The sequence below is a fragment of the Cupressus sempervirens genome, chromosome 10, assembly GCF_028749045.1.
Source record: "Cupressus sempervirens isolate cs-2001-9-10 chromosome 10, ASM2874904v1, whole genome shotgun sequence".
NCBI classification, from domain to species: Eukaryota; Viridiplantae; Streptophyta; class Pinopsida; order Cupressales; family Cupressaceae; genus Cupressus; species Cupressus sempervirens.
The window spans coordinates 679,372,487-679,444,575 of NC_143127.1; the positions used below are offsets into that span (position 1 = coordinate 679,372,487).

General features: G+C 33.2%; 2 pseudogenes; one reads left to right on the plus strand and one right to left on the minus strand.

The window, feature by feature from the left end:
* Positions 1-19,730: 19,730 nt before the first annotated feature.
* On the plus strand, positions 19,731-37,224 carry LOC149535634 (leucoanthocyanidin reductase pseudogene; annotated as a pseudogene).
* Positions 37,225-37,747: 523 nt separating this feature from the next.
* Positions 37,748-42,092, minus strand: LOC149535635 (uncharacterized; annotated as a pseudogene).
* Positions 42,093-72,089: the final 29,997 nt, after the last annotated feature.

The following is a 72,089-nucleotide window of genomic DNA, read 5'->3' on the forward strand; positions in this document are numbered from 1 at the left end:
TTTAAATGCTTGACATGGCATAATGGGGCTGTAGGTTTCATGAAGGGATAGGTCAAGTATGAGGTTCAAAATTGATGAAGATGTCTAATTCACAAGGTATATAGATAGATCTAGAGTTTTGATATATGTGATGTATCAATGATGTCTAAAGATGTGTGTTAGTAATTTGTGGAATTGCTCAATAGCTAAGACATTGATCAACTACATGACCTATGTGGTTTATTTTTCATGTCTTGGTTATGCTAAAATCAACATTATAATCAATATAGTTTCCCTTTTATGTTGAAGAGCTAAAAGGGTTTTCCCTCACTTAGTTTATCAAGTTCACAAGTCAGGTTATTAGCTATTTCATGTCCATGTTTTTTTCATAAGCATAGAAGATTCAAGGATTTTCATATGCTAAATATAGATTTAGATTTATGGTTTTGGGAATTGGTCACATAATAGAATCTATAGGTTCACTCGCTGAGGACTTGCAGAGCTTAAAGAATGAGTATAGCCTTATAGTTGGCCCCAACATCTAAATGAGTATGTTGAACATGGGAAATAACTTCCCCTAGATGTATTTGTTCTCATCATTTAGTTTTTGAAACCTATAGTTTTAAAACACCAACAAACAACATAACACCTCGACCAACACCTTGTTTACTCATTGAAGCATCAAAAAACATACTCTAGACCTAATTTTTCCATTCAGAATTAATTTTTGTTCCTTTTCCTAAATTTTGGCATAACCAAAAAAACTTCTTGAAATATGTAGTTATCCATTCCAACATCTAAAACAAGATTTCATTCAATTTCCAAGGCATTCTCTATTGCCCACTCATCTAAAAGGATTCCAAGAATATTTTTCATTTGGATTTTAGTCTTAAAGCTAAAGAGGCGTCAACTTCTTCTAATACAAAATAATTTTAACTAATTAGAAAAGGAAAATATGGCTCAATATTGTCCTTTGCAAATGCCTCAAACTTAATAGTAACTTTAGTACCATATCTAGTATGGAACAACATGTGGGATCAATCTAATGAAAGGTATCCTCTTATTTTTGCATTGAAATCCCATGATAAACGTAGGCCAAAATATGGGGCATATTGATAACATAAATATCCTGGGAGATAGAGAAATTGGGAAAAACATGTAAGGTCAAATAAAAATCTTTAATTAGATCTATAGAATTAACTAACGTACCATCCAATTGAACTACATGTTGGAAATACAAGAGGGAATCTAAACTCTGCAGGGGGATGAATCAATACTTCAAAACTTTTTCCATTAAAACATTCACCACAAATTCATCTCATAATTTGTATGTAAACTGAAATAGCTAGCTAAACAGATTCATCCATAGGATGAAAGAAAATAACATTCAACACATATATGGCACAATATAATTGGTTACATAGAAACCCTCCAATGAGAAGGTAAACTAGTGTGGGGATGAAACCCACAAATATTCACTACTGTAGTTGTAAAGTGTATCCAATGAAGGTTATAATGTTTGATCATAAACTATGATCTACCATGTGAAAGGTTTACCCCATTAAAGGCTTACAAATATTGTTAGATCTTACCCTTTTAAAGGATTTCAACACCCTATTAGAAGTGTGCCTAGTTAAAGGACTTTAACTTACAATGGAGTATGCACCCTATTAAATTATTTACAAAATCCTTCTAGGACTACTTGATTAAGGGATTTTATCGACTCGCCTATTAGAATGTATCAGCCTTGATCATTTGGTTAGCACTTTTTTGCTAGATATTATATCTTCTATTTATTGGTGTATACTTGATCCTCTCTAATTATATGTATCACTTTTTTCCTTTCCTCTACTTTTGTCTATTCTCTCTAACTGATTCTACAACTCATATCTCAATTCACAACTCCTTAGTCACTATGAATTCTTTATCTACACATGCAAACTTCTCTCTTTTCTCCTTATCACCTTTGGGGTTTTTCCTCCTTAAGAAGATCTAGGTGACTTAGGGTTAGGTAAGAAACAACAATTGTGATTCGCCTATTTTGCCACTTAGAAAATCCCTCAATCTAATTGATTTCATTTACTACATATGGATTCTCAATATAGATTCATTCTTATCATCTAGAATCATAAAACAATCCTTAACTCAGCCCAAAAATGGTTTACATAGGAGTTTGTGTCATTACAAACAACTATGTCCAAAATTATTTACTTAGCACTCACTAATACATTAGGGGTCAATTTGCGATGTCAATTTATGACGATAGGCAAATGTAATGTGTTTTTGGCTTTTTTTTTCAATTATAGCTCGACAATGTCGCAATTGTGATGCGAACGAGATATAAGGAAAAAAAAAGAGAATGTTGCTCATTTGGCTCACCACTATCTTATTCTTTGCTACAGACATAGTGTTGGATGGATGGATGTAGATTTAGGGAAAGTTTGAGGCGAGGCCATTTTCAAAGACCATTCTAATACTAACAATTAATTTGAGGCTTTTGTAACCCTTGCAGGGCCTGACTGCTCATCTGTTGGCTATGGCGTGGCATTAGAATTAGGGCCATTTAAAGTGCAAAAGAATTTACCTTCCCTATGGTTAAACCCATATTTGTGGAACAAAGGTTATTATCATTTCTCAATCCATTTTATTTCTAAGTGAATAGATTAACTAGTCACTATAGCTTCTAGTGATTGTTCTTCATACCATGCGATGTTGACTTGATCTGAATGTACTTAACTATGATTCTAATTCTATCATGCCCATTAATATCCTTCTTGATTGATATGTTCTTCATATGCCATAGTCCTTCCTTCAAATGCAATTAGTGGTTTGCAAATTTATACCTTCCAGCCATGCACTTTGTCACCATCTAAAAAAAATTCGAGCCTCATACAATGCATGGTAAAGGTTTTTGCATTGCGCATGTAGTTGGAAAGAAAACAATGGCTTTCCAAGGGTTCCTCTCCTTGTGTGCTTTACAATGCAAATTTCCTCTTGCAAATGTCACACCTTCACGCATCCATTGTTGTAGCCTCTTCGCTAGATTCTCTTGATTTAGTCATTGCTTTGGGTGGATATTGACTTGTCATTGTTTTACCCTTAATCTCCAGACATCTCCTCCTTGCGGCTGCTTGATTGAGATGAAACTATCAATATCAATCATTTCTTGCATAAGAGCTTCCTTCATTCTATAAAAAATTGAATATATCATAGCTAGAGAGTGCCACCATTTTATTTTAATAGGCAATTATAATAAATGGCTCCAAGTATTAATATCATTAACATCTCCAATAGTTGGGTTGTTCAATATTTCCCAAGTCTACCCCAAAAGTATGTTTAGTATTCTTTCTTCATACTCTTACCCACATTTAGATTTATTCTCTCTTCATCTTTTATTTGCTAAGTGGAAACATTTTCCAATTGTGATTGTTAACTCCTCTTCCCTCGGTAGATATCTCCATTTCCATTCCCTAAAGGTGGAATGTGCTCTGACATAGCTAGCATCATAATTAGCATTCCAGTTTTCTTCCATGGAGAAATCTCGATATGGATTCTATTATGGTCATTCAATGGGACATATCTATAGTTTGTACCTCAAGATAAGTACCTTGAGGTATTCACTTATCAATAAAGTGTTTAGATTTTGGCTCATGACGTATTTAAGTTCTTCAACTCTGTATGCATCAACTTCTATTTTGTTGAATCCACATTCTCCATCATTGAGTTGGATTAGTTTTGTATCTTTTCTTATCCTAGGGCCCTCTACATATCTCATCCCCAATCATATTTATGACCGGATAACAGTGTTAGTCTTTGTTGACTATATATATCCTTTCATAGTAACGTTCATTTATACATTGTATAGTAATACATCCTTACGTTGGATTTTGTATTGCCCATCTTGCTACTTATCCCTATCGTCAATTATTCTATGGAGTGTCTGTGGACCTGTTTACTATTTACATATATAACCTCTCTTCTTATATTTATCTAGATTGGCTCACTGTTCTAAAATTGATTTGGTCTTCTATCCCAGTTGTCGACTTGATTGTTGTTTGTGCTGATAGTATTAGTATTAGTTTGTGCTAATGTTCATCTTATAAAGACTCTTAAAGATGTGACATCTTAACTAACTTACTTTTAGGTAAATTTTTAAGTAAATTTTATCCATTCTCCCATTAAGAATGATTAGAGCATAGTTCTTCCTCAATATTTTTAAAACTAAAGTTGAAATTACAATATTCATAAATGTATTATACTAATCTTCATGTGTATGTGTATGTGTATGTATACATTTTATTTCATGGGTTATTAGTCAAACTTATTGATACATATCTCATGAGAGGTATTTCACATGAATCCATCACACGTAAGAATGATGAGAAACTTAACATTCATTACATCTAGGTGATGGTCACAAGAATTAAACATCAAGTCTTCTTGAGAGGTAATCTATACTAATACTACTTCCATTCAAGCATGTTTAACTATGGAGTATTCCATCACATCAAGCTCACATAATTTCAACAAGTGTTTTTGTTTAATGAATCATTCATTATCTCTAGTGCCCACTTTTTGGTTATCAATTGATAAATAAAAAATATGTTACATACAATGTTAATATCACAATTGAATTTTTATATGTATGTAGATACATAGATTTATACTTGTATACAAATATGCATACATATTCAAAGATCTAATTGTGTATTTTGAGAGTCAAAATCAATAAACCATATTTAATTAATAGTAGTTTGAACAAACTTATCTCCCATGAGAATGAATAATCCACTTAAAACTAGTAATTGTATTTCAATACTACTCATAAAGATAAAATAATACATTTACTATTAAAAAAATCCAACACCAAATCTACTTAACTTACAATTTTAGAATCCACTTAAGTTACAAACCCATTTATAAAATATTGTACCTTATAAATTATTCTTTATTAAAACTTATTTAACTGATTCATATGTAAGAACTAACAAGTATGTTATACACTAAACGCATTGACCTACTATATAAACTAGAATAAAATCAGATTCAATGAAGCAACCAAATTAAATGATGATATGAAATTATAATGATGCTAGCCATCTGTTGTTACATATAGGACTGTATGGTAGAAAGCTAGCTTGGCAACTAGTATATTGATTGATATGGTTGGAGAGGGATTCAAGCCCAATGAAACTACTTATCCTACTCTTATTCAATGTATAGGCATTGAATGCATGAAAAATGAGGCTACTATGAAGCTTCATAATTAACTAACCACTAGAGGTACTATCGATGAATCATTTTTCATTTTAATCAATAACAAATGCATTTGCAAAACTAAAGATTATGCAAGTGACAGGGCTCGTTGATAAGGTTTGAGCTATATCCATCATCTTGCTAGATTAAAAAAATCATAAATACATTTTTAGAAGAAGTAACTTGGGAAGTTGAATTTAGGACACTTTATGATTCTCTATAGTTTCACTAAGTTTTCACATATAAATCTATAGGCATATTCAATGCAAGAGTTCGTAGTAAGGACCATGGTTATATGTGTTGTTCAAAAATTCTAATAAGCAAGTTGAATTGAAGATTCTCAATTAGATTCATATCCAATATGACTTGAACTTGTTTATAGTAATTAAGTATTCAGATTGCATAAGCTATAGGGTGATGTGCAAATTACAACATTGAAAATTATAAGGGGGTGTAATTGCTTGGGTAGAATCATACAAATTGAAAATGAAAAATAGGGCCAATTTTATGAGGCAAGTTTACAAGGGGCAGGATTTTTGGCATGATAATTATGGAATGCTAAAATTTTCTATAGGTCTTTAGTCTTTTGTATCTTAGGGAGTAATTTTTGGAAGTGAATACACTTTGAGACTGGGTGAATTCCTTTACTTTATATTATAATTTTATATGACAATTTAATGCTAGATTTTATTTTTAGTTTGATTACATAATGTTGCATAATGCTTTCAAAACATAAAAATAGTTTAACTCTAATCTCAACTAATTTTTGAGAAACAATTTCTTCCATAATATAATGAAATATTCTTTTGCAAACATTAAACAAGATTTAAGCAACGATAGTACCTATACGGTAGAATATCAAACTATTTACCCATATTTTAACTATGGAGAGAGTTCACCATTTTCATCATTGAGGCCATTATTTTGTCCAATGAAGCTAGTAGTTCACAATAACTAAGACCCACAAAATGTTTTTCCTTCATCCTTATTGAATTTGTAAATGAGCTTCACCATTGGCAATTTCTTTAGGGCTTTAGCAATTTATTACATGTTTTCCTTCTTTATTTTTTCATACAAATAAATTTTACAAACTTAATTATAACCTTTCTAAATAATTTCACCAAAAGACATAACATATGGTGTCATACTATCCAAGTCTTAGTTACTTAGATCTCAATAATAACCATATTAAGGTTGCATCATACAACTTGGGTTATTAACACATCAAACCATAAACTTAAGTGCCAACACAAGTCATCACCCATTACTATCATCAAGAACAAATCAAAGGTCAAAAAAGTCCCCCTTTGTCCTTGATGGAAAAAAAAAAATCTATCAAGAGAACCTGATAGTAACATTTTCATGAACTATAAACACAACATTAATCCATGATACTTCATACCAAATATAATAAAACAATTTCAATTCCATCATGCTTGATACCAAATATAGGCAATAAAATGAATCAAACCTGATACCACACATAATGACATTGATATCAACTTCATTATGTATGATATCAAATAAAATGAATCACAAAACTTTTCCAAAATATATGCCAAAATTGTAACTATTTCTCTTGTATAATCATTAATGCCAATTCAATAAATCATTAACTTGTAACATTCCATTACCAGTAATCTATAACCTTTCATTAATATGATCATAGGAAATATACTATCAAATTGTGCCAAACATTGTTATCATTTGGTCAATACCATGTATGTTGTCAGAAATAAGAAGATGAAAGCTGACATGTAAGAAAAAGTTTCCATGTAACTGAAAATTCATAGTCACAAATGCCATGTATGTAACCAAATTCTTCCACTATAAAATTCCATCCATGTAACCAAAAACTTCCATGTAAGAAAAAAAAGTTGTTTCATCTCCCCATTTTTAACTCAAGGAAAAATATATTATTGACCAACTTTGACTTGAAATTTGAAGAAAATAGTAAAAGAAACATCCAACCAATCAAGCCATAGTCCCAATAAAGACTCTCACTAGATCTTTTAAAATCCTAGAGTACTCCAAAGCTATGTCATTTCAATCCCCAATATTGCATAGCCCCATGTCGTAAGAGACTCATTTAGCTAGATAGTTGGCCACATTGTTCCATTCTTCCATTATTCCCTTGAGCCAGACCAAAAAGCTACACATCTCAAAATTTGGTTAATCACCACAGCCAATTGCCAATTCATTCCCTCCACTTCCATCTTATTTAGATGAAAGTTGGATTCTTTATTTTTAAATTTTTTTAATCAATTTATATATGGAGGATTCATAAATTTAAATATTGAAATTTATCAAAATAGTTAGATCAACATTCAACTAAATATAGTTAAATCAAAGTAGTTACCTATATTTTCCTTAAAGTTATAGCAATTTAATTTGATAAAGTAGTAAAGATAAAAATTGAATGGTTATATTTGCCAATGAAATAAGCTTAAAATAATTTTAATTATTTCAAAATTAAAAATCTCATATATAAACATTAGCAAAATTAGAACTTTAAAATAAAAATACTTGGTTGAAATAAAGAAAAAAGTTGAAGTGATTACAATGGTATAAGAGTCTTTCATGAAATGAAAATTCTAACTAATCAGATCTAGGAATTAAGGTTTATTTAAACTTTCCAATTTACCTTTCCTTTATTTAAAATTCTAACTTGCTAATTCACCTTGCCTTTGTTCAGCTTCCCTCTCCTTGGAAACACTCCTAATTCACCCTTCATCCAACCAACTCTTGATTTATGTATTCAAGGATTCACCTGATCCTTATAATGCCTCACTAACCTTCAAAAAACATAGCTAAGGAGTTATAACCCCTACCAAGCATCAATTCTATCTCAATCTTCAAAACTGCCTTCAATAGGCTTGCCCGATTAGCCCTGTCCTGCAAGTAATTTGTACTTTACTCTCAAACTTCCCAAACAACCTAGTAACCTCGTCACCTTTTCAAATACCCTTTACTAATTTCTTGAAAACCTATGAATCTCAATCCTTCAACCCTTAACTGGTGTATGTTTCTATGGCTGACCCTACATGCTTATAGGCCTAATTAGCCCTCCATTTACAAATCAACTCTATCAAGGGTATATACTTTGACCCTATAACTTTCAACAGTTCTTAGTTATGAAGAAAAAAAAAGGATTTTGTCATCCTTTGGGCCATGGAACCCCTAGTTACAACACAACACACCATTCTTCTCCAATTCAAGCTTTTCACTAGGGCTTTCTCACAAATAACCCTACACTAGCTTTTGGGATGCAAACTTCGATTTATTTTCTTGATACATTCGATAATCCCTCGACTACTACTCTTGTGTCTTATAAAGACCTTACATTTCTAGACTTTTTCCCATCTAACTAACTCATAAAACTAAACCAAAGACCCCTTGGTCAGCAACTGTCCCTCATAACTGTCACGTGACAGTAACAAACACTTTTTTAATAGCACTCATTATTTGTTTTGTTATCCTTCATTACAAGGACTTATAAAACCTTGTTTTTCATTCCTAGGGACTTCTAAAATACTTTTAAAACAACCTTCACACCCCTATAATCTCAACTAGACCATTCAAGCCTTATTTGGCTTATGTTGCCAACATTGGCAATTTACAAGATCTTGCACTTTTAGTGCATTTTACACCAGTTAGAGCCTTATTACATTATGTAAACAATATTATTCATTGCCATGAACCTATAACTCTTCCTAGGACACTCTAGGACTTCAAATGACTTCACAATGACCCCTTACATCACATTGCCTGTTCTTGGCAATACATTACAATTTGACAACTTTATGAAATTCCTTACATTTTGATTTCTTGTTCTTTTAATTGCATATAATAACTAATTTATGTGCTTTTTCATGACTATGTTTGACTCATATAATTGTGATCTCTCTAGCACTGTGATGTCATTTAATATGTCTTGCTAAAGCTTGTAAATTTTATTCCTTTTTCCATGTCATGTAATATGTCTTGCCTTGTAGCTTATATGTTTTAAAAATTTTGTTAGGCCTTGTAGCTTGTATAATTCGATTGCTCGAGAGCTTGTACAACTAAGCAAGAAGGTCATTGCATGAGTTATAGCTGTGCGCTTGAGTATGAAAATTGTATATTTTTTAATCTAATGTATATTTGAACTAGACATTTAGCTCATATGTTTTGAAATTTCTTTTAGTGGATTAATGTTGTAAGGTCTCCTGAAATAAGACCTTTAGGAGGTTGGTCAAACTTTTACAAATAATCTCATCCATAAATTTCCCTAGAGCAATTGACTGAATGTTATAAAAGGTAATTGGGTTAGATGTCTTAGGAATAAAGTCAAAGAAACCATTTTTAAAATATTAAAGTATTTAGCTAAGTCTAAGAAGATTTGTGTACTTTCGATAGTTTTTCTTACTTTGTGAAAGTTGTAGACTGAATTTTTCATAGCTCAATTTTTGCTTCTTGCGAAGATCGATCATGTGAGATAATATAAGTGAAGAACAAAATAGGGAGACAATCGATAGATTATGGTCTAACTTGAAAAGAAAAGGTGCTGGAAAATGTTATTGCCCTTGCAAAATTTGTACAAGCTTAAATTGTAGAAGACTACTAATCAAAACAGTTAAGAGACTTTGTAGGGAGAATGGTCACATTGAAGGGGGGCATGACTATCATCCACTGGTAAGTTGTTCATTATATTATTTTAACAATTTATATACATATGAAATCACTTGACGATTTGTTGATGATCATGGTTTATTTATGTTAATCAATTTTATATAGGTTGATCTCCCTAGGGAAGTACATGATATGAACCACAACAATCCGAAGAATGTGGTTTTTGAAGTGGAGGAACATGGAGGTGCAAATATCCAAGCTGAAGATAATGATCCCATGTAAGATGATGATCATGCGCCAGAAAACACAATTGAAGATGATGGTATAAATACATTAATCCATGACACATTTACTCCAAACATATCTGATCATGATGATGATGATAGCTTCAATGTACCTCTACTTGAGAAGGCATACGAGCCCCTACACAAAGACTCCCAAACAACTCTTCCCTTTGTTGTATTGTTGTTGTTGAACTTGAAGGTTATGAATGGTTTATCCAACATAACAATGTCACGTATGTTAAGGTATGTCATATATGTCTTTATAGTTAACAAAGGGTGAATAATGTACCACTAATATTGTTTATATTAACAACTTATATTTTTTGTTGTAGATTGATAGGTGAGTTTTTGTTACCACCATAAAATATTCTACCTCGCTCATATCAAGAATTATCTGCTGTTATGAAAGATATTGGAATGGAGTATGAAGCAATACATGCTTGTCCCAATGATCATATTATATATTATAAGGAATATGAATTTGCAACACAATGCCCTGTATGTCATACAAGTAGATATCGAACATATCGACTAACAAAAAAGGTGCCTCAAAAGGTTCTTTGTTACATCCCCATTATTCCATGGATGTGATTATTATTCAGGTGTAGTAGCTTGGCTCAATTTATGGATTATCATGCACGCAATAGAAGTCAAGATGACATTATTTGAATCCTCGTGGATGGTTCAACATTTATGCACATAGAGGAAAAGTGGCAACACTTCAAAGAAGAACCTTGTAATCTTAGGCTTTCATTGGCAGTGGACAGTGTCAATCCATTTGGAGAGATCAGATCTATTTACTTGGTGTGGCCTATTTTTTTATCTACAATAACATTCATCCATGGATGTCAATAAAGAGGGAGCACATTATGTTGGCAATAATTGTTCCAGTTATCTTATCATTTGATAGTTATTAATTTACATGTACTTACAAATCTAGCAGTAAAACAATCACAATAATTATGTAATGTTATTGTTCATTCAAGTAGGTAAATATCAAGGGAAAGATATGAATGTATATATTGAGCCTCTTATCAACGAGTTGGTGGAGTTATGGAACTGTGTCACTATTTATGACGTGTCTAGACCAATAGGACAAAGACAATTTCAATTCCATGCAATATTTGCATGGACAATACATGATGTCCCAGGGGTAACACATTTTTGTGGTATGTTATAGTTAATTCAAGTTGCGCACAATAATTCTAATTATAAAAATCAACATATTTAATAATCTGATTATATCATTATCTTGTAGGCCTTCAAACAAAGGGAAAATTTGCATGTCTAGTTTGTGGTCGAAAGATGAAATCTCGTCATTCAAAATTTTTAGGAAAGCAGGTGTTTGATGAGTGTAGACACTTCTTCCACAGGAATCATAAGTATCAAAGTACAAAAAAAACATCTTTTCAATGGGAAAGAAGAGACTACATCAAAGCCACAAAGAATGACACCTCGCCTATGGAAGTTGGAATATAATAGAATTAATTGTTGAGGTAATACCGTTCCACCTAATGCTTTATGTTTGTAATTTATATATTTCTATTATAATTTTTGTTTACTAATTGTGTAATTGATGATTCTGAAGCTCATCAAAGCACTACTAACAACCTTCCAAATGGACTAAAAAGCTATCCTAGACAATTTAGTAGGTTTCCCTACTATGAGCACTTACAAATTGTGCATTTTTTTTTATACTATCCATATTGGAAAGAATACAAGAGAGACATTGTGGAAAATATTGGATGGAAGGCGTGACAAAGAAAAAATTGTCAAAATTTGTAATGACATTCATGAATCCAATCATGCATTGAAGAATTTTATTCACTAAAATAGCAATAGAGATCAAATTAATATAAGTGCCCTTCCTTGGTTATTAATAGACACTAATACATTTGGCATCAATTTGCGATGGCTAAGTGTTGCAATTGCGACGGCAATGTGTCACCAGTGCGACGGTAGAAGACATCATTGTTTTTAGTCGCAAATTATGACATCTATCCTTAGACATCACAATTTCGATGCCTATCCATCGCAATTTCACCATTCTAACCTGGCATGGCTCCCGTCGCAATTCTGACATCTTCCCCATGCATTGCGATGGGGTGGCATCAAAATTTGCCCACGGGTTCGTTGAGGCGAGAGCCTTTCCAGTTCTTTTGTGGGCGTCGCACTTGCGACAGCCTTGGAAAATTGTGATGGGGACGCGACGGTGCTAGCAGTGCAGTAGCACTAGTGTCGACACCACTGGCTGTCGCAATGTTTCCAAATGTGTCGCAATTGCGATGCAAAGTTAGGAATTGTGACAGCATCACTATGCATGTGACACACATTTCGTTGCAATGCATGGGCGAACTTCACAATTGTGACGTTTGTGGTTAGCAATATGGCAGGGCCACTATGGCAGTGACGCCAACTGTTGTCGCCACCACAGTGGCCCCGCCACAAGAATGATGCATCATGGGGCATATGAATTCATATGCCCCCCAGGTGACAAAAAGCATGCATTCTCTCCAAATGACAACAATCTCTTTTAGTGTTGCATGTGTAAACGAGATATCCCAACAGGTAGAAAATTTGTCAAATGTCAATTTCATTTCAGAAAGTCTAGAAAAGAACACAAGTTTTGGCCAGTCATGTAGTAAATTTAGATCATCAGCAGATCATGGTGCACCATGCTTGCAACAAGGCTGCTTGCATTGCTGCCATAGCGGCCCCGCCACAAGCATGATGCATCATGATCTACAGATGATTTGGATTTACTGCATGACTAGCCAGAACTTGTGTTCTTTTCTAGACTTTCTGAAATGAAATTGACATTTGACAAGTTTTCTACCTGTTGGGATATCTTGTTTACACCTGCAACACTAAAAGAGATTGTTTTCGTTTGGAAAGAATGCATGTTTTCTGTCACCTGGGGGGCATATGAATCTTGTAAGTGGTTTTCCTTTGGATGTCCAATGTTCAATGACACCCTCTTCTTTAGTTTAGAGCCATTATACTGAGATTCAGACCCACCTACTATTTGAATGCTAGTTTTATTATCTTGTATATAGAATAGCATGTAAGCTTTCTAGGAAAGCACACTTTTCTCACTAACTGAATAGACCTAGAGTAGAAAATGTCATAAGAATAACTTCAATCAGTCTAAGCAACTTCAGTATAATTAGTGTTACCATATAAAGAAAAGGTTCTACATAAAATTGTAGTTCTTTTGTGTATCCTATTATACACAAATTATAATGAGCTTGCTCCACAAAATTAAACATGTCTTCACAATTGTAGAAAATGTATACCCAATTATCATCTAAAGCATGCCAAATGCCTGTGGAATAACGAATAAAGCAGAAATAATGACCAGAATGTGTGCTCCAACCATCATGAACAAGAACACCATAAAGAGTGTTTTTAAAATTGCCCTCTTGTGATTGATCAATAGATAGAGAAACTAGAATATCATTCAAATGTGCAATATTTATTAAAAAACCAATAGATATTACAAAAACTATATTATTAGATTCCACTAAAAATGTGATCCACTGGAAAATAATATTGTAAGGGCTACTTACATGTGAACTACTAACAAATGGTTTGAGATCCAATGTACAACCAAAGTCTACTTTTTTGTCAATTTTTCCTCCAGATCCAACTACACTGAAGCGCTTGAGAATTGCAAGAACATGTGGTGCTTTGTCAATTTTGAGTTGTTCTAGAGCCTTCACTTTTACTTTGCACCATTCACATTGATCTCTTTTCACACTCCCATCTAACTGCTCCACTGCCGTGTAATGGGATAATGCTTTCAACAAGGAATCTGCTCGAATGATCTCTAGGCTCAAATCTAAGAAAGGATCAAATTTATTTGAGCAATAAGAACATTGTGTGCACTTCACCTACAAGCCAGATTAAAGAAATTGTTAATGAATAAAATACTCTTCTAAGACTATAACCTAGAGTTCCCAGCATAAAAATAATTTTGAAAGGTTTAAGTGACTCAAAAAAGCAGAAATAATGACCAGAGTATGTGCTCCCACCATCATGAACAAGAACACCATAATCAATCATTTTCTAACATCTTTTTACCCATTTCACATCAATGTAGTATTGCTAGTTTTTTATTCATGTTATGCATGGAAAAAGCATACAGTAAGGGTCACATCAAAGTTTTCATTGGTAAGGAGAAACCCAACAATTTACCCACCATATTACATGGGCCTAAGGAAAGCTTTATGCTTGACCAAAGGAAAGGCACATGCAGCTAAAAGTCAGGATGATTGAACTGGAGTGAACAATGACTTTATAGAAAACACTTTGAAAACTTGTTAAGAAAATCTATCAACCTGCAATAAGACTGTATTAAAACTAGAATTATACAGATCCATATTATTAAAACTTAAAATACCTATCAGTATTAGGTGTTCAAAAAGGCACACGTCGGACATCTCTTGGAATGTTTAGGGCCTCCATAACCTTTGCTACAATAAGAAAGAAATCCAAATAATATTAAATCTTTTCTGAAACTCCAATTCACAAGGATGTATAGTTATGTTCTAATAATCAAATACTAATGGTAAAAAACACAAAGCTGAAATGGATATGTTGCTAGTTTTTCTCCATTCATTCATAAAACAAGTTTGATACTAAAATGTAAGTTTTTTCTCTTTAAATTATATCATGCTGATCACAAATACTAATCACAGATTAGTTATTTAAAAGGGTGCAATAATGACAGAGGAGCCAAATACTAAAAGATGCAATGAAGAGTTGAAATTCTTCAAATGATATTAAAAAGGCATCAATAACCAGTCCAAGGACATTATTTAGACAGAAGATTACTTTATATTCTATACAGACATAAGTGGTAGTAATCCACTAGACATTAGAAAGCCAAATCCCATGAGTACAATGATTAAGATCAGCAATAGTGACATATATATCACATAAGTAACAAGAGTTACATAAGAAATTGCAACAGTATAGATCACCCATCATTGGGTCATCACCATTACAAATATATTATACCAGACAGAGATCAAATAAATATTCAACGTCTTTACAAACCAAATAGAATCAATCATATCACATTTCAATAAGGCAGATATCAGATACAGTGAATAACTTTAGACCAGTATGGTACATATCACTTTTACATTATGATAAATCTGTAACAGTAATTACTTGGTCTTGCAAATTGCTCTACAAAAATTCTAATGATACTTATTGCAGATCAGTAATCAACATTAGATCATCAAGATCTATGACATTAGGTCATTTAGTTGACTATCACTATACTTCCAACTTCAATATATATAATCCTTGTTTAGTCTTTGATATTGATTGGATTGGGAATTTTCACAAAGTCATTTCCACCATTATTGGAAGTGTTTTTGGTTATCAAAGTTTGATTGAAGATATCAGAACTACTTAAAAATACATTTGCATATTGTTCGTCTATATTCTTTACCAAATATCAGTTGCATCTCTCTAGCAGTGGATTAAAGAATATATCAGAAGCATGGGTAATATTACTTGTACATAACATCAAGATACATGCACAATTGCATTGATATATCTACCCCGAAAAAATATTGTTATTAATACCTAAAATTTATTTGTGGCAAAATAAAGAATTGAGTATAAGTAATAATAGAAAGAAGATTATTGTGATTTAAAATATAAGGATTTAGTCACAGACCCTTAGGAGTCATATAAGGGAACATCAAACATTAGCTCTAACCTCAAATAAGGGATTATTAACAAGCTGAAAGTTATCCTTGTTTCTGAAGTCAAATCTCTCTTCTTCCAAACTTTCCTTGTCTGATTTCTCTGGACAACATTTCAAGTCATAGGTCTCAGCTAGGTTGTCCACTTTATCATTTCATCCTTTGTATTTTGGTTCCTTGAAGTGTTTTGTTCCTACACCTTGATTTTTTGTTTTTTATGTTTTCATGAACATCTATCAACTTATCATTTTTTCGCTTATATCAATCCAAGGTCCTACAATATATAGCTATTGATCTATTCTTGCTTACTATCTTGTTACCTCATCCTTAAAGGACTTCAATGCTATATGTTGAGATTTTTGACAAGGTAAATGTGAGTGAAGTTCTTGAAGCAATATTTGAATTACAATACTTAGTCTGAACAATCTCTCCTATTTAATTTTCTGCAACTTCTCTCTTTCTTGTGAAGCTATCGTCTTGGCATGCCTAGATATCATAGAGCTCTTTCAACATCTTCAGCATGATCCCTTAATTTCCCTAGTTCTTCACTTGACATAGTTTCATCAAAACATTTTCTCACCTACTTGTTCCTATCCTTCACTATCACATCTCTTTGTCTATCTTCCTCGAGGTGATTAGATTTGACATACAATGTATTTTTTGATTGTCTGACATTAGAAATATTACTCTTCTCATGCACAAACACTGACATGCTAGTCAATGTCAGGTACTTTTTAAAAGGTGAAGGATAATTTTGATCAACATCCTTATCTCCAAGCAGCTTCACATAATCTGAATGATGACCCCTAGATTCAATCCCTACTATGTCATCCTCATTGTATGACGTTGAGATGCAGTAAGAACAATCTCATAATCATCAACAATCCATGTACTCATTTCATTTGTGAAAAAAGGAGGACTCAAACAATTAACTGCTTCTATTCCTTCCAAGTGTCAAAAATTATTTTCTCTCCTTGTATCTTGTTACCACTATCTTTGAGAGGGAAAGGTTCCTAAGAAAAGAGGAACATGGTGAAGCAATGGAAGATGTTTTGATAAAAAAGGATGATGCTTTGAAGCAAACAACTAATGAGAATGAGGTTGAGTAAAAGAACCTAGAAAAGGATGATATGAAGACAAGTTGTCCATTTGAAGGAAAAATAACAAATGAGCAGCAATCAAGTGTTGAAGAGCAAGGAGAACCTAACACCAAAAAGGTTCAAAAGGTTGTAGCAGAGGTAAAGAGAAAGGATGCTGATGAAGACAAAAAAAGATCAGGTCTTGAAGGGCTTGAGGGAAAGGAGATGATTGGAACAAAGATGAAAAGTACAAATGCTGATGTAAATAGCAAAGAAACAAGGCTTGGAGAAACAGATATGATATTGATTGGTTCTATATGGTGTCCATTGAAAGTTGGACAAAGAAAATTCACAAAGACAATGATGACTGAATCGGATAGAATAGCCACCAACCAAGAGTTGGTATACCAAGGCAAATGGCAAGGGTGTGAAGACATGTTGTAGACAGCAGTAGAGGTCTCAAGGTGCAAAGAGAAGGATGAGAAGACAATGGAGATGAAGAGCCAAGGGAAGGCTAAACCAGGTGATTATATTCCAAGCATGGAGAAGTATGAAAATATGAGTTATTTTTAGTTAGTTATTCTAATTTTGTTGTAGGCATATGAGAATATGATGGAGATTCCTAGTGTGGGGAAGATATTCCTAGTGTGGGGAAGATAGAAATAATTGGGGAGAGTTATGTTCTAGAAGGAGCTTGTTATTGCTTCTTGTTTCTACCTATTGTTGGTATCTTATTGAGCTTCACTTTGTTTCAAGAATAGTTTAATATTCTCTACTAAACAGGGCCAACCATGTGAAGGTGGAAGCTCATTTGGCCCCACCCCCCTCCCCCTAACATCACTCTACATTCCCCGTTAACATCTAACATTCATTCATTCTTTCAACCATTAATAAAATGTAACATTCAATCAATATCACATGATAACATTCAATCGATATCACATGATAAGATTCATTAACACATTAGATTCGTTAACATGCAACATTCATCAATATTCTACATTAACACATAATTCATGAACATTCATTAGCACATAATTAAATTCATTGAGACATAAAATTCAGTCATTATCAATTAAGGTATGTAGATGAAAATCATTTCTTTTTTTTCTTTCTATTTCTTTTTCCTATGTAAGCTCTAAGAGGAGCATCAGTGCCATCATCAATTCCCCCCTCATCAGTTGTTCTGTTCTCTATTCTTGATGATCTCAAATTCCTATGTTGTTGCAAAGGGGGGTCCTCTACAATAACAAATAAAATAGTTAAATTAAAAATAATTTATTATAATTGTTACAAGTATTTAATTATTTTAAATAACATAACTATGGCACTCTTTACCTGATCTGACCACATCATTTCGTCTGGACTCAACGTCAACACGATCATGAACATCGACCCCTCGATCCTCTACAGCTGCTATACAAAATGTTACTTTAATCCAAACACCAATTGCAATTACATATAAAAAAAATTAATAGAAAATGTATACCTTCATCACTGGGATGCACATCATGTGAACCTTCGGCATCCACAGATTGTGTAGAAGGATTGTTAAGCTGCATTCCAACATCCTACGCATTGTTATCATTGCTTTCTTAAAACAGATATACTCACTTTATATTGGAACTTAACATCAAATAGACTAATTGGTAAAGTATTCAATTTGAAATGAATTTCATTTAGCTTATTTACCTGTGGCTCAGATGCATCATTATTAGAACCTTCCACACTGATTTCAGCTCATAGCCATTCCACCATGTCTCTATAGCCTTGTTGGAAGCCAATTCTCTTATCCTCTTCTATGAGGCATCTCTTGAACTCTGAGCCCTACATTTTTGTGTGGTATGGTGAATTTTACTTGCATTGTTTCATCAACCAATGGAGGGTAGTTAAAATATCAACATCAAATCATCTATATCCATCACAATATAATAGGAGAAAAATTGAGCAGTTTTGATGGAGCAATCTACTATATAAATGTTGCATGTTTGTATGCTTTTCTTGTACCAACATATTTTCTCCAAATTCTTAAGTTGGGTAAGAGTTAGTTCAGATCTTTGGAAATAAAAATTGTTGCAAGTGTTGTTGCATTCCCTCATTCATCACTGTCTTTATTCTCAACTATTGGAGGAAAATTCAGTCTCAACCATGGCCTCCATTTGTGAGATTTCTTCATATGAGGATTTTGTGAACGAAGAGAAAAGTAAAATATTAGTGATTGGAGCCATTGGTTATATTGGTCACTTTGTTGCTTTTGTAGCTATAAATGCAGGCCATTCTACCTATGCTCTCATTAGACCCATCATTGCCCATGATTCTGCCAAAGAAAAGTGCCTCCACGAATTGAAAGATTCTAGTGTTAACATTGTCTATGTATGTCACTAGCTCTATTCATAACTAAGATTTTGTGGTAGATACGTATGGCACAATTGTAAAGTGTGTGTACTTGTTTAAAATATTGATTTTACAGACTATAGATTGTTTTGATTGGTCATATAGCTTTAGAATATATGGTTAAGCTTTGCTTGTTTGTCCATGGTAACTACTATTGCAGCTGTTTGCTAAATTGTTAGATAGTGGTCATCTCACAAATAATCATGTTTGACTGTCTTGTTGTGAAGTTGGGTATTTCGAAATTATGTTAAGAAGGGGTGTTCGGTCAGTGATCTCCTTATCAATGAGTATAATTTGGTTGGGATCATGAGCTATATTATAGTTGTAAAAAATTTTGTTGTAATGGGTTTTATTAATGTCTACGTGGTCTGTAATGGGTCTTATTAATGTGCATGTATATTATAATGGGTGTTCGGCAGGGAGATTTAAGTGATCATAGTTCAATGGTAAAGGCCATGGAAGGCATTGATATTGTTATATCAATTGTGGGTGGTGGTCAACTTACAGATCGACTTAAGATTGTAGACACCATTAAAGAAATTGGCACTATTAAGGTCAGAACATAGGACCCTAACATTATTACCACGAATTCTTGTTAACTGTAATAGACTTAAGAATTGTTGAACTTTGATGCAGAGGTTTCTTCCTTCAGAATTTGGGCATGATATAGACAGAGCCAATCTAGTAGAACTAGGGCTAAGCTTTTACAAAGAAAAGAGAGTTTTTAGGAGGGCAATTGAGGCATCCAAAATTCCATACACTTACATCTGCTGCAATTCTATTGCTGGGTGGCCTTACTTTTATCATACCCATCCCTTTGAGCTTGCTCCTCCCCAAGATCAGTTTGAAATCTATGGAGATGGAAACATCAAGGGTGAGATTTTAAATAATTTCATATTAGTAAATGAAGGAATCTTCACTAATCTAGATTGTAGAGTCTGACTTCAATTGTTGAAATATTTATATTGAATATGAAAATCCACTACTGTTATTATATTCTATTGACCTATTTATAATTGATGAGCTAAATAAGGGAGTCCTAGCATTCCCCATCACATTATATAAAAAATTTGATACAAATTTTCATTGACTAATACTTACAACTCTTGCTTGAAGTTTCGAAAAACCACCAGAGCCGAGCTTGTGTGTCGCGTGCTTTTCTAGTCTTGCCTTTGTTGCCTTTGATGTGTCAGGCAATCTATGAAAAGTTTGAAATATGTTAGATAGTATAAATATAGAGGTTAATTAGTACATAATTAGATTCTCAATAGTATCACATACCTTTTTGTACTCTCCATTGGTGTAATATTATTTTTCTTGTCAGCTTTATACTTTCCATCCAAAATCAGAGCCTGCCACTCAGCCTCAGGAACATAGGGTGGACACTCGTACCTGGGGTTATCCCGTAAATTTTTTCTGTACTGGTCCCTAATATACTTCAAACATAAACCAACTTTTTCAACAAGCTTGTTTCTCTCGAATGTACAAGGTCCAAAGAGTTGGGTCATGCTCTCTATAAGATCATCCTTCAACGGTTTGCGTTGGTTATTCCACTTTTTAAGTAAAAAAAAACATGTTAGACTCATAAATGAAGTGAAGCTACCTTTAATATAGTTCAAGAAATGGATGAAAAGGAAAACTATTATAGCAATGATATGAAATCAAAATAGTGGTTTGGGGTTTTAGTTAGGATATGATGTTCCACTAGGCACGCATGGTGGGCTCGAATATTCGAAAACACTCATCACCAAGTTTTCTCCAAAAAAGATCATTCCCTACAAAACAATCATGGGATCATTAGTCAATGAAGAGTGATCAAAAACTAAATTACTATTATATCACTATAGAATAATAATAACTTTAAAGTACCTAGAACTTTGGCTACTTTTAATGGAATGCCTTCATCGTCATTGATGATCAATGTGATATCCTTCAGCGTTCCCGTACTAGGAACATAGGAACATCCAAGAAATGATGCTGCAGCTCCTATTGCAAAAAGCTTCATAGGTTTCATAAGTTTTCATGAAGTATAAAAGAACAAATGATAATTGATGTTAAAAAGTTTTAAAAGAAAAAATTTTTTTGCTGTCATAAGAGAGAAAATGAGGGATTTGTGTACCAATAGATGGTGCAATAGTCGATGCCTGTAAGCTGCATGTTGCTGACTCAGGAGTCAAAAAGAGATTTGTGGTTGTCCTAGATGGAGGTGGCATCATCATAGGATTCAATTGATGTGAAGCTGAAGAATAAAATTGTTAGAGCATGCATCAATATAGAACGCGTGGACTAGGATGGACAAGATTGTTAGAGAATTAAAAAAAGGATTGTTCGAGCATGCATTGTTAATGATTATGATAATTCTTATATATATTTAGTGGAAAACAGAAGTGGAGAATGGAACATGCGATATACCTGAAACACCTGCAGCACCATCATCATGGGAACGGGGCTCGAAATCATGCAAAAAACTCTATAAAGACAACACATCCATATTTTAATTAATGCCATAAAAGAGCATAACATAAAAACCATTATTGAACTCTTTTTATAACTAAAAATTTCTTTAATACTTACTTTTAAGGTTTCAGAGGTGTGCATCAATTCAACTCCCCTTTCTCTTATTTCCTGAGTAGTAGGCTTTATGGTTACCAAACGTAAAATTTCTCTACCAATTTTCTTTAGCAACTTTTTAGTCGAATCGATCGGGTCATCGTTGTCTGCTAAATCAATATAAAAAGGGTCCCCCTTAGGGGGGGGGGGGGGGGGGGTATTGATCAGGGACTGCAGGTTCCTTTCCCTCCCTCCGACCACTGGCCCTCTATGACAACAATAGTATTGGTATTATCAAAATTACTCCAAAAAAATGAAGAAAACAACATTAAAAAAATAACATTTTTCTTCTATCTAGTTTGCACAATTACAATGAGTTTTACCTGCTCATGTGTAGATGAGTCGAGAACATCGCCAACATCCCCTCTAGGTAGTTGCTCCATATTGTGCCCCTGTGTCAAGGATCAAGTATAAAAATGTTAGCCAAAAATTTATTGACTAAATGGTATGTTGGAGTCATTGATTAGAAGTTGGTTTAATAGTATGTACCACCCCCATGATAGTAGCCTCATTTGTATCTATGTGGTTCAAATTGTAATCAATAAGAAGCTCTTCCCTTGCACGTATTGATTTTATCGCATAGATGAATACATGATTTCCCTCACGCGCCTCAAATATGCAATTGGGTTGCTTTATAGTTGACCCAGGTCGTGTACTATTTATAAAACACACAATATTCCCGATTTCTTTTATCCTTCCATCAATGTATATAGCCACACTTTTACTTTGATTATTGTCTTGCTATTGTATATAATTTTCCAAGAGAGCATACCTACGCATACTTTTTTTATATTTAACAATATGCATCCAACTTTTGTAATCGTAACATGGTCCAACATACTCCATCAATTTAGAAACTTTGTTGTAAGAAACCTTTATGCTGTCCATAGAAAATAGGCCCAAACCATGTAGTGATGATGGTGTTATGCGATATATCCTCTCGCTAACACAAAATTCAATGTTTATTGGAGGAAGTTTCTTGGGTACCCAATGTTTCTGTAGATGTTGGTACCTCAAGGGCACCTCGATGTCGCCTTCCGTATCATCATCATAAGAACATGACCCCCCTTGAGCAAGGAAAAATTTCATGCATTTATTGAATTTTCTTCTAGTCCTTTGACCTCTAGTTAATCTCCCTGTTCTAGATAAACTACATGTCTCACTTTCATCTTCTATTCCTATATTTCCCTCACTCAAGGAAGACACTGTTGACAAATACCTATTTACTGGTACCTGCAAATGGGAGAGATCTTAGAAGACATCAATCTTGCTATTGATAAGTGTATTAAATAGACTCTTTATAAGGAGTATTGACTTATACCTGTCAATCCATGAGATTGTGCGGGATGCTCCTGAAAGGGGTTCAGTTTCCTGCAAATGTAATTCAATTATCGTGACCATAATCACATCATAATCATAATCAAATCTATCATTAGCATCACATAAAAATTAAAAACATTAAAAGGTACACAATAAAGCACTTAAATCAGGCTCACATTATAAGCCTACTAGGGAAGTAGGCCTAGTAAAGGGCTAAAACTGGGTTTTTGTATCAACTAATGAGTTGAGGGCTTAGTCACCTTGGGGACATGCTATTTGAAGTTTTTTGATGTGTGTGGAGGTAGAGAAAACACCTAGTTAAGGTGAAGTCAAGTTTGGCGCCTATTGAGTCATTGTGAGCATTTGATAGTTTGTTGATTAGATTGCTTGGATGAATCTATTGGATGGATTGAGGGACATTCATGGGATTATTCCAAAGATGTAGAACCTAAGGTGGCATAAGGATTTGGAGTGCACTCAGATAGGTTATGGAGTTGGCTTGGATCAAGGAGAAGGATCTTATGAAGATGCTTGGTTGGTGTTGTGAGAACACTATGGAAGTCCCTCTTGTCATGAATGATTGCAAGGCCACCTAGGGTCTCTGCATCACCTGCGGAGGCAGAATTATTATCCAACAAATTGGGTAAGCACTTATATTATGTTTTCCCTATGAATTTTATTCTAGGTACAACTCCCTTTTATAGATATTTAACAAATTCCCTTTTCTAAACTAAACACTTACAAATGCTTTTGACCTGAAAGAAAATAAGGCTCAATACATTCATGCATCAATATGTGTTTTAAATAGTTTTATTTAATTAATTTAGATTAATAGTTAATTTTGATTAGCAGTATTCTAGTTGTAGTTGAAACTTGTAGCTTTTAAATAGATAATGAATAAACTATGTAACCATATATATAAGACAAATATATTTCTATCAAGAAATGAATATTAAATATATTAAGGATTGATGGCATGCCTCTAAATTCCATCATCATCATCCTCATCCTCATCATCATCATCATCATCATCATCATCATCATCGTCGTCGTCGTCGTCGTCGTCGTCATCCTTATCATCATCGTCGTCGTTGTCATCATCATCATCCTCACCATCATTGTCATCATCGTCGTCGTCGTCGTCGTCATCATCATCATCAACATCATCATCAACATTAACATCATCTTCTTCATCATCATCAGTAGTAGCATCATCGTCATCATATTCTTCTTCTTCTTCATGAAAATTTGTGTCAGGAACATCATCCAATAACTGTCGATCATGATCACCATCTACATCATCTTCTACTTCTTTGGTATCTTCTTCTTCCATCACATTATACTTTATTTGCCTTCCTCTCGATTCATGTCTAACAACAAATGACCAACCTAGTTTATGTGGAACCTTTGAGTAAAATACCTGCTCACATTGGCTTGGAAGAACATAAGGCTCATCCCCAACTGGCTCAAACGACCTTGTATTAACCATTGTAAATCCATTATCATGTTCAATAATAGTTCTATCAGGATCATTTGGATTAAGTCATAGCCTGTACCATTTGACAACGAAGAGTACTAATTTGAAGGAACTAAAGTCACACTCAAGTATCTCATCCAAAATGCCATAGTATCGATTTTTAGACTCTTGACGATGTAAGTTGTTTCTAGATGAAATATTAGTCACTTGAAAGACTACAATTATTCCTTAATCACAAGTTTTCTTCGTGTCATCCAACACTTTGACACAAAAATTTTGACCGTTACAGAACATAGCCTTGTGTTGTTTAACCTGCAATAATATGTGAAACATATCAAAATTATTGTATCGTGAGTTGATAAACATACGGGTGATTAATAAATTTTTACGTACCTAGAAATCTCTTGAACCACATGCTAAATCTATTTCCCTTTGCATAACATTGGAATCTCCATTACGATGAGCATCTTTAACCAGTGAAGATACACTTTCCCATGTTAATGTGCGACCAAAATGTTGACATCGTTCAATCCATACCGTCATCCAATCAAGATTGTTTGCAATATACAAAGTAGTGCATCCCACTCTCGAGCACTTGTACAAAAAAAAAATAGACAACTTACAACCGATTTATTTTGAAGATTAAGAAATAATTTATTGCAATAACATCTTATAATTTATTACCTCTCACTTTCCTCAATATACCTTTCCCCATCAAGTACTCCCCTCCTAATTTTTTAAAAGGCTCGAGATCCCAAATGCGATCTACATGGATATTTGATGCAAACTTAGGAAGATATTCAGTAATGTACACCATAGTCTAGTATACCATATATCCCTCTACCAAAGAACCCTCAGGATGTACTCTTTGTCGAACCAAATCCTTCAAAGATTTCAAATGCCTCTCAACCATTCACATTGACCTAGTGTGTATAGGTCCACACAATTCAATCTCCTCAACTAGGTGTATGAGGTAGTGTTCCTGTGCATTGAAAAAAGTTGGAGGTAGACACTTTTGCAATTCACACATTAAATGAGGAATTCTTCTCTTCAATAGTTTATATCTTCTTTATGGATTTCTTTAGATGACAACCACCTACATTAAGAGATTGAAGTCACAAAAAATATATAGATATGAGACTTTACAAAATAACATATAATAGATTACATAGCAAGAAAAAAAGATCGCGAATATAATAAGTATATACAAAAAATTGAACAAATATTACTGCTTACCTCATATATTTTCCAAGATCGTATATCACTTGTTTGATGTTATTGTTGAAGTGCTCTGGGAGAGATAGAGGAAGCACGTACTGCAGTAATTATAAACCAATCATTTCAATTTTTTCTAACATAACATAACGAACAATACATTTAGTTTATGAATATATTGTAAATACAGAAGAACATAAGTTACCTTGATGAAAGTATGCCAATCATGTGTTTTGAGCCCTGGCCCAAATTCACTTTTTTTTTATATGAGATTGTTTATGTTCGCAGCAAATCCTATGGGAAATACAATTTTTTGTATGACTTCTTTTATGGTATCAATTTGCTGCTTCGTTAATAACCATGGAAGGGCACTTATATTAATTTGATCTTTGTTGCTATTTGAGTGAATGAAATTTTTCAATGCATGATTGGATTCATGTATGTCATTACAAATTTTGACAATTTTTTCTTTGTCATGCCTTCCACGCAATATTTTCCAAAATGTCTCTCTTATATTCTTTCCAATATGCATAGTATCAAACAAATGCACAATTTGTAAGTGCTCATAGTAGGGCAACCTACTAAATTGTGTGGGATAGCTTTTTAGTCCCTTTGGAAGGTTGTCAATATTGCCTTGATGACCTTCACAATCATTAATTACACAATTAGTCAACAAAAATCACAATAGAATTATATAAATTACAAACATAAACCATTAGGTGGAACGACATTACCTCGACGATTAATTCTATTATATTCCAACTTCCATAGGCGAGGTGTCATTCTTCATGGCTTTGATGTAGTCTCTTCTTTCCCATTGAAAAGAGGTTTTTCCATACTTTGATACTTATGATTCCTATGGAGGAAGTGTCTACACTCATCAAACACCTGCTTTCCTAAACTTTTTGAATGACAAGATTTCATCTTTGGACCACAAACTGGACATGCAAATTTTCCCTTTGTTTGAAGACCTACAAGATAATAATGTAATTGGATTATTAAATATGTTAATTTTTATAATTAGAATTATTGTGCACAACCTGAATTCACTATAACATACCACAAAAATTTGTTAGCCTTGGGTCGTCATGTATTGTCCATGCAAGTATTACATGGAATTGAAATTGTCTTTGTCCTATTGGTCTAGACACATCATACATAGTGACACAATTTTATAACTCCACCAACTCGTCGATAAGAGGCTCAATATATACATTCATATCTTTTACTTGATATTTACCTACTTGAATGAACAGTAACATTAAATAATTATTGTAACCATTTTACTGCAAGATTTGTAAGTACATGTAAATTAATAACTATCAAATGATAAGATACCTAGAACAATCATTGCCAACATAATGTGCTCCCTCTTTATTGACATCCATGGAGGAATGTTATTTTTTATAACAAAAATAGGCCACACCAAGTAAATAGATCTCATCTCTCCAAATGGATTGACATCGTCCGCTGCCAATGAAGGCCTGAGATTATGAGGTTCTTCTTTGAAGTGTTGTCACTTTTTCTCTATGTGCATAAATGTTGAACCATCTGCAGGGATTCAAATAATGTCATCTCAACTTCTATTGCGTGCATGATAATCCATAAATTGAGCTAAGCTACTACACCTGAATAATTGTCGCATTCGTGGAATAATGGGGATGTAACAAAGAACCTTTTGAGGCACCTTTTTTTTTAGTCAATCTATTTGATATCTACTCGTATGACATACAGGGCATTGTGTTGCAAATTCATGTTCTTTATAATATATAATATGATCATTAGGACAAGCATGTATTGCTTCATACTCCATTCCAATATCTTTCATAACAATAGTTAATTCTCGATATGAGCGAGGTAGAATATTTGATGATGGAAACAAGAAATTGGCCTATCAATCTATAGCAAAAAATATAAGTTGTTAATATAAACAATATTAGTGGTACATTATTCACCCTTTGTTAACTATAAAGACATATATGACATACCTTAACATATGTGACATTTTTATGTTGGATAAACCATTCATAACTTCAAGTTCAACATTAACAATACAGCAGAGAGAAGAGTTATTTGGGAGTCTTTGTATAGGGGCTTGTATGCCTTCTGAAGTAGAGGTACATCGAGGCTATCATCATCATCATGATCAGATACGCTTGGACTAGATGTGTCATGGATCAATGTATTTATACCATCCTCTTCAATTGTGTTTTCTGGCGCATGATCATCATCTTCCATAGGATCATTATCTTCACCTTGGATATTTGCACCTCCATGTTCCTCCACTTCGAAAACCATATTCTTTAGATTGTTGTGGTTCATATCATGTACTTCCCTAGGAAGATCAACCTATATAAAATTGATTAACATAAATAAACCACAATCATGAACTCATCATCAAGTGATTTCATATGTATATAAATTGTTAAAATGATATAATGAACGAATTACCAGTGGATGATAGTCATGCCCCCCTTCAATGTGACCATTCTCCCTACAATGTCTCTTAACTATTTTGATTAGCAGTGTTCTACAGGTTAAGCCCTTACAAATATTGCAAGGACAATAACATATTCCATCACCTTTTCTTTTCAAGTTAGACCACAATCTAGAAATTGTCTCCCTATTTTTTTCTTCACTTATATTATCTAACACGATCATTCTTTGTAGGAAGCAAAAATTGGGCTATGAAAACTTCGGTCTACATCTTTCACAAACTAAGAAAAATTGTTGAAAGTACACAAATCTTTTAGAACTAGCTAAATACTTTAATATTTTAAAAACACTTTCTTTGACTTTATTCCTAAGATTATTTGTAAAACTTTGTCCAACCGCCTGAAGGTCTTATTTCAAGAGACCTTACAACATTGAGCCACTGAAAGCAATTTCAAAACATATAAGCCAAAAGTCTAGTTAAAATATGCATTAGAATTAAAAAAACAATTTTCATACCTGTGCGTGCAGCTATAACTCGTGCAACGGCCTTCTTGCTTAGCTGTAGAAGCTCTCTAGAAATCAAATTATACAAACTACAAGGCCTAAAAAAAATTTCAAAACATATAAGCTACAATTCTAGTTAAAATATACATTAGATTAGATTCAACAATAGCAAGCAATGTTATTCAGAATTAGATTCAACAAACCTTAGCAGTGTAAATAGCCATCTCCTCTAAACTGGACTCCAAACACGAGGGGGCATTCACATACTCTTCCCCTAAAGGTATCTTGAAGAAAAAAAGCCACTATTCTTGAGTTTGTGAATTGTACCTTGAGATGAATGAAGCTTAAAAGGAATGAAAATTGTTTTCATACATTTAAATCAGGATGTAATATTTATTCATAAGTATATACCTTGCAAACACTTAAAATTGTTGTTATATGTGTTGCAGGAAAAAAAGTTTATACTTATGTGTATAGACGCACTTCCTCTATGTGATCCAAAGCTCGAATGTTATCAAGTGTATCCAATGATGGGGAGAGACCTCCGTGCAAGCAGAGGATATACAATGAAACAAAAGAAAAGAAAATTTTCTTATAGTAAGAACAAGTTTGTTGTGCTGCACAGGGTACCAACAAAATAGTGTATAATATATTTTTCTTTACCTGGCTTTCAATTCAGCATGAGAGCCTTTAATAGAAAATTCAAGTTGATAACATATTTAACAAGAGCTACAGGGAAGCATAGTTCCTACAAAAGTCCAAGAAAATGTGTGAGGATTGACATAGATTTGCGTAAGTCCAAGAAGATGTGTGAGCATTGACATAGATTTTGTGAAAATTTTCTATGTAATGAAGACTTTACTGCAAATGGAATGAACCTAGGGGTCGATTGGTAAATTGATTATTTGTATCAAATGGTGTAAAATTGAAACTAAAACCATTTCAACTGGCCACACCACTCATGGACTGTTCCTCCATATGTTATAATACTTTCATCATATATCAAAAATATTAAATAGAATATGTATCACACTAAAATAAAGCATTTAAAGATAGTGTCTAAATGTAATTAAATATATGGAACTGGTTATAAGAATCTGTACAAATCAATCAAAATCGGTTGAAATCAGTGCATCTTACTTCAGCATTTCATGTAACACAGCCAAATCCAAAAGAAATCTTGTAGACAAACTACCTGAGATTGATAACCTTTATCTTCCAATATCCAATGGCTCCTTATAGGCATTAATACAAAGAAGCCAACTGTCAAAAACTATGGTAGTGATAAACATTTTAAAAAATAAAATTGTATTAGGTATAAATAAAAAATAGTGAAGAATGGTGTATACTTGTAGCCAGAAGATAACACAGTGAAAATTGATGAGCTCTTTGTTATCACCTACCTCAAAGAAATGTGCATATCAACTCCAAGTGTCAAATGTCAGCTGTAAGTGCAACAATGCAAGTTTTCATCTATGTAACTTGTTTTTCTACTACAGTCAATGCTGATACATCCTACTTTAACATAAATAGATTAGTCACCAAAAAACTTATCAAGAGACCCTATGGTCATCGTCATGATTATTTGCTAACCCAATTCCAACATCAAAGCCTCTAATATGAATATAGAGGATGATAACTAGATCCCATATGATTTTCATAGAGTGAGATCTAAAACATTGTGATTCAAAAAACATATACAATCTCTTCTAGAAAAAACATCAAGTAAAATCTTGGATAGAAGAAAAATTGTTATGTATAACAAAAAGTTGTTTTTAAATAAACTTAAGCAATTTTTAATTTACCAAAGTTTTTGCTAAGCCCACATTTGCCAATTGTATAAGGAACTTCATATGATGCTGCGAGGAATGTGTTGATCAAGCCAAAAAATGTGATTTTTGATTAATCACTAATTGCCAACGTTCATGATTATGTAATTGTGAAGGACATGTCTGAATTGTATCTACTCTAATTTACAATCAATTTTCATCCTATCACTGTGAAAAATGGTAGTGTGATGTTGCTTGTATTACAAAAGGGATGTTGCTTGTCAATCTTGCTGAGGGTACTAATCCCAAATCCCTATAAGGGACATTGCCTCTTGACCCTTTTAGGTGCTCCATCCCTAAACCTATGCCAACGATTGTCCCCAAATCAAAATCCTAGGTCCCACCCTTCCCAAGACTCTAAAGGAGCATAGAATTTTTTGCAACTTTGTAGTTAGTTTTTAGGTTGACTTCATACAAAGGAAATTGTAATTGGAAACTATTGTCATGCCATAAATTTTTAACATAAAATTTTAATGTGAGAACACAACCAACTTTTTTTTTTTTTTTTTTTTTTTTTGAAGAATACATTAATGTTTTCCTAACTAGATGAATGGTTTTGTGTGCATTGTGAAGTAGGATTATACTCCTATCAGGTGGCGGTTATATTTGACTGCTACTTTGTATGATTAAAAGTGTGAGTTGCATGCTAAGTTTAGAGTTTACAATGAAGCTTCGATAATTACCCAACTGGAGTTGTCGATAAGATTAAAGGATACATTATCCGTATTTAACTAGGAGTTGTTAAGGTTCGTTAATGGATTAAAAGGCTCTACTAGGGAAATGAAGTTATGAGCCCTTAGTTTTCTGCACTCCAACCAAGACACTCTGATGGGTAGATGTGATTTATCTCATGTGAATGTGGTGATGATAACATAGAAGATGGCAACAAGAGGATGAGTTATTACTCAGTGTGTCTCCATCAGTATTCGGGTTTCCATTATTATTATATGTTCTATTATTAGTTTACTACTATTATAGTTATACCTTACCAATGCCTATACTTTCTTAGTTTGCATCTTTTCACGAACAGGTTACATTATTATTTTCAATTATCAACTATGGAGCTTGGAGTATTGTGCAATTATTATCTTGATCATATTAGTGTTCAATCTCGTATCTCTTTATGTTGACATCAAAACATTGTTAATTCATATTTAAAATTAAGTGCCCATCTTGGTCATCTTGACTATACTACCCTCGACCTAAATAACCACTAATTAATAAGATAGATCAAAATGATATAATATAATTTTAAATAGTATATACCTAAATAATCTAAACTTATATATATATCTACTTACATAATAAGAGAAATATAAGACATATCCCTAGTTACCCATTCTATCCTTATACTAGAATTAAACCTATTTATATATTAATTACCACTAAAACATAGCTTTATTTACATGCCATATTTAAATTCCAAACACAAAAACTAAGTTACTATTTAAACCCACTTAAAATACCACTTAAATTACATCTATGTGCCTAGGCTAAGGGTCTAGACTTACATCATGAGTATGTTTAAGATTGTCTTATCAATAAACTAACATATATATCCACACACTTTAATCTCCTTTACCCATTTTTTAAAAGTAAATAGCATATAAATATAATTATTGAAATGACTATGTATCCATAACCCATATAAATAATCCCTACAACCATGACTTGCTAGTTTTATGTCACATTTAATGGATAATTAAACTACATTTCAAATCTGCCTATGTACATCTAGTTTTTCTTTAAAATAGGGACTACTTTATGATTTCATGTATCATATTCAACTAAATAAAATATTAAACTTCACCTATGATTATATATTCAATTTCTTTGAATATCACCATCACTTCGTTAGTCCTATCTTGCTGTCTCCTACTTCAATCACCTAAGCTAGAGGGTTTAGCCATTCATCATTATGTCCTTTCAAGCTATCCCATCACATATTTCCATGCCCTTAAAACTTACCACCTTTTTCCAAACGCATGTTTTTGACTATGGCAGATTTGTTTGAACTAAACATAATAAAATGCCACCTATTTCCTTGCCACATGGGCATCCAAAGTGAAGATGGTGGTAGGTGGGGAGCCAAAGGTAAAGAAGGTGTGCTCCCCAAGGTTTCCTAAAGTCTTTTCTTCCTTAAATGCATAAAGAAGGCGCTGCCCAAGGAGGTAAGGGTAATCATGACATGGTCTGCACAAATAAAGTCTTTCTTTTCAAGTACTTTTTCCCTTGCTCCAAAAAGCTAGCGTCCAGGTTTGAATAATGTGCATTGGTTATTTCAACTTGCAACTTTTCACCATGTCCTTAGAGGGTACGCCTAGAATGGGATGCCACTTGTATTTGTTTATGTTTTTTCATTATATTTGCAGATTTTGTTGTTGATTTGGCCATGCTCAAAAAGGTGACGCCCTGGCAATCATGCATAACATTTATGTTAACACTATTATATGCAGACTTCCTCCTTTTTGTTTTCTATTATTAATTTGTTCTTTATGGAGAGTGATTTGATATAGCTCATTGTTTATTTGAATATTATTGCTAGCTAGGAAAGTCTCATTTCTCTAGAGCCCTATGTAGGCTCTAGCCAATAAAATATTCCTCTATAATAGAAAGAGGAAATTAGTTACCTTTCCATATAAATTCCAGAGATAAATGAGCACCTTCAGCTAGTTAGTTTTTATGTTCTTTATACTTATGTGTATTATTCTGATTTTCTTTTCCATTAAAGAGATCATCCTCCATGAGTTATTATAATGACATACTATGAATTATTCAACTTGTTCTTACCAATTAAATTTATAAACTTATTAAATTCTTTGTACAAAGGATTTTGTTTAAATCAACATAGAGAAAAACATGCTAGTGAATTCAAATTTGAAAAAGATAGAACTTAGGAAGTATTGAGCTAACTTTTAATACATCAAGTGTCTCCATTTCCTTTGATATCACTTAATACTAAGATGTAAACTATCTACCATTCCTTCTATCAATTGCATACCTTACTTCATTAGCAATTTCAATACTAACATCAAATTTTTAATCATTCCTTATACAATAGAGAAATAAACTAACAAGGTGGCAAGTTCAGTTTCAGTCCTATTGTTATCTCAAGATACTCAAATTCTCCTTCCTGCATATTCCTATTCATTATAAATGGAACAACATCTAAGAAACATAACCTCTCTAATATGATCCTTGCAAATTTCTTTCAATACAATATCAAGCATGAATTTTTATCAACATGAGCACAATAGAAAGATCATATATAATACTGTTACATCAACTTCTCTTCTTCAGAACATATGAAATAGAAGCAACACCACACTCTACAATACAATTTCTTTCACATAACTAAGGAGGATTTCTCTCCACTTAACACAATAATAATACATCTGCTCCTAAACAAGAAATTGACTCCATAACATCAGGTTTCCAAAACTCTCCAAAGAATACCTGCACAAAGAGAAACAACTAGGGAACCATGGAGGCTCACCTCCCAACCTAGGCCTCAAAGAGACCACCCCCGCGCTAGGGGAAACAAGGCTCAACGGGGATACATTCAAACATCATCATAATAACAAGAATCCAACATGAAAATCATAGTTTAACAACACATTAACAATTCCCAACCAAGGCTTGCACAATGATTCGCAAATGGAATCATAAACATTGGGAGAAGGTGGAAACACAAGGAGGTTTACCATTTCATATCATATCTTCCATAAAAATCATACCCTTTCGGGGCTAAATCAACAAAATACCAGGCCCTTTCGGGGCTTCATAATATCATGCCCTTTCGGGGCTTCATAAACATCTTCCACCACACACACTGCCAACACAACATCCTCCACCACACACAACCAACAACTTTTGCTTCCTACAAACCCATACTCCAGTTACTTCCTTCCTCACCATTTCTCCTTTTCTTTTTTTTTTCTCTCCCAAGGCAAAATATGAATATGACAATGGCATACAATGGAGCCCATACTCCAAGGTCCTCAACTATGCAATCCAACTGCTGCCCATTCACCCTGGACTCCTCTTCCCTTCCCACAAGGGTGAGTGCAAGTCCCACACCCATAACAATGCTCAAGCACAAAGAAGAAAACAAAACCAAGTAGAAATAACACCAGAAATTTTCAAGAGTACATCACATTATCACAACACAAGAATACCAAGAACACTCCTACCAAAGGCACTCTTACAATTTTCCATTTCAGCTATGAGATATAAAGAAAGCATGGCATGAAGGACTAACCTGCTTACAAGCTATGGCAATGGAGTGAAGACCTCTTCCTGCTTGGATTTCCAACTTCTCCTTTCCATTCCTTGGTTGTCTCTCAAATTAGAGAGTGGGTGAGTCCCCCCCAAGATTGGCATAACTTCCCTATATAGACTTCCACTTTCATCCTCACCTACCTCTTTTACTCTTGTGTTTTTCCACCAATGAGGACTTAACCAAGTGGTGTTATGAGGAAAGAAGTTAGGTTACAATATGATTTTCGAATTGGCTTGGAAATGACTCTTTTTGAGGGTCCCCTAGGTCCCCTAGACTTACTTATGATCATATTTAACCCCCCCCAACCCATACTATTACCATGTGGGTGACTTGTTTTCACAAAATTAGCACTTAAGAATCACTTAGGCTCTCTAAAAATTCCTATCACTTGTAACTTGCATTCCGTCAAGAAAGTGATTCTTCCTAACACTCTCCAAGGTGGTTTACTTGATTTCGCAATGAGGATTAGGCTTAGGTCGAGTGACTTCATGCCAAAGAATCCTATTTGACATGTCATTTGCCCATAGACAAAACAAGTGTCAAATGACACACACATACACATAAAAACACTTCACACATTATGATGACATGTCACTAATCAACCATGCTCTCTAACTATAACACTCATACACAATCACAGTATGAAATAAACAAAATAAAACGAGGTTTTGAATCTTCCAAAGATTCACCTTGGCTTAACCGTGTTCACATAAGATTGAACCTTGTTTCCCCCATTAATCACCATGGTTCCACTTTCCTGCACACTCAACTTAAACATTAGTAACCCAATAAGATAATACATGATCCATACAAACACATACAACATAAATCCAATATCTCGTACTACTCATTAACGTATACAAGTAAGTATCATCTAATCATTTCTATTCTAAGTAATTGCAACAACATATTCCATTTAACTTTCATCTAAGTGCATATTCAAAACATTTCATTATCATTCCCATAAAAGATTTAAAACATTGAAATATCAAATATGTGGATCAACAATAATCTTTCTAAATATAAATTATTTTCAATTAGAGTATCATCACAACTCTTTCTTACATAACAATGAAACTCTGAATCATCTTTAGTAAATCATAGAAACAATATAAAATGGATTTGTACCGACTGGTTAACTAGTAACTTGATTAAGTTTAACTCCTTAGACTGTTAGAATGTTTTAGTAATTATGTCATAATAATTTAGAACCAAGTTTCAAACATAGCCATGTATGTGATTATCATCATAACCTATACTCATAGTTGTTCCTAGTAGGTTGAATGTTATTTTATCCTTCCTAACTGCCTAGTAAATCGTCCATAGTGTCTCATGGTCAGGTTCTTGTCTTAAACATTTTAAATCTCATGTCCATGTGGTCTTATTTTATAGACCTAATGTTACTAGATAGAATATCAAAATCCACGTTAGTCTCCTATAGGAACCCTTAAATCATGATTTGCAATAAAACAAAGTATAAAGCATAACTCAATTATCTCCTAACTAGTTTTATTTTATCAAGATCTAGACACGAGTACTAGTGTGGGCCTTACAACTATCAACAATTAGTTATCATTTATGCAGTGTGTAGTATGTATTGTGCAATACAATTTAATCAAATACAATATGAACATAAATTAAAAAAAATGTATCTCATAGTTTGTGGAATAAGCTTTCATTTTATTTTATTTTTGTATCTCTATTCTATAAAACCATGTTTTGTTAATTTTTTCATCTTTATTTTACGTGTGTTGAAAATATGATTTTTTCTTGATTGATTCATGATAGTTCGATAATTTTTGAATCTTTTCGTTTGCCTTTTTTTTACTAAGAAGATTTTTACTACTATGGTAGATAGTAGGAAACCACTGTAAACTTTCATTTACATAAATTATAATGCCATGATCAATAATGTTACAGGCTCTTTTAAAAAGAGGGAATTACAATTAACTCTTGAAATGAGCTGGCCTATTACAATTAATGTTATCAATGTGCTGGACTATTAAAATTTTGATTGGAATTACACGATATAAAAATGCACTTGCAGTCTAGACTATTGCAAATTGACCACTGTTTCCAAAAGAATATGTTACATTTTATACCATTACACAGAATATGATACTGCGAGCCTGCATTCCCTTCCAAAAACTACACTATATTATGGTTATGGCACAGAACTCAGGAATTTGGCTTCAATTCTTTTGGTATCTTTTCTGCTCTTGTAGAAAAAAATGATATTGCAAATATATAACCATGCAACTCAAGACAAAATTGTAAACCTGCTATATTATAAAACCCATTGCAACCATACAAACTTAATAAGAGAATCATCCATAGGACAATGCAGGGTTGTTGTGCCTCCTATCGACATTCCTCAGGGTGAACTAGAGCAATAACCAACTCAGATCACCTTGAAAAAAGAAGCGACTAGGTTACCCCCAAATTTTCTCAACAATTGGGTTGTTCCCATCAAGAAAACCCATAGTTAAAGAAAGTAGTCAAACCAACCATCGACCGAAAATTATACAGCAACACCATCAACGACTACCCAAAAATTAGATCCTATATGGACAAATAGACATCATCCATCTGTCTACAAAAAGATGCTATAGATGAGACAATGTAAGTCAGATATAAAGAGGAAATGTTCCACTTGGAGCAAAATTGAGGGCCAAGTAATATTTACACATCAGAAAACTAGATACAAAACATATATAAACAAGTGCCATGTTGAAATATCAATATTTCTCAACCCATGTAGTGAACATCACTCATTTCTCCTTTTAGGCTTTTTGTCAACCAAATGGTTGTTTCTCTTGGGGAGACTTTACCACGTCCAAAAGGCCTCACAACTATACCAAGTTCTTCTAGTCTCTGCTGTTGGAGTAATTGTGCACTAAGCTCTAGCAAGCCTTCAAGAGCTTCTTCTCTTTGTTGATATGATTTAAGATCTATTCCTCCTTTTACTCATTTTTGAGAATAATAATAATCTCTACTGGAGGTTGAGGTTGTCTTAAGGTGCTGATTTTCAATATGATGGCCAGTAACAGTTGTCTCCCCATGGGAACTAACAGGACATCTAGATCATTATTGTCTACATCTAAAAATGAATTCACATCTATTCTTCCTTGTAGCAAGCTACTCACAGTTCCTCTCTCTGACTCCACTTGATCTGTACCAACTCAAAAAGAACTGTGTCTAATTGCATGAATAACATCATTGAAGGTTGGTTTCACATGAACAGAAGCAGGAGCTTTTGCATTGATCTGAATTGTGCACTTCTCTTGTGTTCTATCATAGTTTGCATCATCCCTATTGAACCTGAGCTTGATGAGGTGGACTTTTCTAAAAACAATCCATATGGGCTACTCTCTGCTCTCAAATGACAACTTTCTTCTCTAGGAATGTCTAAGTGAGTACCCTTAAAAAAAAATTTTGCAGTGGGCAGAAAATTTTTAGAAGGGGCTATGGAGAACTCCGCAATCCGATCAAGTCTAGGTGCATTAACTAATACATCAGGAGACTGCATAGCTCGAAGCCCTGAATATTTTTTTCTATCAAAATACCACAAAGTGGCAGCTTTAGAAACATAAGGTGACTCAGTAGTTGCATCTTCTGGAGTAAGGTTTGATCTCTTAGTGAGTGCTTCAATTCTTCCAAATGAAGATGCTAATGAGCATGAAGTTAAAGAAGATTTTTGTGGCCTAGGTGTTACAGATTCATTTTTAACAACTTTTACTTTAGGCATTCCATTATGAGGACTATTATTAATGAATGTAGGCTGTGAAACTGATGGCTTTGTTGGTAGGGGCAGGGAGGCCCTATGACTAGAAATACCTAGAGTTGAGCCGAGTACACAAGATGGACGTTGAGATTGTTTTGTGTGTGAATATTTGCCATCCAATTTTGGTGTCAAGACAAATCGTGGTGAAGGTTCTCCATAGGGTAGCTATCAAATTTATGACTCAAGTTAAGATTACAGTTAAGATAACAAAAGAAAATTGTAGAAATAATAAGAATTTGGAACTTACAGATTGCTTGCCTTGAGTAAGATGTGCCTTCTTTATAGAATCTATTTTTACTCTGAGAGTGGGAAAAACTTGATTAGGGGTCTGAGGGATTCCCACTCCAACAATCTCTTTTGCAAGTCATTTTGTTGCATTTGCAGGAGAGCGTTTCTTATGAACCATGGAGTGCTTTACTTCTTTATTTCTATCTACAAGACTTTCTAGATTTTCTGCAAGAAAGCTATGGCCATAATGCCTATCCAATGGAACATCCTCTGAAAACAAATTTGATTCCTCTGGTTCCTACATAGCTGAATATTTATTTTAAAAAAATTGCTTTGAAGATTTTGGTAATTTCTTTCCGGTGTATGACCATGTACCTTCACTTCCAATGTTATGTGAAAGGCTATCCTGCAATGCACTATCTCTAGCATTCACATAATCACAAGGGGCCCTTACTGGACAAGTTAGATCACTATTACTGGAACCTTCTCTACCACAACTGTTGTTGCTTTCTTCTATATTTTCCTGTTCAAGATGGTATCCACCCCTCAAGACCCTATCTGGGGTCGGACAGTGAACAAGGCCAAAATGTATCCTACCTTTAGCAATGTAAGGCTGAAAATGAGGATGCCTCAAGTTAGATACTATAGACCTTCACAATGAGGGCCATACTTTCATAACTATGCCAGATATATAATACCACTGCATTTCTATGTAAGATACATGCAACTAAATGTACTTTTTATTACTGGCCATTTTTTGGTCTTAGGGCCTTTCATTTCCAATGAAAATAATGTTCTATTATTACTTTTATACTTGAATTAATGAATATTGAGCAAGAATTTTTGAATTTTATTCATTATATGAATGTTTAAACTTGAATCTTGATCTCATGTAATGGGATACTTGTAACAATTTTCCAACTTGTATCCTAGATTTTTAATATATAGTCGTAAATTTGTTGCTACCATCCTACCATAATGGGCTTCAGGAGTGAGATCTTACCACCCAAGGCTATACAAAATAAAATAAGCTTTGATGCATTGGACTATGAGGAAAAAAAAATTTTCATGGATTTCACATGTCTTTTTGTTGACAAATCCAAGCACACTACCATGGAAGTATGGGAGGCATTAGCATGGAGCTCTTGACATGCAATGGAAACACTTAAAAACAAGTTTCTTGTTCAAGAAATGAAAGGGCATTCATGAGAAACATTAACAGTTATAATGAGAATGCATGACCATCTTTGGGACATGGGAAGATAAATTAAAAATAGCTTGAGCCTAGTGAACCAGAATACAATTACCAAAATGAATTTATCTCATAAAGGTTGATATTTTGCAATTTTCTTTGGTCAAATGTAGATTTCCATATTGTTGTCAAGACCATAATGTCTTATGACGTTTAAACTAGAACCTAATGTTACTAAACGTTAATGTCTTGTGATGTTACTGGAGAAGGATGTGAAAAATACATGCAGAAGAATGCATAGAGCTCATTGGCAAGAGCCTCTTGCCAAACACAACAAATGCTCACCAGCCCCAATTGCTGATGTGAGGAAAGCAAAGGATTCATTAAGAACTGGTTTTATGGCCTTTTTGTTCTCTGTGTGTACCAAGGTTGAAGTATCTGAAATGAAGAGTGTGAATGCAAAATATGTTGATAATTCCTCATAGTGCAAACACATTCACCCACCACGACATCCACTAGGGGGTGATCATGACAAGTTAAAACATAAGGGAGCAACATCTTCTATCACTGTAAGATAAGCATCCAATTATGGTGCAACCACATGGATTGTTGAAATAAAAGAAGTGGAAGAACTGTAATTTGTTGGCATTTAGATTGCTCTCCTATTCTTGGGAATTAAAATTTGTTTTCCTATAAGTTTCTTTCTAATTCAGGTGTATTCCTACTACCATAGATATTTTGTGCCTATAAATTGAGAAATATACTGATTTGGGGCTAGTTTGTTTAATCAAAAAGTGTTTAAGATGGAGGAATTTAATGATCTCTAAGGTTTTCCAAGATTCTCAAATTACCAAAAAAGTAAAATTCCCATTATCTAAGTAACTAGAAATGTGTCCTCCATCTTAAAGAGAATTATTGGTCACCAACTTCTAATCTTTATATTTTCAGCCTTAGGAATGAATTTGATGTTTCATTTTTCATAATTATTTGAAGAGAAGTAGTTATATAAGCTTCATTATATACCTACAAAATGTTGAGAGCAATTGTGTCCCATAGAATTATAATAGGCATTGAAATGATAGTCAACATAAAATGTAACAAAAACTTAATTTGGCCACAACAATCATCATAGGGCCGCATAGCGCAATGTATTAGCGCATTTGACTTCGGATGAAAAGGTTGTGGGTTTGACGCCCATTGTGGTCGAGTTTGTCAAAATGAATTTTATCATTTCATTTTTGACATGTTTCTCAAAGTTCACTACAAAATGCGAGCACTGCTCTACTTTCTATGAGTTTAAAGCTCTTCTTGTAGCATGGTCTTAGGTGACACTATCAATATGGCTCTTTCCTTATCTTTTGCAACTAGTTTTCTGAAAGACTAGAGGATTGTTTTAAAATGTTTATGTTACCATATATGTGAAGGTAGTGATAGTGAAATGCATAATTATGTTTTTTCATCTATACATATTCATATATATATGCCATATCTTAATAGAACAATTGTTTATCCTAAATGTCTACTAAAAGGCCTTTTGTTTGCTTCTTTTGCTCTGCAGTCGTTAAAAGACTTGAAGGAGCTCAAACATTTGGACACTAAGATGAATGGGCATGCTTTTGATCCTAAAAAACATGGAGAACAAAGGAGTAATGGGTTTATTTTTCTTACACCTTGCCGATGTGCGTCTCTGCCTGACCCTCTGAATGCATTGAGTTTGCCTCAATTCCCCTCTCAATGCTGCTGAAGTGATCTCTCGTGCGCGCACCTTTCCTTTTAGAAGAACCCTGTGTTGCGCGATTTCATTAAAATGAGGGTTTCTGGCTTTTTTTTTCTCTTATATCCCTCTGGCATCACAATTGCAATGCCTACTGTTGCAATTGCAATGGCATCGGGCTAAAATTGAAAAAAAAAAGCCAAAACCACATTACCTTTTCTTGTTGTTGCAAATTAACGTCGCAAATTGACCCTTAATGTATTAGTGGTGCAGCAAAGTGATGCCATAAAAGAAGTCATACAAAAAATTTGATTTCCCATAGGATTTTCTGTGAATATAAACAATCTCATATCACAAAAAAGTGAATTTGGGCAAGGGCTCAAAATGCATGATTGGCATACTTTCATCAAGGTAAGTTATGTTCTTCTATATTTACAATATATTCATAAACTATGTGTACTATTCTTTATGTTATGTTAGAAAACAATGAAATGATTGGTTTATAATTACTATAGTATGTGCTTCCTCTATCTCTCCCAGAGCACTTCAACAATAACATCAAACAAGTGATATACAATCTTGGAAAATACATGAGGTAAGCAGTAAAAGCTATTCAATTTGTTGTATATATTTATTATATTCGCAATTTGTTTTTCTTGCTATGTAATCTATTGTATATTATTTTGTAAATTCTCATATCTATATATTTTTTGTGACTTGAATCTCTTAATGTAGGTGGTTTTCATCTAAAGAAATCCATAAAGAAGATATAAACTATTGGAAGAGAAGAATCCCTCACTTACTGTGTGAAATGCAAAACTGTCTACCTCCAATTTTTTTCAATGCACAAGAACACTACCTCATACATCTAGTTGAGGAGATTGAATTGTGTGGACCTATACATACTAGGTCAATGTGGATGGTTGAGAGGCACTTGAAATCTTTGAAGGCTTTGGTTTGACAAAGAGCACATCCTAAGGGTTCTATGGTAGAGAGATAAAAGGTATACCAGACTATGGTTTACATTACTGAATATCTTCCTAAGTTTGCATCAAATATCCATGTCGATCACATTTGGGATCTCGAGCCTTTTAAAAAATTAGAAATGGAGTACTTGATTGGGAAAGGTGCATTGAGGAAATATTATAAGATGTTATTGTAATAAATTATTTCTTAATCTTCAAAATAAATCGATTGTAAGTTGTTTTTTTTTTTTTTGTACAGGTGCTCGAGAGTGGGATGCACTACATTTGTATATTGCAAAAATATTGATTCGATGACGATATGGATTGAATGATGTTAACATTCTAGTTGTACATTAACATGGGAAGGTGTATCTTCATTGGTTAAAGAAGCTCATTGTAATGGAGATTCCAATGTTATGCAAAGGGAAATAGATTTAGCATGTGGTTTAAGAGATTTTTAGGTACGTACAAATTTATTAATCACCCGTATGTTTATCAACTCAAGATACAATAATTTTGATATGTTTCACATATTATTGTAGGTTAAACACCAGAAGGCTATGTTCTATAATGGTCAAAAAATTTGTGTCAAAGTGTTGGATAAGATGAAGAAAACTTGTGATTCAGGAATAATTGCAGTCTTTCAAGTGACTAATATTTCATCTAGAAATGACTTACATCCTCGAGAGTCTAAAAATTGATACTATGACATTTTGGATGTTATACTTGAGTGTGACTTTAGTTCCTTCAAATTAGTACTCTTCATTGTCAAATGGTATAGGCTACGACTTAATCCAAATGATCCTAATAGAAATGTTATTGAATAAGATAATGGATTTATAATGGTTAATACAAGGTCATTTGAGCCAGTTGGGGATGAGCCCTATGTTCTTCCCAGCCAATTTGAGCAAATATTTTACTCAGAGGTTCAACATAAACTAGGTTGGTCATTTGTTGTTAGACATGAACCGAGAGGAAGGCCAATAAAGTATAATGCGATGGAAGAAGAAGATACTGAAGAAGTAGAAGATGATGTAGATGGTGATCATGATCAATAGTTATTGGATGATGTTCCTGACACAAATTTTCATGAAGAAGAAGAAGAGGATGATGACGATGATGTTGCTACTGATGATGATGATGAAGATGATGTTGATGTTGATGATGATGATGTTGATGATGACAATGATGATGACAACAATGACGACGATGACAACGATGATGGCAAGGATGATTATGATGATGATGATTATGATGATGATGAGGATGATGATGATGATGATGATGATGATGATGATGATGACGAAGTTTAGAGGCATGCCATCAATCCTTAATCTATTTAATATTCATTTGTTGATAGAAATATATTTGTCTTACATATATGGTTACATAGTTTATTCATTATCTATTTAAAAGCTACAAATTTCAACTAAAAATAGAATACTACTAATCTAAATTAACTATTAATTTAAATTAATTAAATAAAACTATTTAAAAAACATATTGATGTGTGAATGTATTGAGCCTTATTTTATTTTAGGTCAAAAGCATTTGTAAGTGTTTAGTTTAGAAAAGGGAATTCATTAAATATCTATAAAAGGGAGTTGTACCTAGAATAAAATTCATAGGGAAAACATAATATAAGTTCTTACCAAATTTGTTGGTTAATAATTGTGCCTCTATAGGTGATGCAGAGACCTTAGGTGGACTTGCAATCATTCATAACAAGAGGGACTTCCATAGTGTTCTCACAACACCAACCAAGCATCTTTATAAGATCCCACTCCTTGATCAAAGCCAACTCCATAACCTATCAGAGTGCACACCAAATCCTTATGCCATGTTAGGTTCTACATCTTTGGAATAATCCCATGAATGTCCCTCAATCCATCTAATGGATTCATCCAAGCAATCTAATCAACAAACTATCAAATGCTCACAATGCCTCAATAGGTGCCAAACTTGACTTCACCTTAACTAGGTATTTCCTCCACCTCCACACACGTCAAAAAAATTCAAATAGCATGTCCCCAAGGTGACTAAGCCCTCAACTCATTAGCTGATACAAAAACATAGTTTTAGCCCTTCCCTGGGCCTACTTCCCTAGTCTCATGGATCGACAGGTATAAGTCAATACTCCTTATAGACAGTCTATTTAATACACTTATGAATAGTAATATTGATCTCTTCTATGATCTCTCCCATTTGTAGGTACCAATGAGTAGGTATTTGTCAAAAGTGTCTTCCTCGAGTGAGGGAAATATAGGAATAGAAGAGGAAAGTGAGACATGCAGTTTATTTAGAATAGGGAGGTTAACTAGAGGTCAAAGGACTAGAAGGAATTTCAATAAATGCATGAAATTTTTCCTTGCTTAAGGGGGGTCATGTTCTTATGATGATGAGACAGAAGGCGACATCAAGGTGCCCTTGAGGTACCAACATCTATAGAAACATTGGGTACCTAAGGAACTTCCTCCAATAAAAACTGATTTTTGTGTTAACGAGAGGATATATCACATAGCACCATCATCATTACATGGTTTGGGCCTATTTTCTATGGATGGCATGAAGATGTCTTACAAAAAAGTTTCTGAATTGATGGAGTATGTTGGACCATGTTACGATTACAAAAGTTGGATGCATATTGTTCAATATAAAAAAAGTATGCATAGGTATGCCCTCTTGGAAAATTATATACAATAGCAAGACAATAATCAAAGTAAAAGTGTGGCTATATACATTGATGGAAGGCTAAAATCAATAGGGAATATTGCAGGTTTTATAAATAGTACATAACCTGGGTCAACTATAAAGCAACGCAATTGCATATTTGAGGCACACGAGGGAAATCGTGTATTAATCTGTGTGATAAAATCAATATGTGCAGGGGAAGAGCTTCCTATTGATTACAATTTGAACTACATAGATACAAATGAGGCTACTATCATGGGGATGGTACATACTATTAAACCAACTTCTAATCAATGACTCCAACATATCATTTAGTCAATAAATTTTTGGCTAACATTTTTATACTTAATCTTTGACATAGGGGCACAATATGGAGCAACTTCCTTGAGGGGATGTTGGCGATGTTCCCAGCTCATCTAGACATGAGTAGGTAAAACTCATTGTAATTGTGCAAACTAGATAGAAGCAAAATGTTTTTTTTTTAATGTTTTTTTCTTCATTTTTTTGGAGTAATTTTGATAATACTAATACTATTGTTGTCACAAAGGGCTAGTGGTCGGAGGGAGGGAAAGGAACCTACCATCCCTTAGCAGCCCTGCCCTGAGGAAGACCCTTTCTATATTGATTTAGCAGAGACCAATGACCCGATCAGTTCGATTTAAAAGTTACTAAAGAAAGTTGGCAGAGAAATTATACATTTGGCAACCATAAAGCCTACTACTCAGGAAATAAAAGATAGGGAATCTGAATTGTTGCACACCTCTGAAACCTTAAAAGTAAGTATTAATGAAATTTTTATATATAACAAGAGTTCAATAATGGTTTTTATGTTATGCACTTTTATGGCATTAATTAAAATATCGATGCGTTGTCTTTATAGAGTTTTTTGCATGATTTTGAGCCCCATTCTCATGATGAGGGTGCTACAAGTGGTTCAAGTAGATCGCATGTTTCATTCCCCACTTGTGTTTTTGACTAAATATATATATGAATGATCATAATCATTGATAATACATGCTCGAACAATCCTTCTTTTAATGCTCTAACAATCTTGTCCATGCTAGTCCACACGTTCTATATTTATGCATACTCTAACAATTTTATTCTTCAGCTTCAAATAAATTGAATCCTATGACGATGTTGCCTCCGTCCAAGACAACCAAAAATCTCTTTCCGACTGCTAAGTCGACAACACATAGCTTAAAGGCATCGACTGTTGCACCATCTAGTGTTACACAAATCCCTCTTTTTCTCTCTTATGATAGAGACAAACATTTTTTTTTTTACAACTTTTTAACATCAATTATCATTTGTTCTTTTATACTTCATGAAAAAGACTTATGAAACCTATGAAACTTTTTGCAATAGGAGCTGCAACATCATTTCCTAGATGTTCCTATGTTCCTAGTACGTGAATGGTGAAGGATGTCATATTAATCATCAGCAATGATGAAGGCAATCTATTAAAAGTAGCCAAAGTTCTAGGTACTTTAAAGTTATTATTATTATATAGTGATATAATAGTAATTTAGTTTTTGATCACTCTTCCTGGACTAATGATCCCATAATTGTTTTGTAGGGAATGATTCTTTTTGGAGAAAACTTGGTGATGAGTGTTTGCAAGTATGTGGGCCCACCCTGCATACCTGGTGGAACATCATATCCTAACTAAAAATCCAAACCATATCATTGCTAGAATAGTTTTCCTTTCATCCATTTCTTGAACTATATTAAAGGTAGCTTCACTTCACTTATGAGTCTAACATGTTTTTTTTTACTTAAAAGGTGGAATAACCAAGACAGACCATTGAAGGATGATCTTATAGAGAGCACGACCCAACTCTTTGGACCTCATACATTTGAGAGAAACAAGCTCCTTTAAAAAGCTAGTTTATGTTTGAAGTATATTAGGGACCAGTACAGAAAAATTTTATGGGATAACCCTAGGTACGAGCATCTGCCCTATGTTCCTAAGGCTGAGTGGTAGGCTCTGATTTTGGATGGAAAGTATAAAGCTGACAAGAAAAATAATATTACACTAGTAGAGAGTACAAGAAGGTATGTGATACTATTGAGAATGTAATTATGTACTAATTAACCTCTATATTTATACTATCTAATATATTTCAAACTTTTCATAGATTGCCTGACACATCAAAGGAAACAAAGGCAAGACTAGAAAGCACAGGACACACAAGCTTGGCTCTAGTGGTTTTTTGAAACTTCAAGCATGAGTTGTAAGTATTAGTAAATGAAAAATTGTATCAAATTTTTTATATAATGTGATGGGAAATGCTAGGATAGACTAGCTTGTCTATGCTCCTAATCCTCAACTTGGATCTAAGTGTTCCTCCACAGCAATATATGATGCAGAGTAACACGCATTGGAAGCACCAAAAAAATCCTTGCACCTTGGAACAACTAAGCAATTCAAGTTATCACCCCAATCCTCTATTCTCCAAAAGAACATTCAAGGCTTGATTCACCTTCAAACAAGGAACTAATCTGCTGTTACAACTGCTCCTTTAATTCATGGACCCAACTCATCACATAAGGTTGCATACTAGTTACTTCTCCCTTGTACCATTCAAGGCCTCATGCACCCAACCTTGACACCAAGTGTTTTGGACAACTCTAACCCTCTAACATAAATGGAAACCAAAACAAACACCAACACAACCCAAAACAAATCAGGTCTAAGGAAAACTTGCTATTACCAGTCATAGGGAAGATTGCAACACTTGACCTTTATTCTACACACCCAACCAAGAGTGCAATTGGATCATCTAGGACTCCCAAACACCAAAGATAGTTTAGTACAACTCCAACATGACCAAAATAAAGTGTAACAAGGGATGGAAACCCTACTAACTATTTACCATTTCCTTTTGATATTTTAACTACCTTCCATTAGTTGATGAAACAATTCAAGTAAAATTCACCATACCATGCAAAAATGCAAGGCTCAGAGTTCAAGAGATGCTTCATAGAAGAGGATAAGAGAATTGGCTTTCAACCAGGCTATAGAGTCGTAGCTGAATGGTTACAAGATGAAATCGGTGTGGAAGGTTCTAATAATGATGCATCTAAGCCACAGATAAATAAGCTAAATGAAATTTATTTCAAATTGAATTCTTTACCAATTAGTCTATTTGATGTTAAGTTCCAATATAAAGTGAGTATATCTATTTTAAGCAAGCAATGATAATAATGTGTAGGATGTTGGAATGTAGCCTAAATATCCTTCTTCACAATCTGTGGATGCTAAAGGTTCGCATAATGTGCATCCCAGTGGTGGAGATATACATTTTCTATTAAATTTTTTATATGTAATTACAATTGGTGTTTGGATTAATGTAACATTTTGTATTGCAGCTATAGAGGATTGAGGGGTCAATGTTCACTAGCGTGTTGACATTGAGTCCAGACAAAATGATGTGGTCAGATCAGGTAAAGAGTGTCATAGTTATCTTATTTAAAATAATTAAATACTTGTAATAATTATAATAAATTATTTTTAATTTAACTCTTTTATTTTTTATTGTAGAGGACCCCCCTTTGCAACAACGTAGGAATTTGAGATCATCAAGAACAGATAATAGAACAACTAATGAGGGGGGAATTGATGATGACACTGATGCTCCTCTTAGATCTTACATAGAAAAAAGAAATGTTTTTCATCTACATACCTTAATTGATAATGACTAAATTTTATGTCTCAATGAATTTAATTATGTGCTAATGAATGTTCATGAATTATGTGTTAATGCAGAATATTGATGAATGTTGCATGTTAATGAATCTAATATGTTAATGAATGTTATCATGTGATATTGATTGAATGTTATCATGTTATATTGATTGAATGTTACATTTTATTAATGGTTGAAAGAATGAATGAATGTTAGATGTTAATGGGGAATGTAGAGTGATGTTAGGGGGAGGGGGGTGGGGCCAAATGAGCTTCCATCTTTACGTGGTTGGCCCTGTTTAGTAGAGAATATTAAACTATTCTCAAAACAAAGTGAAGCTCTATAATATACTAAATATTTCTCTATTTTGTTGTATGTTTAGGTTGTTGTCCTATGCATCTAAGGCTTCATGCTTTGAACTGTCATGAAGTTCTAAACTTGTAGCTTTTTTATTGCATCCTTGGATCTCAGCACTATCTTGGGACTGTGTTATCACCAATGATACGATTATCATAATTAACTAGGGAAACAATGAGTCCCTATATTTCATTGGATCTCATGCAATGATAGAAAGGCAATGAGAGTACAGATACTTGTGATGCCAACCACATTCATATATAAATGTATCTATCATATTATTTCCTTTAGAAAAAAAATCAATAATGATGCCAACCAAACCAAAATGTATTATCGAATCTACCTAGTCTCACACTCACTAGCACATAAGAGTGATTATTGCTCTTTAAATGCAATATAAAGGATAATTAAAGTTTTGTTTTATTTTAAACTGGTCCTCCAAATCTTTCTCAAAGTCAACAAATGCCAATTCATGTTGAACTTATGTTCAGTCCACTCACAAACTTCTCATTACTTTTCTAAACCATTTGTGCATTTATAATTTACTCTTAATCCTTTTTCTGAGATGTTTTGAAGTTTAAATTTTTGTTGAGAAATGAAAAATAGGTGGTAGTTTTACTATGACTATATAATTGATATAGCAAAATGCCATTTGAAAAGAAAGAATGTATAACATACCACACTTCTTTGCGAGGAGTCTTCATTTCTTCTTCACAGATCTTATAGCATAAAAGCTCTGATACCATATTAAAAATGGTAGAGTCAAGATAGATAGAATGTGGTCAAACTATTGATTCAAATGGATTGATTTTACAATGATGTGCATTGGATATATAAAGCCATTATTTTCCATATGACTACCAAAACTCCCTTATAGGAAATTAACTTCTCAGCAACTAACAATTTATTCAAGCTTTTATTAATCTAAACTCTAAACTAAAACTTAGCCTACATTAATTTAATATTCTCCAATAGTTTTTGCAATATGTGAGAAGCCTTACTTGAGTGCCACTAGATTTGATGTCAGCTATGAGCTCTCCATCCAATATCATTAGGCTGAAAAGGAATTCTGAGATATGCAAAATCCAATGTCAGTATACAGCTTCCTATTATCTCTAGTTCTTTGTTGTAGAACCATCATAAATGCTTTGTTAATTTTGATGCTTGCATTGTCACAGGGTCTGTATAAATGGTTAATGAATTGTTTGTGGGGTGGTGATAAATATATAATTCATGATTAAATTAAAATGACTATTTACCATAGTGATTCGTAAATGACTAATATTTATTTGATCATTTCATCCAATCTTTTTATTTATGTTCCCAAATTATTTATTCCAATTTGATGCTCAATCTATTTAGTTGATTAACATATATGGAAAGTTCATATCATGTCTATTGTAGGGTCTATTAATGTGTATGTTGAAAATAGTTATTCATTGCTCTACAAATTGCTACCTATAGCTACCGCACATTTGATAACGTACTGACGTTAATACTATGAGGCCTATAAAAAGCATCTCTTTGCACATATATTTATCACTACATCAGACATAGCTAGCCCTTTGCTGCAAGCATATAATTATAAATTAGAGATAACAACCGTATCATTGTAGAAAGTACATTATACTTTGCAAATAATGGTGTCTTCATCAGAAACAAACAAATTTATATGTAAGACATTGATTGTTTTTGCAATCAATTAACTCATATTTGGCAAAATTGTATATAGTAGATAATGTAATAATTATATTGACATTGTCACCGTAACCCTAAATCTGTGTTCCAGTAAGCATTGTTAAATAGGATAATTCTTTAAGATAATAAGTAAGATTCAACAAATATGATCATCTGATCATCATTAGACTCTAGGAAGGAATAAGAATTTATTGATTGCTCTATGGTGTTAGCCAGTTATTCGGCATACCTTCTTGTCAAAAATCCCATGTTTCCAGTTCAATAGGAAAATATAAGATTTCATTAGTTGAATAGGTTGTTTTTCATAGGATAACAAGATCGTTGCTCTAATACCTCAAAGAACTAGTGTCAAAAATAACTCAAATCATTGATCTTGCCTAATAGTAGGAATGGTCTTGTGGAGGCTCAATGAAACACATGCAATGGGAATTCTTGGAAAGAAATATCTCTAATTAGAAGGCAACAATAGAGGTGCTCTGTGTGCCTTGAATTTTTTGACAAAACCTTATGAGTATGGGGCCATGATATGACTTGATGAGAAGATAAATCCTATACTTGCATGATTGGAACAAATAGTTGATGTGCAAGGCACTTAATATAGCACTTGTTGTGCCTTGAATTTGTTGACAAAACCTTAAGAGTATGGGGCCACAATATGACTTGATGAGAAGATAAACACTATACTTGCATGAATGGAACAAATAGTTGATGTGAAAGGCACTAAATTTAGCACTTGTTGTATCAATGCCACCTGGAAGGACATAAGGCAAAGGATTGTGCATTGGTGAGAGCTTGAGTGATTAGTATTGGCCAACATCCTTCATTATTACAAAGTTCTACACTTAATTTTGGAAAACATAGAAATTCTTTGTGTGCCCTATTACTATAGTTGAAGGACACTACTATTAAAATATTGGCATGAGGTGTGAGAATCCAAAGCATGGCATGTGTACTTTTAGAGTTGCAGAGGAATTTCTTGAATCCTGAGGAAAGCAAATGATGAAATATAGTTTGCAACAACCAACACCACATTCATACTATCATTTATGCACCACCCGTTATGCACCTTACCAACTACATGCACAAGTACCATTTTGTGTGCCTAGATGGCAAGGAAAAGGTAGCTATCAACTGAGCCATGGGAATGGAAGGGATAACCAAGGCTACATGTTCACATTCCCCAAATTAAGAGGAAATGGCCAACATCCACAGAAGTGTATTGATTTCCCTCTACATGTGTTTCGTGACACTCAACATCAAATAAAGATTGCCTAGCCTTAATGCAAATATTTGTGTTGTGCAAGAAGACCTCACAAATGATGCATGCCAGAAAACAAAAGCAACGGAAAAGACATAGCTGGAAAAGCTTGTCCAAGTTGTCAAAGTAAGTGGTGAATATGGCTTCAATGATGCACAAGATGACCCATGAGCAAAGAATGGTGCTAGTAGGGAAACATGGTTATGATATGAGTAGAAATTATACCCTCTGATATTGTTGAATAGTGAAAGTTAGTTCTTGATGTTGTGCATTTGTTCAAAAAAGAAAAAGAAGAGATTTATACTAAAGTGTAGACTAGTAAAGGGAGAAATAAAAATCAATTATGGTAGCATACACCTATTACACTAAGGTGAAGTCCTTCCAAGTTTGGAATAGTTTGAACAAAGGGCTATTTTTAGTAGGTTAGCTCTATCCAACTAAGTACTGAGAGAAGATGCACACGGTTAATAGAGTTAGAGAGGGAGAGAACCTGCTAGTGGATACCTAATGTAAGAACATCTTCCTATTTTGTCCTTCAATTTTAGTTTTGTCTCATTGGAATTTCATCAAAAAATTGAGGTGCAATGTCTTATTTGAAACTAATTATCCACCAAAGAAATTACAAAATACAAATCCTTTGTTTAGGATTTATGTCAAACACTTGCATAAAAATAGAAATCTGATATTTTAATTGTATTAGGAAAACATAAACCCAAATACTTAGCACCCAAGATAAACTTCACCAAAGTTATTGTGCTTTAAACATCAAAATTTTCACAAACACTTGTCTAATATACCTTATTAAAAATGTTCATAGATTGAACAAAGGCATTTCATTATACATTTTGCGTACAATCTTCAAATGTAAGGAAACAATTTTAGCAAAATTGTTAGTACTCAATGATTTAAGAAACATAAGTATGACATATTAAGGCCTAAGAAGGAGTGAGGCAAAGGGAGGAGACAAGGGAGGTGAAGCTTCTAGCTATGTCATTCTCAACTACCTCCAACATCAAACCAAATCAAGACTCTTAAACCCTATGTAACTTCATTTGGTCACATCTTATATTTAGTACAATGGTGTTGTATTGGTGCTCCTTCCATTATGTCATGATATATTATTATCATGCAATCCAATTAGTTATAGGACAAAGATGATTCCTGAACAATCAAATTAGCAATATGTTTGATTTGCATTTCATTTGGAGACTTGGTTTGAAGTTCATCTCATCGATTCCCATTCATCACAGGATCTTTATCTGATTAGACCTTGATAGAAAACATTGAGATTTCCCAAGCCCCAATCCCAAATCATGCAAGCTTCAATCTCCAGATATGATAAAGCCTGTATATAAAGCTGAGCATTCTCACACCATCTGAGAGATGATGCAGGTGAAGCTTCTAGCTATGGGATGCCCAACTCTATATATAGGCTTTATGATATGTGGAGATTGAAGCCTACATGATTTGGGCTTGGGGCTCAAGAAATCTCAATGTTTTCTATCGAGGTCTAATTAGATAAAGATCTCGTGATGAATGGGAATCGATGAGATGAACCTCAAACCAAGTGTCCAAATACAATGTAGATCGATCATATTGCTAATTCAATTGTTCAGGAATCATCTTTGTCCTATAGCTGATTGGATGGCCTGATAATAATATATCATTAAATAATGGAAGGAGCACCAATAAGACACTATCCTGCTCAAATATAAGATGTGACCAAATGAAGTTATGTAGGGTCTAGGAGGTTTGATTTGGTTTGACATAGCTGGAAGCCAGAAAATTATTATTTTTTTGTTTTACCTTGTGCCCGTCACAATTGTGATGTCTTCCACAAGCATTGCTATGAGGTTGTTGTGGTGGTGACGCCAACTATCATCACCATTACAAGGGTGTCCATGACAATTGTGATGTCTGCCACATGCATTGCGATGGGGTTGATGTGGCAGTGATGCCAACTATCGTCGCCATTGCAAGGGTGTACATCGCAATTGCGATGTCAGCCACAAGCATTTTGATAGGATTGATATCACAATAAAGTGGTTTCATAGTGATAGATAGGCATCATAATTGCAATGGTAAAGGATAGATGTCATAATTTGCAACTAAAAAAAAACAATGTCTACTACGATCGAAGTGGTGATACATTGTTATCGTAATTGTGACACATAGCCATCACAAATCGATGCCAAATGTATTAGTGAGTTGAAGCCTCTCTGGCTTCTTCTCCCTTTACATGTTCATCATGTTCTACTTCCTCCTCTTCTTGGTCCTCTCCTTGACATTGTATTAGTGCAAGAGGGGCTTCAGTAGGTTTCTCATCTTCATCATCATCATCTTATTCTTCTTCTCCTCCCCCTTCTCCAAATATTTGTTGTATCTTCTTCACAATTTTAGTCTTATTTCTCACAACAAAAGTTGTCTTCAAATCTATTTTGATTCTAGATTTGACTTCCTTATAGTTTCCAAATGATGTTGCACCCTTGTCTACTTCCTCTACAAGTAAATTTGCGATGGTAGTTGATGCCTCATCCACATTAATTTCATATGGAAATGGCCTGAACCATCTAACCCTAGGAATAACTACTTAAACATATGTAAAGTCAACATCCACTAGGAGAAACACATCATCATAGTACTTCTCTACTAGTAATACTAGTATCCTTAGTCTTTGTTTCATAGAATTCTTGAAGTCTTCAAAGTAACTTGTAATGACTGACTCAAAATTGTTCCCATTTTTCTCTATGTACTCTCCAATTTGAACTGCAATTGACCTATTGGTTTTCCAAGCAAATTTTCCAAAAGAAGGTAATGTGTTTTGTACATAAAAGAATATGCACACCAATTTAATATCCCAAATTTATTGATCTGATTTAGGATCTACAAGTTTTATGACTTTTTCCTAGCAATTATATATACTTTCCCGATCCAAGCAGTAAATGTGTGGCTATGTATTTAAAACCATTGAAATTACAAGAAGATTAAAGCGTAAACACTTAATTTAACAATGTGTTTAATTACATAAAATAAATAAATTGAAAGAATTGAGAGAATAAGAGAGAGAATAAAGAGACACAAACAATTTGATAAAGAGTTTTTCCAAGTAGGACTAAGTCTTTGGGTTTGCTTCTCAATCGGGGGACTACTCTATTAAATCTGCCAAGCAAAATTGCTTTCTTACAAATTTCAAGCTCCAAGCCTTCACAATCTTTTTCTTCTTTTACAATCTTTGGTGTAGAATAACACCTTGTAAAATCTCTCCTAAGAATTCAATAATTCCCTCCTATTAATCTCTCACAACAACTTTTTATTCTCCCAAAGACTAATTTCCCACAAGAAGTTCTTCTCCCAAGTCTAATTGTCTTCTAAAGGAGAGTAAATCCCCTTTTATACACAAAAATTAGTCATATTTGGTCTAAAACCAAATAACCACATAATAACCATTTTCCCATTTTAACATAACAAATTAACAAATATAAAACCATATGAAAACCTCCTTTTGGCTCTTGTAAATTATAAGCAATATAAAATAAACAAATCCATTTAGGATAGATAAGTTTAGGATATTGTTTTAATTATTTGTTTATATTTTGTTTGTTTATATTTTGAGGAAATTTTCTTTTAAATGTCATCATTTTTTTTGGAAATAAAGTACACGTCCATCATTTTATTAAATAAAAAAAATAATGTAGTGGTAAGTAAACTTAGGGGGATGTATTGTTTTTCCCACATTAGCATGGTGACTAGATTTATGATGTCATCAAAATTACCTTTTGTCTTGAAAACTTCAAGTTGATATAACTTTTTCATATGACCTCTGCTTTCGATGAAATGAATGCCATTGGAAAGCTTTCGACGAGCTCTTTCATTTGAAATCCATTGTTGACCACTTTTGAGATGATTTTTTCACCTTTTTACGGCCTTTGGTCATAGTTTGACCAAACTTTGACTGGTCGTAACTTTGTCATCTAAACTCCAATTTTTCCTATTCAAGTTGCATTGGAGTTAGAAATTAGGAGGACTTCAACATGGTACTAATTATTGGAGTTTTGGAGATACTTCAAATTTCAGTGAAAATATCCTCCAGATCAAGCCTCCCCACTGAAAAGAAGCTTTCAAACTTCTACAAGTTTATTTTTACATAAAATGAAAATGAGGGCATGTTTACCTCACTTGTCCCGTATTACCTATACAAGCTGCTAGAATTTTGAATATCTAAACCATCAAACACATTATGAAGAATGATATAACATTGCTAATACAATCGATGATATATCCACCAGTGTTCATTATTACATCCATCACCCACATAGTACCAACTAGAAGAAATAGAAGCAACAAAACTAAAATAATTGATGAAATGGAAAAAGTATCATTATTTTGGACCTCTCATATAGAAACATCATTAGAAAATGAATCTTTCAAATCCTCTTTTACCATCACTAGTTGAAGACTTGATTCTACTTGCACTTGATCCTCACTAGCTATTGTAGACATGAGAGTTAGTTTATTGCTTGCATTTACTATCATTTTCAAATGTCCTGTGTTTACAATTGATCCCACATTCTTCATGTGATGAGCTTTGATAATGTATTCAATTCCATTCTTAAACAAATGATACTTGTTGTGTTCCCTATAGAAGATTACTTTCCTATTATGTAAGTATGGGCTACCCAACACAATCCCACAGATATCAAGTGGAACCACGTCAAATTCAACCTCATCTATGAACTTATATGTTATTGAAAATCTTAACTTACATTTCTTAGTAACCCACAATCTGTTATCATTGCACACCCAACCTAATGGATAAGGTTTCTTATGTAGTGTAGCTTCAAATCCCAATTTATTAACAACTTTTTCTAAAATCAAATTAACTTGAGAACCACTATCTATCAATGTGCTGATTTTAGTGTTCTTTGAAACCACCCTTATATGAAAAAGTTCACACTTTTACTATCTTCAGGAACAACATGACTTTTTGAAGTGGAAGCATATGAAATATCAGTGGTAGAATCAACAAAAACTTTACCTTTCAAACCTATAGCTGATATTGTTGCCTCATCACTAGAATCTGATCCAAAATCCTTAACAATAGCCATAGAATTTTAATTTCATTTGTTATTATTCTTAAATCACTTTGGTTTCAACTCTAGATGCAATTTCCAACATTTTTCTTTTGCATGCCCTTTCTTTTGAAGGCTTGTGATCTTCCTCTTTCTTCACTATGGCTACTTTCTTGCCCTTCTTGTGTCCTTCAAGAGGAACAAATTCCTTCTTTGAACTAAAACTTGTTTTTCCTCCACCTACTTCAATATGGGTTGCTTGAACACAAACTTCATCAAAGTTAGAAGGACTAAACATCAATATTGTATGCTTTAAATAAGAATGCATTCCACCTATATACTTCAACAAAGTATCTTGAATATAAAGAGGAATTCCAAGAGTTAATGCCTTCTTCCTAAACACCTATGTATACTCTTGTACAGACTACCCTTTACCTTGTTTTAGATGTTTTCAGACCATAATGGCTTGTTGCATATAACCCAAATGATAAAAAGAAAATTCAAAGCAAAAGTGAATTCATACCAAGATGAAATAATTTTACCATGTGTAGCAAGATCATCTTGAATCTTTGTCTCCCACTAGACTAATGTAGTGCCTCCCATTCTGAGAGTAGCTAGCTAAATTTTGGAAGAATCATCCAAAATATTTTGAACCCTACAGTACACTTCAATTTTCTTAAGACAATTATCCAATTTTTTGGCATCCAATTCACCACTATATATAGGCAAATCAAACTCTACATCAAGCTTTAACAAGGGTGTCTTCATAGAATGTTTCTTTTTAGAAGAAGTAGATGGATAAGAAGAAGACAATGAAGAATATGAAGAAGACGGGGATGGAGGTTTAGGAGGACTACTACCACCTCCTACTCCTTTTCCTTTCTCATCTTTTGATGAAGATTTAGTTGCTTCCTTCTTCGTAGCCTTGTTCGCCTTTCTCAATTGTTGTTCATGCCTCTCTTGAAGAAGAATGTCCACCAAAGCTTTCAACTTGAAAAAATCTCTCTGGAAGGCTTCTGCATCAAAATCAAAAAGATTTTGTTCAAATGCCATAACTCATGGAAATTTTTTTCTTTTCCCAATATCTAGATCGAACTGTACAAGTTCACCTTCTCCTTGTTTCAACTTCAACGTGGTTAACATTCACCACCTGCAATTTCTTTGCAAAAATAAGATCTAATACCAAATTTGATCTAATTTATGATCTACAAGTTTTATGACTTAAATCCAACAATCAGATATACTTTCTTGATCCAAGCAATAAATTTGTGGCTATGTATTTAAAACCATTGAAATTACAGGAAGATTAAAGCATAAACACTTAATTTAACAATGTATTTAATTACATAAAATAAATAAATTGAAAGAATTGAGAGAATAAGAAAGAGAATAAAGAGACATAAACAATTTGATATGGAGTTCATCTAGGTAGGACTACATCTCTGGGTTCACTTCTCAATCGGGGGATTGCTCTATTAAATCTGCCAAGCAAAATTGCTTTCTTACAAATTTCACACTCCAAGCCTTCACAATCTGTTTTTTCTTTTACAATCTTTAGTGTAGAATAACACCTTGTAAAATCTCTCCTAAGAATTCAATAATTCCCTCCTATTAATCTCTTAGAACAATTTTTTTTCCCCCAAAGACTAATTTCACACAAGAAGTACTTCTCCCAACTCTAATTATCTTCTAAATGAGAGTAACTCCCCTTTTATACATAAAAATTAGTCATATTTGGTCTAAAACCAAGTAACCACATAATAACCATTTTCCCATTTTAACATAAAAAATTAACAAATATAAAACCATATGAAAACCTCTTGTTGGCTCTTGTAAATTATAAGCAATATAAAATAAACAAATCCATTTTGGATAGATAAGTTTAGGATATTGTTTTAATTATTTGTTTATATTTTGTTTGTTTATATTTTGAGGAGATTTTCTTTTAAATCTCATCATTTTTTTTGGAAATAAAGTACATGTCCACCATTTCATTAAATTAAAAAAATGGTGTAGTGGTAAGTAAACTTAGGGGGATGTTTTTTTTTCCATGTCATCATGGTGACTAGATTTATGATGTCATCAAAATTACCTTTTGTCTAAAAAATTTCAAGTTGCCATAACTTTTTCATATGACCTCCATTTTCGACAAAATGAATGCCATTGGAAAGCTTTTGATGAGCTCTTTCATTTGAAATCCATTGTTGACCACTTTTGAGATGATTATTTTTTCACTTTTTTACGACCTTTGGTCCCAATTTGACCAAACTTTGACTAGTCATAATTTTGTCATCTAAACTCCAATTTTTCCCATTCAAGTTGTGTTGGAGTTAGAATTGTGAGGACTTCAACATGGTACTGATTATTGGATTTTTGGAGATACTTCAAATTTCAATGAAAATATGCTCTAGATCATTTACACTATGCACTATTTATCTTTCTTATGGCTCCCAAGTTCTTTGATAACTGTTGTAGTTGTAACTTGGCAAGGTCATAAGAGTGATCCTTCTTTACTATCTTGTAGCCAAAATCCAAAGAAATACAAGATACACTATTCAATCTTGAATGAATGCAAATGAGTCAAAAATTCACCATATAGCCCTTAAAACTCAACAATAAATGGTTAGTGCTTACATAGTTGTAAGCTCAACTATCATAGAAATTTCAACTCACTCAGCTTATACATGATTTCTTTTAAGCTCAACAACCATAATTAGCTTGACCAACACTATTTTCTTTAATAGCTCGACACTAACTAACATTTTATTCCACTTAGTAGCAACATGAAAATTAACAAAACTTATAGATTTATTCTAGGTTCTAACCAATACATTGTATCTTAATTCATGCATATATGATCATTTAAGAACTTATATTCTTTGAACTGATGTAAAATATATCAATGAAATATTAGTCCCACATATCTTTTGATTACCTAATTGGGGGTGATGTGATCACCTAATCCATTGGATTAAGTGACCTCATCTGAACTTGATGTCTTGTAATTTTCCCTTTTCTTCCATTTCTTGTTCATTTTCACTTTGACATTCACAACATCAATATTTCCTCTATCTTTGTTGAATTCACTACTAGGTTCTCTTGACCATGTTGGACAATTCCTACTAATGTGACCAGTCTTCAAATATCTAAAACATGTAGTTTGACTCAACCATCTACTATAGTCACTTTTGAAATGTGTTCTAATGCAATTTTAAGCAACATTTCCATACTCTTGACAATAGTGACAACTATACCTTGTATTTTAATCCCAATTGTGGGGTTTTCCATTGTGTTTTCTCTTTGTTAACTTGTTTGTTGACTAGTTAGGCTTAGATCTACACTCATATGGTCTATGTCCATACTTTTACAATTATAATAGTAGCCTTCAAGTATTTGTGTGCTTGAAGTCTTGGTCTTGCATTCATGTTCCAAATTTCCTTTCTTGTGGCACTTATGACAGTTACCCATGTATTTCTTCTTAGGGTTCTAATTTACATTGTTGCTCCTACAAACATTTGATGTATGACCTAACTTTTTATGATTATGATAAGTGGGTTTTTAGTTCTTACCATTGTTTCTTCTTTGCTCATCACTCTTAGCTAATTCTCCTTCCTTAGTACTAGTGTATCATAATCCAATAGTATCATTACTAGATCTAGGAGATCTCATCAGCTTCTCAAAGTACTTGATGACTTCACTAGGTTTGTTGAAACTTTTAGCAAATTCTTTCTCTCTTCTTAGATCATTTCTCAGTTATTCATTTTATAATTTGAAAGTTGTGATCTCAATTTCCTTATCATTCAATTCATGATTAGCAATCATTACTTGATTAATTATTTCTAATTGCATGCTAGCAATCCTATATACCTCTGATGTCTTCTCTTCTAGTCTATTGGTCAATATCCTTTTGTCAACTTTAATCATGACTTTTTCTTCCTCATCTTTCTTTTTCTATCCAATCAACTCACACAACAATACTGTTTGGACTTCTTGTTCTACCTTGATATTTCTGACCTCCTCAATTAGAGTACCATTCTTTTGCATTAGATATGCAGCTGCTATATCAAATTCACTTGATTTTCCATCTACAAACAATTCAGTAGTGTCTCCTTCTTGGTATTGTGTGTCATTCTCCTCAATATCTACCTATTTCCTCCTCTTTAATGAGCACTTTAAATCATCTCTTGATTCATTCAACTGATGTAGGGCAAGTTGTATTTCAATATTTTGGTTATCAATAACCTTTCCCAACTTATAGAATTCCATCTTCAATATCTTTCCTCAAAGCTGCATAGCTTTCCTTTTTAGAGAACCAATGCTCTGATACCAATTGTTGGAAACACACTAAGAAAAATGAAATCTGAGAGTGGAGGGGGGGGGGCATGAATCAACAATTCAAAACATTATCCATTAAACCGTTCACCACACATTCTTCTCATAATTTGCATGCAATCTAAAATAGCTAGCTGAACATATTCATCCATAGATTGAAAGAAAATAACATTCAACACATATATGACAAAAGATATTTGGTTACCCATAAACCCTCCAATAAGAAGGTAAAACTAGGCTGGGAATGACACCCACAAATCTTCACTACTATGGTTGTAAAGTGTATCCAATGAAGGTTACAATGTTTGATCATAAACTATGATCTATCCTATGAAAAGTCTTCCCTGTTAAAGGCTTACAAAAATTGTTAGATCTTAAACTGTCAAGGGATTTTGACACCTTGTTGGATGTGTGTTTGGTTAAAGGACTTCAACTTATAATGAATTAGGCACCCTACTAAAGTATTTACAAAATCCTACTAGGACTACTTGGCTAAGAGATTTTACTAATTCACATGTTAGAGTGCCTCAGCCTTCATCCTTCAATTAGCACTTCTTTTGTAAGTATTAGATCTTCTCTTTACTAGTGTATACTTAAGCCTCTTTGATAAGATGTATCACTTCTATCCTTTCCTCTTCTTTTCTTTATTCTCTCTTACTGATTTTACAACTCATATCTTAATTCACAACTCCTTAGTCATTATGAATGCGCTATCTACACATGGAAACTTCTCTCTTTTCTCCTTAGAACCTTTAGGGTTTATCCTCAAGAAGACCTAGGTGACTTAGGGATAGGTAAGAATAAATTATTGTAATTCACCCATTTTTTCATTTAGTACATCCCTTAATCTGATTAGTTACATATACTACATAGAGATTCTCAATATAGATTCCTTCTTATCATTTGGAATTGCAAAAAAATCCTTAAGTTGGCCCAAAAATGGTTTATAGAGGAGTTTGTGCCATTATAAACAACTATGTCCAAAACTATTTACTCGACACTTGAAGCCTCTAATTCTTGCCATCCTCTATATGTTCAATGATGTAACTCAGTCTCTAAATGACTATTATTCACTTGACATCTAAATCACTTGACATATACTAACTTGCTCAACACTGGAGTGACTTGACATTAATTGTTTGCTCAACACATACTATATATCTTTCTTAGCATGCACTTTATGAATATGATTGTGTAGTCACTCATATGTCAAAACCAATTTGAGATTAGCACCACTTCTTTCTCTATAGGCTCATATTATAAACCCAGTTGATTTGCTACTTTCTTAGGCATCACAAAGAAAGTAGCCCAACAATCCACCATATAGTTATGCACTAACTTCTTTCCAATGATTAGAAAAACATAGAAGGGAGGGGGTCTCATGTCCTTACCTTAGACTATGGTATATGACTTGCTATCCACATTATTTTTTTGCTCAACATTTTTCATGACTACCTTTTCATGATCACCAATAAACTTCTTTTGTATATCTTCACCATCCAATGCCTTCTTCAATATTTTAACTTGTCTAGGAATATATAGGGAATCCCAAAAATAGATTGAGACATTAATCAGTTTCATAATGTCTATAATTTTCTAAGGCATAATAGGCTACACCTTTTGGTGTATCTTAGTAGTAGAAAAATTTGCATCTTTATTAGACTGATTGCTAGTTGGCTAGCTTGAAGGTTTCTATAAGCTATTTGGATTAGGTGTGGATGATGATCTTGCATTTGTAATTCCTTTGGCAGTACTTTCTACTTCTAATACTCTTTTTTTTGCTTGAGCATAAGTTATAATTGCTAGATCACCATTCACACCACATAACTCTTCACTTTGCCAATTTAGAATTGTTATCTCATTCAGATGTGTCTCTAGTTTTTGTTTAGGTATAGGAATAGATGCATTAGATTGTATACTTACAAAATTATGAAGCATAAGTGCTTGGTTGATCAATCTATTTGATCAAGTTGTTTGATTATGCACCTACTTGCATGGATAACACCATTCATAATCTAGTGCAAGATTGTTTTGAACTGGAACAATATCTCTCACTAGATTTTTCTTTTAAAGGCCCTAGATTATATGGTTGAAATGGCCTTTGATTGACATTTTTTTGTGCTTCTTGGTAATTTCCTTTGTATGGGTGCATATTCTATAGACATTTCTAATTAAGCCCTTTTTTCTAATATGGCAACATCTGACCTTGGTATTTCTATTTTTTCATGCTAGTTAACTCATTCTCCAAGGTGTGCAAGAAGGTCTTAATCTCTTGTATCTCATTTGAGGGTCCAACAATAGCATTTGTTTGACTTCCTATAGATTCTATAACTAGAACATGTATTGTAGCAAGACAGGGTATATGTTGTTGGCATAAAGTTATTTTCCATTAGTGACAACACTTTTCTCATAGTCCAAACTGAGCATCGAAGACACAGTTCAAACCGAGTGTTGAAGACTCAATTCAAACCGAGCAGATGAACTCAGTATTAACCGAGTTTAGTCGGTTAACATAGAACTTAGTATTAACCGAGTTCAGTCGATTAATTAAGAACTTACTGTTAACCAAGTGAAGACAGAAGTAGTATTAACCGAGTAAAGGACTCAACGTTAATCGAGCTCAGTCAATAAGAAAAGAAGTTAGTTTCTACTGAGTGACACTATATCTACCGAGTCACCAATGGTTACCGAGTTCCAGGCAATGTTGTATGACTAGTATGAACCATGCCCCTACCTCTACCTAGAGCATGACGATGCCGTGTAACATGGTGGTTGCCATGTATCAGAAGGTCATCATGTCTGTCTGAAGAACCCGAGTTTATTTTACCATTTGGCTGACTCAGTTGTATTTTGTTTACTTGTGTTCAGCCGACCTTGCATCTATTATTACTGTAATGGTATAAATAATGCTTTACATTTTGTAAAAAGAAAAAAACAATAATAATAATAACAATGAAAGGATGTGTGATGTGAATATAGCAGTAGAACAGTATATTAGCAAGGTCTACAAGGTGTAGCAAAGACTTCATCAATCACAAGAGGTGATCAATTGTAAAAGATCTAATCAAGTCATATATAGATCTGATTGGTTCATCCTAACAGGTGAATCATCTTGTAAATCCTCGAACCAGGTAGACTTACTAGTCTTTGTATGAAATCTCCTAATAGAGTGCATACTTATAAAGTGTGTTTCAAATCCTTTAACAAGGTGGATCTAGCAATCCTTCATGCTCTTAACAGGGCAGATCACTAGAAGTGATCATTGTATGCCTTAGCCGGCTAACTTCCTACTGCAGTAAAGAAGATTTGTGGGTTTCATCCCCACCCCAGTTTTACTTTCTATTTTGGAAGGTTTTTGGGTCACCAAAATCTTTGTGTATATATGTTTTGGATGTTTATTTATCTCTTACATGCTGCAGATTAGGTGAATGAATACTTTACTGGTTTATGTTGAATTGATTAAAAGGTGTATTGTTACTAATTCACCGCTCCCCTCTCAGTAACCCGTTATATCTTGAATATTTCCAACATATGTAGTGACATATTTGGCCAAACACCTAGAAAGTATAGCATTAGAGGCCTAGGAGCTCTTTTTCCTTCCTAAATAAGGCTATTTTCTGCCCTAATAGCTATATTATAAGCTTGAGGTAATGATTGACCCTGCATGGACTGTATCATTACAAGTATATCACTATTATGGCTTCTTAAATAATATAAAAATGCATTATCAATAGAAGGTCTTATCACAATAGGTATCCTATTCTATGTTTTTTTAAATCAGATATTGATATCTATCATTTTCTTTTGAGGAGCTCTCTCGATAGTGGTCAACTTCTCTACTAATAAAAAATGTTCTAATTTTTCCTCAAAATTTTTTGTCACCAAGCTTGTCCCAAGTTGATATAGAAGCCACCGGAAGACTTCTAAACTATTCTAATGCCTTCTTGAATGATGTGGCTAACAATCTTATAGCCACATTTTATTGAATCACATGATGAGTATTATATAATTTTTCTTTGTCTCTTATGTGTTCAAAAGGCGCAACTTGTCCTTTTCTTGTGAACTCTGGTAGTTCTTTTAAGGCTACTAATGGTATATCATTGTGTTGCTAAAGATTCAAAGGGCTAACTTCATTAAAAGGTATGAAAGAAAAATCTCTTAGTGTTGCCATAGTATGAGACCATGATGATATGTTTTCTCATACCAAGCTTATGCTTGTTGATACAATACTTAAAAATGATGAAAAAGTCCTTGTACTTGCAATAGAAAAACTCTCCTTCTCTTGTGAACTCTAGAAGTCCTTTCAAGGCTGCTAAAGGTATATCATTGTGCTATTGAAGATTTAGAGGGCTACCTTGATTGAAATGTATGAATGAAAAATATCTTGGTGCAGCCATAGTATGAGATCATGTTGATATGTTTGCTGATATTGATCTTATTCTTGCTAATAAGGTACTTAAAATTGATGAAAATTTACTTGTACTTACAATAGAAAAAACTCACACTTTCTATACCAAAGTCACTTCTTCTATTTGAGAAGTTGAAATTCCTAGAAATAACAACTAGTGTCTCTTCTTTGACAGTTGGTGATTGTCATGCCCAAAATACCCGACAAAAACACACTAACATTTTTTTTTTTTTTTTGAATAATTAGTTCACTATATAAATGCATGCCACATAGAAGAACCTTATGGAAATATTGACCAAGTATTAAAGTGAGTTTCAAACACATATCATAAAGATGTAGATTCGATATTCCAAAACAATGTACCAAGTTGAAAGAGTCAATCGATTAACATCTAGGTTCAATTTACAAAGGCACTACTTCTAATTCAACTTTCATTTTAAGGTTTTCGGTTCAAAGTCATCTATAATGCTATCCCTTTTAACACTATACTAAATCAATCTCAGAAGAATCTAATTCTACATTTAAAGGTTAGTCTATCATAACATATTAAAACTTAATTTTGGATATTACCATAACCTAATTGGATCTAATCGTGACATTGTCCCATCTTCTAATCAAAACCCACAACATTCTATCAAGCTATCTAGACAACTCTAAATATATTACACACTTAAATCCTGATATAGTTATTTGAACTAATTAAATCATTTCTAATCATCTTTTAATTTATTTACAGCATTCAAATCATTTTAAAACATAATCTAATTCCCTAAACAAGTTATCTAGTTAACCTTAATCTATAACACTCTCAAAACATTAGCATCTTCTGGTTTCAAATTTATAACTTAAATCTCACATCTTTAATTATTTCTATTTATTAAAGTTTCTCCAACAACTTTAGAATGTCTAACCTCAAGACATCAAATAATAATTCATCACTAAACAAAATTAAAACCATAATCTTGTTCATGTACATACTTAAAATCCAAAACACTACTAGTAAACATAAATTAAAACTAAAACTAATAACACTAAAGTAATAATGTTTAAATCTAATGATTATATAATTACTTAACACTTAATTTAAAACCTATGCTCATACTAACTAACCAAAATAAACATACAAATTAAACCCCCACAAAATAAAACATTTACAACTAATCTATCTCTAACTTTACTTTATTAACTTACTAACTAAAACTAATTATCTAATTTTAGCTTTATAATTTCAAACTTAACATCTATCATTTATCATATCCTATCACTTAAAAATTAACATTTAAACAACAATTAAAAATCCTAACACATACAACATATTAAACAAGTAACTTAATACAAAATAAAACAAACCTTTACTAACTTTAACTTTTTAAAAACAATCCTAACTTTAAAACTAACACTAACCTTAACTATCCCTACTAACCTTCACCTAACCAAACCGAATTGCCCAACTACCCTTAACTTCTTAACCAAGCCTTGGGCAGCTTTCCTAGAACCCTGTACATGCTTCCAAGGATGCTTGTTGACTTTACCAAAAAGCTGATATATGCTTGATTTACTTGGCTGTGTATCCCGTGCATGATTTGAAAATGGGGGAGGGGAGATAAATTTATTTTTAAAACTTTATTCCATCACTTTCGAAGCTTATTTCCCTCCAAACCTTCAATGTGAACAATTGTTATTTAAAGGTGGTATGCTAGCAAGGAGGGAAATGGGAATTGTTTTTAAAAAGCAACCAAGGAACATTGAATGCATGATTTGACTTAAACCTTTACCCTTCCCAAGCATGTAGTGACCAAAATGGAAGAGCAAGGGAGTGACATCAGCTGTGATGTCATGATAAGGGGGAATTAACATTTGAAAAGTTTAGTTGCTGATAAGTTGTTAGGATAGAGATAGGATACTTAGAGATTGTTTTTTTCTTTCTTTTTCTTTTTCTTTTTCGTATGAAAGGAAAATACTCCATTTTTATTCAATCATCTGAATCAAGGACTCCCTTGGGAAAGAACCAAGGAAGAAAACCTTAGATCATAATGATTTCAAAAATAAGATTAACAGTAACATTTTTACAACAAGATCATTATCCCGAGGAGAAATCCCCCAACACATTTGAATTGAAAACAACAACTCTAAGATCCTGCTTGGATCCAGAACAAGGTAGCCACTTTGAAGTGTGCAATTTCATCAAGGTAACCATGGAGAAAAAGAATTTGATTGAGAGACAAAAAAATTTAATATGAAGACACATTCAACCCATTTACTCCCATCCCAAGTTTGTATAATACGTTCATTATCAAACCAGACTAGGGAGAAGGTGGAATTTTCCAAACAAGAGATGTTAGTCATAACACCATCATAGATGCCCTTTTGAGGCTATAATCACAAGAACTTCCATTATTTCACTTTTCAATTTCCCAAAACACAAACATGATTAATACTAATGAGTAGGGGGCCATAACACCCTAGTCCCTCTCTCTTCTTTTCCTTAGGAGAGAATCTACACTGCTAGAGTCCAATTGAAGCTCTCCTCCCATACATGGCCACTTCTACCCTATCTAAGGGTGAGTAATGCCAACACATCTCTTAAAATTTCTCTCAAAAATCAAATGTAAAACATGAAGGAAAATATTTGAAGAAAAAAAATTACAATCTCATCCCTAACATGTTCATCATACACACAAACACACGTATGCAAAAACCTACTTAAGAAGTGAAAGACAAAACAAGCAGACAAAATTGGAGGATTCCTACCTTCAAAAATGGTTATGGTAAATTAAAATTTGAGAAGAGCTATCCTTCTTCCTCCTTCAATCTTGAATTTTCTCTCTAAATTCAGAGGTTGGGTGAACAATATTCCACCCTCAAATCTACCACTAAATAGGCTCCTAACTCAACCACTTACAAAATACAATAACTCCCCACTTGACCAAGACTTCTCGAGTCTTCTAACTTAACCTGATCACTAAAGAAAACGTCATGGTGGAGTATAACTTGATAACTGATGGCGAAGATCCAATTTTCATAATAAAGAAAAAATGGGATATTTGGGTGGTCACAAAAGTCAACAAAAGGGGCTAGAGGGGTAGAAAACTCCCCCAACTCATATATATATACCCCCTAGGTACTTAGTTTTCATAATTTTTGGTCTCTAGGACTATTAAGGGACCTATTAAATAGCATGAAATATTTGAACTTCCTAAAAACTCTAGAAATGTAAACTTATCACTAAACCTTGATTAGGGTAATTAATCCCAATTACTAACTAATTAGTATTAGGTCGCTAACCTAGTCCAACTCAAATTCTTAGGTTACTCAGCTAACCCTAATTATCGTGCTAAAATACATATACAAATCACAAGTGTCAAGTGACACTATAAAATAACTATTACAAAACATTAACAACTAATGATTATGGAATGATACACACATTCAAGTTATGATACAAAATAAAATACGAAACAATGGGATCTGCATCTTTTATTAGACTCAACCCTAGTTTTCACAAACTATGTATAGGGTTGAGTTCTAATTCTTCATTAGATTTCGTGACTAATAATCCTACACACTTCATTTTAGACATCAGTAGCTCAAGAAAAATTACATGCATATATTTAAAACTCATATGGATAATCACATAAATTAAAACATCAACTTTTATTTAAATAACCCTTTCACATTTCTACATACAGTTAATCATCAGTAATTACATAATCAATATAACATAGCTTATTCATTAATTTAGATTAAAATACTTTGAATAATCATCATTAGGTATGCATATACCTAAACTTCATAAACATCGCCAATACAAAATATTGAACTATTTGAATGCATATAACCTAATCATTGAGGTACCATAATCAACATTATCATCATTAGGTGAAACATCTTGTATTATCGTTAGTGAAATTTAATGTTTAAACAGTCAAGATAACATAGTAGTTCTCGAATCATTGAGTATTTAAAACATGGATGTATCAGCTGATCTAAATTTCTATTAAGACATCTAAACCATAAAACATTACTTCATATCCATTCCAATCTCGTATAATAGATTTAACAGAGAAATTCATATATAATAAGTAAATGTGAGGAGGGACCTTATACTGATTTTGAATGTCTCACATGATGTTCACTGTGAAATTATCTTCCTCTTCTAACATATACTTTTGGAGGAGTTGTCTGAACTTTCTCTAACTGAGGAGCTCAATCAAGAGTCCTTCTTTTCCTCTTAAGTGATTACAACTATAAATACTGAAAAGACTTTGAGCTTCTTATTTCCACCTTTTTCATATAAAATCTTGCATTGGTCACTTTCCTTAATAAATAGAGTCACCATATATGCTCAAACTAAAAGTCTTCAAAGATATAAACTTGCTATAGCATATTAGCCATCAAGAATCTCTAAAAATTCAAACTTTAGCTCCCACTAGGTGTACCAAAATGGTTAAGCCCTAAAATTTGCACCTTACCAAATTCAGTGAAATAAACTAGAAATTTTAGGTAACATGGAATCACTCATAGGTAATGGGATTTTCCTATTGAACTGAGTGAAAATCTAGGTTATAGTCTAGCTTCTTGCGATAATAACCCAAGATCTTATAATAAAATGAACTAAGCTTGATGAAAAAAGAGGAAGAAATATAGAAATGAACATCTAAAACTGAATCTAAACTTAGTAGGTGATACACCAAGATTTGTGGACATTAAAGATATGACTTTTAATAAATAGTAGGACTATCTTCATTGAAAAACACTTGAATTGTATACTAGTTTCATCAATATTTCAAAATAAGGTCTTGAAAATGAGAGTTAAGGAAGATAAAGGCATTCACATAACTATGAGAGTTAAGGAAGATAAAGATATTCACATAACTATCCCAAATATAGAAGACATAGATTACAACATGTAAACAAAGTACATACTATAACTAGGTGATGGGTGAGACAAAATAACAAGGAATCGAAAAAACTCACTTTTTTCTTTATCAATAAAATATTTTCACACACAATATAAAAAAAAGAAACTTGACTAAATTTCAAGAAAGAAACTATCACAAAATGAATCAGTTCATATATTGAGTATCCGAAAAGTAAATTAAAAAGAATGTAGAAAGTGCATCAAGGATACAAAAGAATGTCATAAAAATTTTTTCTACATAATCAAAACTCTCTGAACAAAATAATTCCAAGAGAATAAGTACAAATCCCCTTGAGGTCAAATCCATGAAACAAGGCTCCAAAAAAGGAGTCAATACTCATCAAAATGATGACAAACTAACTGATAAACTGCACTAACTAATAAAGGAATCGATGACTCACTCCTAACTAACCATGAAATGCTCCAACATATCATAAAGATCCCTAAATATACTAGGCAAAGAAAAATTTGACCTTGAACTACCTCCTAAAAAATACTCTTTATGACTTTAATTGATAATACCAAGCCTTCAAATATATTCATTACCTCTAAGACTAAGTATTTACAACACATGTCATTTTTGACCCATTGGTCATAAGAGAAAATTTAGATTTCTCTCTTACTTTATTATGAAATAACAAAAATATTAAAATGATTTATGAATATCATTTAATATTGCTATTTTATAATATAGATTGAATGCAAATAAAAATGTTCAAATGAAACTCATCTCTCTCTCCAAATATCTTCTAAATATTCCCCACTCCATGGCATGCATAAA